Source organism: Rattus rattus, chromosome 10 (genome assembly GCF_011064425.1).
Source record: "Rattus rattus isolate New Zealand chromosome 10, Rrattus_CSIRO_v1, whole genome shotgun sequence".
Classification (NCBI taxonomy): Eukaryota; Metazoa; Chordata; class Mammalia; order Rodentia; family Muridae; genus Rattus; species Rattus rattus.
In genome coordinates this window covers 91,200,245-91,264,018 of record NC_046163.1, presented here as the reverse complement: position 1 = coordinate 91,264,018, position 63,774 = coordinate 91,200,245, and the positions used below count along the sequence as shown (strand labels likewise).

The window sequence follows — 63,774 nt, the reverse complement described above, 5'->3', positions numbered from 1 at the left end:
TTGGGGCATCTTTTGGGTATATGCCCAGGAGAGGTATAGCTGGATCCTCAGGCAGTTCAATGTCCAATTTTCTGAGGAACCTCCAGACTGATTTCCAGAATGGTTGTACCAGTCTGCAATCCCACCAACAATGGAGGAGTGTTCCCCTTTCTCCACATCCTCGCCAGCATTTGCTGTCACCTGAGTTTTTGATCTTAGCATGTGTATGGGTGCTTTGCTTACATGTATATCTGTACATCATGTGCATGTTTGGTGCTCAGGGAGACAAGACAAAGATGTTACATATCCTATAACCAGAGATACAGACATTCAGAACCACCCTGTGGGTGTTAGACATGGAATTGGGGTCTTGGCAAGAGCAGCCAATGCTCTTAATCACTGAGTCATCTCTTCAGTCACTAGCATGAGATTTCTCACACGGTTTTCCTAAATTGGTTTATTTTGTCCATAGCAAGGCAATGAATAAATCCAATGTACTGTTAATAATCCTGTAAGGACATGTTTGTAACAGGGCAATTCTTTTATCTTTTGCTGATATCAGTGGTCAATAACAAGAGGGTAAAATCTTCTGTAAAGTATCTTTGAGCATGCTCTTTCCTCTACTCAGCAAGGGGAAAGTATGATCTGCCTTTATATTACCTGCCTTCCTTAAATCATTTCACAATGTTAATGAAAGCAATGAGTTCTCCATGTATGTTTAATCTTTCATTTACTAATGGAAAGGGAAAGGCCATGATTAATTTTGTTCATATTATTGAGGGTGGTCCACATTTCTAAACGCTAAGTGTAGTCATTTCTTTGAGCAATTAATCACACTTACCCAGAAACACATACAGAATATTCTGGATAAGGAATACATTCTCAAAGTAGCCTCTCACATGAGCTGTGTAAAAACCTGCAAGTCAACCTATTTGATTGCATGGAAGAGATTTCATGGTTGATTTTATTAAACGCCTTCAATATTAGAAGGGTTTGGTTCTTTTCTGTACAGCAAGAAAACTGAGATGCTAAGAATGAGATCAGTTCTTGAAACTTTAAAACCTGAAGAGACATTAGCCTTCATTGGAAATTATAGATTTGACTAGAAACTTAATTCTTAATGTCAAGTCTAACCCTGAAGATGTTATATAATCACAGGCTCAGGTCTGGGATAGATATCTCTGGTTCTTGTCCTCTTGAACAAATAATTAAAAATAGTGTCTATAAAGAGTTGCAAAAGTAGAAATGTCTCTTTCAGCAAAACAATATAAATGATCAGAATATACAGCCAGAGAACAAAAAGCCACAAGAGTGTGTAAACTCAAGTTACTGTTTAGGACTTTCCTTTATAGGACTCAAGAGAAGGAGTAATTTGGTTGCTAAGGGATGTAAACTGAGTGGTTCTCTATAATTTTATTTTATACTATGTATGTCTCTTTCATAGTGCATCTGGTTTGATCAATATGCAGACTCAATTATGCATAGGCATGTGATGGTAAATGAAAGTTTCACTAAAAGTTTAGTAGGGAGAGTTTCCCTTGCCTTATGCACCCAAACCAGTTCAAGCATGACAACTTTCCATTCTTGTAACAGATATATTAGATGAAATATAAAATAGAAATATCTGAATTTGATTGTGCTAAGGGCAGAGAAATCTCTACTAATATTTGGAGATGGCGTGCATGGACCGATGTAGGTGGGTCCTCAAAGGGTTTCTGATATTGCTAGATGCATTTATTTGAGAGGGTATGTATAGCACATGCAGGTGAAGCAAATAGACTATCAAGTGCATTATTATATAATGAGTCTATGCATAATCAAAATCAAATAGAATTGTAGGCTAACATCTCTCCTCTGCTTGTACTAATATGGACCTGGCAGAGACCACTCATCTTCATTATTTCTCCTTCACTCCCCAAAACACGGATTGTAAAAGGAAAACCAATAGCATCACTAAAACTACTAAATCTCCAACAGTGATGTAATTAGACCACACTGGTATTAGGCCTGGTACAAACTTCAGAAACACTGCAGAGAACATATATTAAGTAGCATAAATATCAGACATACCACAAACAGCTTTATTCAGACAACCCATATCTTTCTTTATTGTTTCCATGACAACAGTTTAGTAGTCAAAATATGTTTTATTTCTGTCTTTTCTTCCTCTTGGAGTTTCTTAGTCTGCTGCAATGAGATCTGTAATTACAGTAGCATCGGTGTCAGATTAAAAATAACTCCATGCCAATTTTATTTATGAATCACAATAGTACTATAATTTAAAATATTTCTTTTTTCATGTGGGGAAAATAACACTGCCACATTAAGCCCAGAAGTACTGCTCTCTCTATGAGCACAGACTCATGGTCTCCTCCTCCTTCTTTCTATTTGAGCCTAAACTACTGTAATTTTCAACTGGTCTTCCCACTGGGCAGATTTAACCTCTAAACACAGTAAAGCTCCTTGCAGCTGATCCTTCCCTTTAGAAAATAAGCTAAATCTGCATGTATATGCCTGATTGAAGAATTTACCTTGCCTTCTAGGAAAGCTCCACTGGGATTTATAAAAGGTTATCACTTTAGATTGTAGAGCTGGTTGATGACTGGGTTCTACCTGAGAACCTGCAGATTCCTCATGCCCTAGAGTTGCCACACCAAGCTTTCTTTTAATGGATCCTAGCAAATGCCTGGGATGGATTTTTGTTAAATCTTATGTAGGTTTTCCCCAAATTTGAATACTTACCTTATAACGAAGGAATGCTTGTCAGTATTTGTTTGGGTTCAAATCAAGATAAAGGTGCTTAGTATTTTCTGTAGCATAGTAAGCTTTGTAAAAGTATAGAATTTTTTTTCAAGTTGGATAATTTATGGAAATAGATATGATCTAGAGTTTAGAAGAGTACACCAAAAGTATGGCCTAGACTGAATTTGTGTGGGCTTATAAAGCTGATATCCCCAATGATCCATGAACAGAGTTATAATGTTTGATTGGATTTTGCAGCAGAATTTGAAATAAAAGTAGATGGACAGCTCTTTAAAAATGCCAGATGTAATTCACCATCTCCAGTTAATTCCAAGGTAAGAAGTCACTGCTCCACTTATATGGAGATTTTCTAACTTTGGTTGAAGTATATTTGATCACTAAGATTATAAACTCTACCTACAAATTCAAATTAACTACCATACAGCCATACATATCTCTATACTGTGTAACAGAATGCTACCCTTAGAGAGACTTTCTTAAAGCATCCTTAGAACAGATTAAAAACTCTAAGATTATACTTCTTTTATCTATATAGTTCTTGTTTAGTAGCTTGTTCCTACTACCAGAATCTCAACAATCTGGGAATATCGATACTGCCTTGTTCATCTGGTTACTAAATCCCAGGAACTCATCTTATGGCTTAAAGCATATTCCTAAACTCATTGACCAGTGCACATTGATTCTAGATGTCTGGTGTTGAGACATGAACTGAGGGATGTGTTGCTTGTGGGATGGAGGGAATATGGCTTGAGACTTGTACACTGTCTGGGAAAATATGGAGCACAGGGATATTCCTATTCCTGCTGGAATGAAAAAACAATCTGGGCTATGGGAACTTCTGGCAGGCTCTGAAAGTCGGTGATGGTCTGGATTTCCTTGGTGTTGTGAAGCCTCTCTGGTTTCCATTACCTGGCATGAATCTCTAGACTGTGTAGATGCCACCCTCTAGAGCCTCTGTGGTTGCCTGCTCTCTTGCTAGGAGGTGGCCTTAGTTGTGAAGAAAGTTCTTGGTACGCACTAGACAAGACCTGTGCGATCTTTAACCAATTTATTTGTTGAGTATGTGTCTACTTCAGGGACATAGTGTTTATATATACCCCATTGAATGGGTTTCCAAACATTAAATGACGTTAGATGTGGCTAAAGCCCATTGGGATTGTGCACATTTTCACTTATCTGGAAAATCTGTTTCTGCAAAGTGCGTACATCTTGACTCATACCAATTAGAGATATCCCAGCATTTGCTCCTTGGCTTGTGTGCTTGAAAGACATGGACTTAATTCTTGGGAAGACTGTGACAAATGTTTGGGGGAGCTCTCTTTAGCTGGACTTTTTAAAAATCCATGTCTCTGTAGAGTTGGATATAGGCAGAAGGAACTAGACTTCAGCAAACACATATTTGTATGTGTGTATGAACCTGGATTACTGTCTTTGCCTCAAGGTTAGAGAGACATGGAATCACAATGAAGAGTACTCTCAAATCCAGTTCTGCTTATCAGAAGAGCAATGAGGCTTAGTGTTACATTGTGCCAGAAGCCAGTGACAGATTATCATCATGTTTAAACAGGTAATATTTGATGTTAAACTCATGGAAATCTGAGTAGAAAGCTTAGATGCGAAAAAACAAGCCAGACATGTCCCTCTCATGTGTAAAGTAATTTGTCAAGTCTCTGGTTTTCTTCCTAGGCAATGAAACAACTTGGAGCTATTTGAAAGAACTGAGGATGTCTTTTGGAAAACATGGTTAAGACAGATTACAATGGAAATTTAGGAGATTCCAGAGAGCCATTCTGAGTATAAAGACTTGGAAGTAGAGATCACTAGCTATTTAGTAGGGAGAGCAAAACCTAGAGGAAGAGAATAAGCCTCCATATTTGCTTATTCCCCAAAAACCTTTTAAAATAAAGTAGTTCCTTTATTAGTAAATGTTTAAATGCTAAATAAATATTTGATTACTGAAGTTAGAGATTAATTTGGAGGGAATAAATTAAGTGTCAAGAAAGAGTTAGGAAGTAAGATTAGAAGTACTAATGTCTTAGGGTTTTACTGCTGAAAGATACACCATGACCAAGGCAACTTTGTAAAGGACAATGTTTGAAGGGCTGCCTTGGTTAGGTTCTGAGTTCAGTCCATATCATCATGACTGGAAGCATGGCAATGTCCAGGCAAGCATCATGCTAGAGAAGCTGAGAGTTCTATATCTTGTTCTAAGGAAATAGTTGAAGACTAGCTTCCAGGCAGCTAGGATAATGATCTTGTGCCTACCCAATGTGCATACATCTAACAAGGCTAACTCCTAATAGTGCCACTCCACGGGGTCAAGGATATTAAAACCACAACTGATCAGCCTTCCTATGCAAAAGGCCCTGACAGTATATTCTGACTAGAATAAAGTAGAGACAGACCTAGATCAATAAGAAAGTCTCTGTTACAAAATTTAATAATAAATATTCGAATTTGCCACATAACCCACTGCTCATGATCCACATATGACTAGGATCCACAGATATGGTCTCTGTGGATATTCTAAATAGCCAATATTATTAATATTATGTGATAAACTATACATTTAAAATGTAACAAAATACATTTCATCTGAAGGGTTTTAGGTGAAATTAAATGAAAAACAAAAAACAAAAATTGTTTTTATTGTGTTTGAAAGGAGTAGCTCTGGCCACAAAGTATTGTCCCAAGATCATTGAGTATATTTAGACCATTTCATCCTTATGACTTTCTGGGGAAGGATTGATACTGTACTACATTACATGAAAAAAAAAAAACAGCCAAGATAGATTATACATAAATTTTAAAGAAAACAGACTGTTGGCAATGAAATTGGGATTTGATCTAGAAACTCTGGCTTTTTTTTTCTTTTCTTGAAATGTTCCTTTAATTCTTTTTTTTAAAAATTTTTTCTCCATTTTAATTAAATTGGTTATTTCTTATTTACATTTCAATTGTTATTCTCTTTCTTGGTTTCAAATAACATCCCCCAGCCCTTCCCCCTCCCTTCTATATGGCTGTTCCCTTTCCCCATCCTCCCCACATTAACGCCCCCCAACAATCCCCCTCACTGGAGGTTCAGTCTGGCAGGACCAAGGGCTTCCCTTCCACTGGTGCTTCATTAGGCTATTCATTGCTACCTATGCAGGTGGAGCCCAGAGTCAGCCCCTGCATAGTTTTTTTTTTGGATAATGGCTTAGTCCCTGGAAGCCCTGTTGGTTGGCATTGCTATTCATAGGGGGGTCTCAAGCCCCCTTCAAGCTCTTTTCGTGCTTTCTGATTCCTTTAACGGGGGTCCTGTTCTCATTTCAGCAGTTTTAATGCTGGCATTCGCCTATGTATTTGTTGTATTCTGATGTGTCTTAGAGAGATCACATCCGTTCCTGCTACGCACTTTTGTTTCATCCATCTTACCTAATTGGGTGGCTGTATATGTATGGGCCACATGTGGGCAGGCTCTGAATGGGTGTTCCTTCTGCCTCTGTTCTAAACTTTGCCTCCCTATTCCTTCCCCAATGGGTATTCTTGTTCTACTTTTAAAGAAGGAGTGAAGCATTCAGATTTTGGTCATCCTTCTTGAGTTTCATATTCTGTACATTTAAGGTAATTTGACATTTGGGCTAATATCCACTTATCAATGGAAACTGGCTTTTAATCCTTACCTGTGACCACTGTTTTAAATTATAATTTCCATGGAGAAATTGAATTATCATCCTGAAAATTTAAACACTTATATTCTATGCAAATGCACTTTCACTATTTGTGTTAGGGCTTCCTAAATAAACAGACAATTCTTCTGTTCATTTGGCAGGCACAAGCAGTAAGATCAACAATGTAAAGGAAGGTTTCATGAACGATTATGATGGTCCATTCATGGCACATCATAGGCAATCATTTGTGTTGAGGAAGCTGACCGCTCTTCCAATCCATAGGTTATCGACACACATCAGCGTGGAAGATGAGGAATCCTCCTGCTTTTCTATGAGAAAACATACATACATAGCTGTTGATGTTTTGGGTAAAAATGGTGGTATTGACAATTGAAAAATTTACATGAAGCAAAGGTCTTTGCCTTTAAGAACAATGTGCTGTTAAATAAGGGATATTCTTCTGTCGACCAAGAAGAACTGAAAGCAAGAAGTAGAGGAATGCACTAGGTGCCAGTTTGAGTGCTCAACCATGTTATTATAAAAAAATGGAGAGAAGAATATTTTAGGGACCAACAAATACTTTAGTGTTTTCTCAGTGGAAGAATAAAGAGTTTAGTACAATCTGAAAGCCTTTTCAGTCTCTAAAGAAGATGATGGTCCAATATGTAACCAGAAACCCTTCTGACAAAGAAGGTTAGAAGCATATGACCAAAGTTCCCCAGGGCCAGCATCTTGTTACTACATGTGTCCTGCAGCACAAACAACTACTATGTTAATACACTAAAAATGATGCAAATATGCTAAACTTACCACGGGAATGTAGGAAGTTATCAAAGCAAACCAGGAACAGATTTCCAAGAGATGTAGGCTGTCCTTGCTGTGGAGATTCCACTTCTACAGTAAGACTTTAAGAGTAACGACAGATGGTTAGCCTTGAAAAACTCAACAGGCTCAGGGACATATTTAATGTGCAGAACCATAACATTTTATGTCTGATTTATTCATCAGGGAATTAATAAAATATACGATACCAGTTGCTTTCTGTATTGTCAGTAATATTAAACCTTTCCAGCACTCTTGAAGGATTCAATTTGGAGACTTAGAACTTGCGCTTTTAATTATTGCTTCATTTTAAACAGAAGAAAATTATGGCTAGGTCTTTAAGAATAAAAGACATTTATGCTAATTTGATCTTTTGCTGTAATTTAGTTTAGAATTCTCAATAGGCAACATTAATTTCAATGATTTCTTTTGAAGTAATATTGGATTCCAAAGCATTTTCAAAAGAATTGTATTGTAGTCCTAGGGAATTATCTACCTTTTATTTGAATGTTAAGTATTGTAAACTCAGGCAATTTTATAAAACAATGAGAATTTTTTAAATATTAAAATTTTCAACAGAATTATTGGCATTTATTTTATTAATATAATGAAATTTCATGCTTTGTAGGATGACTCAAAAAAGTAAATCTTTCAGGAGTTGTGAATTTTTCCATGATATCATTATCTTAGTCAGGGTTTCTCATTCGCACAAACATCATGCCTGAGAACCAAGTTAGAGGAAGGGTTTATTCAGTTTATGCTTCCACATTGCTGTTCATTATCAAAGAAGTCAGAACTGGAAGTTCTATAGGTCAGGAAGCAGGAGCTGATGGAGAGGACATGGAAGGAGATGTTACTACTGACTTGCTTAGCTTGCTTTATAGAACCCAAGATCATTTCAGCTCAGGGATGAATTACCCACAATGGGCTGGATCCCCCTCAATCACTAAGGAGAAAAGTGCCTTTACAGCTGAGTCTCATGTAGGCATTTCTCAACTGAGGCTCCTTTCTTTGTGATAACCCAACTTGTGTAAAGTTGACACACAAAAACCAGCTAGTGATCATGTAATTAAAATTATAATTAATGAATATATCATAATTATGACTTTATTTCTATGATTATATTTCTTCTACATTTGAGTATGTGTCAAGAAAAAATATCTTACAAAGGGAGTGTTAGGTGGCTAGACTTCAACTGTGACAGCAGGAGGACATGGGGATCCATTTGCCCACACATTTTTTTTACACATTTTGGACCACCAGTGCAGGAGAGTGTCAGGTGGGGTAGTATGAGGGGTAGGGGGGGGGGGAACACCTGAATGGGGGAGGGGGCTTATGGACAGGAAACCAGGAAAGGGAATAACATTTGAAATGTAAATAAAGAAATATATCTAATAAAAAAATAAGGGCAGTAACTGGTATATGAATAGATCTGTATGAATAGGGAGAAAACCTAGATTTAAGCTTCATATTGGGATCTTGGGCAAAAGTTGTTAATACTAGAATTGAAGCAACACTGGGAAGGGAAGTCGCCCCACAGAGCCCACCCCCAAGCATGTCTGTTCTTCGGTTGGCTTTGCATAGCTACAAAGTCCATGTGCTCTACAGTCCTGTGAAGTGTTATAGTAGAAAGTATGTCTCCCTGCAAAAAAAGAGTCCAAGAAGACCTTCAGTATAATTCTGTAAGGCTCATATCAGAGATGAAATGATATGCTTGGAAATAATGAATAATGAAATTTTTAGCAGGTACTGCAGAGGAGGTTTTGTTTTAGACTAAACTCTTCAATAGAGCATTTGTGTGAAAATGTAGTCACATATGGTGATTAGTATTGGTGTAATCCATACACTGATCAGTGGAATCTAGTTTTCTGTATTTTCAAATACACACCATTCTCTCTGTAATTATGCGATTACATGCAGGAGGTCTAAGGTGATTCTAACCTTCCTCAGTATAAAGTATTGATATCTGTCTAGCTTCTGGCATGGAGAAGCTCAGCCTCAGGCAACCATGGTAAGGTAAACCTGTAGTTCCATCAGAGGAAGATCTGCAGACTCTTTTCCTACAGTAAGTTTTGTATGTCCATTTGAACTTCAGGTACAGATGTGTAGCAAAAACTCTAGTCCCCATGGGCATAAAATTGAACTACATAATTACTTATACCTAGAAGGGCTGCAAAGCCTTATTTGAAACTGATGATGAAAAAATCTTTATAACTAAAGACATGTATCTACTGTTTGAAGCACTTACCAAAGGGGGTCTCCATTGCCCCACAACTCTATGAACTTTTAGAATCTGTGACACTGTTCATCAACAGCAACTAACAATGTCAGGAAGAAAGCTAATAACAATTTAGCTTTTTGCTTTCACTATTTTTGGTAGACTTTTTAAGGTTGTAGTGTCTTTTTCAGATAACCTTTCTTTGACCACATCTGAAGGGGTTAACCTATTATTCACTCAAGAAGCAAAAAGCCGTTCACTCACTTCTTCAAAAAGAACACAGTTTTTTCTTTATTTTATTTTTTTCTGATATTTTATGTATTTACATTTCAAATGTTATCCCTTTTCTCCATCTTCCATAATTCCAATTCCTGCCCTCCCCTTTCTTTTCTATGAGGGTGCTCCATTTCCACTCACCCACTCCTCAATACTCCGGTATTCCCTTTATATTGGGGAAATGAGAATTCACAGGACCAAAAGCTTTTTTCTCCTATTGATGCTGGACAATGCCATCCTCTGCTGAATATGAGGCTGAGACATAGTTCTATCCATGTGTGTATTCATAGTTTGGCTCCCTGGGAGCTCTGGTAGAGTCTGGTTTGTTGATGTTATTGTTCTTCCTATGGTGTTGCAAACCCTTTAGCTTCTTCAGTATTTCTAACTACTCCATTGGGGTTCCCTTGTTCAGTCAATGATTAGCTGCAACCATCCTATTTGGTATTAGGAGGGCTCTGACAGAATCTCTCAGAGAGACACCCATATCTGACTCCTGTCAGCAAGCCCTTCTTTGCATTAGCAATAGTGACTGGTATTGGTGGCTGCATATGGAATGGATCAGGTGGGATGGTCTCTGGATGACCTTTCCTTCAGTCTCTGCTTCATACTTTGTCCCTGTTTCCTCCCATCAGTATTTTGCTCTCCCTTTGAAGTAGGAATGAAGCATCTACATTTTTCGTCTTACTTCTTCTTGAGTTCATTTGATCTGTGAATTATTTTAAGTATTCCAAAGCTTTTGATATGACTGAGTGCATACCATGTGGCCTTCTGTGACGGGTTCCTCAGGGTGATATTTCTAGTTCCATGCATTTGCCTAAGAAACTCATGTAGTCATTGTTTTTAATAACTGAGTAACACTCCATTGTGTAAATGTACTACGCTTTCTGTATCCATTCCTCTGTTGAAGGATATATGGGTTCTTTCCAGCTTCTGGCTATTATAAGTAAGGCTGCTATGAACATAGTGGAGCCTGTGTCCTTGTTTTATGTTGGAGCATCTTTTGGGTATATGCCCAGGAGTGGTATAGCTGGGTTCTCACATCGTACAATGTCTAATATTTCCAGAGTGGTTGTACCAGCTTGCAATTCCATCAACAATGGAATAGTGTTCCTTTTTCTCCACATCCTCGCCAGCATCTGCTGTCTCCTGAGTTTTTGATCTTAGCCATTTTCACTGATGTGAGGTGAAATCTCAGGGTTGTTTTGATTTGCATTTCCCTTATGACTAAAGATGTTGAACATTTCTTTAGGTGCTTCTCAGCCATTCCCGTAATTCCTCAGTTGGGAGTATTCTTTGTTTAGCTCTGTAACCCATTTTTATAGGTTGTTTGACTCCTGAGTCTAAATTCTTCAAGAAACACAGGTTTTCATTTATAGATATTTTTCTGTTAACCTAATAATCAAGTAAGGGTCCAGTCAGTTTGTTTCAGTGTCTGTCGCATGTCTGTTTTACGTTTTTTGTTGTTATTGTTTTATTTATATTGTGCCTATCTTCCCTTAAGCTCCAGATCTAGAATTACTTCATCTAGGCTTTTGGCAAAGATAAAACCTTAGATTGCCAAGGTTTTTTTCTGAGTCATTTGCAGAGTGTTAATAGTATTTTGATTTCATTCATTGAATCTTAAACGCTTAGCCTTGGGTTGTCATCTGTGTCTGATGATATGAGGTTGTAGCTTTCAATGACATTTGGTCTTAACAAGTTGATCCTAGAAAATAGCATGGAGCTAATGGTTGGTATTTATTTGTCCCTAGGATAATCTGTACCTTGATTTTTGACATCTTGACCCAGACATATGTAGGGAATAAGGAGTTCTCCATTTGTGAAATTCCCTTCATTGGTTTGTTATTTGGGCAAGTTGGGGAGTATTTTATTTATGGATAATTAGCCTAGACCATTTTGGGTAGTGATGCTTTTTGTTGGATAGTTTTCAGTTATGAAAGCAAGAAGAAGCAATAACAATTCCTCCATGGTCTCTGATTTCAGTCTATTGACATAATGTCCTGGTTCCTACTTGTTTCCAGTGGGATTGTAAGATGAAATTGATCCTTTCCTTCCTAGTTGTTTGCCCATTATGTTTTTACCACAGCAACAAGGAAAAAAAAATCTAGAAGAAATACTTAAGACCAGTTGTCAAAATCATCCATATCAGTGGATCACAGGATAATGTGCTAATGCCTCATTCTGGCTTTCAGTATCAAGGCACTTCATTTCTGGTTCTGGAAGTGTTGACCCCTTTTCTGATGCCCCCCACTCTATGTCCTTTAAGGGATCTATCCCCCTTTCCAAATGTAAACCATAATCCTTTTAGGGTGGGTATGCTTTAATACAATGGGGGACTGCAAGCAAAATCCCAGTCAAGAGCTGTTTCAAAACTCTAAGGAGTGGCTATCAAGATTATGTCACAATTGTCTCATCTTTTCAAGCATACCACTTTCTGCCCATGTCACAAAAACAGTTTTCAAAGTGCTTCTAGGTGTCAAGGCCAGATTTCAATTCACTATTTGCTCTTTTTCTCATCTTCTGTTGTTCCCTTGCAATCTTTCCATGTGAATTGAATCAGTACCTGAATGCTGCTTTTTTCTTGGGAATCTTTCTTGTGTTTGTAGGTCTCGCCTTTTTCCTCCCAAAAAAAGGACATTGCTCTCTTTTTTTATTGAAACATCACAGGTAGCATTGGGTGGGGAAGCAAAGAACAATACTTTTAGGACGTCTTCAAAATCTGTTTACAGGACTAAGTAGTTGATTGTAATTGACCCTAATCTGACCCAGATGATAAAGCATTACATAAGTCATTGTTGATCAAACAGTATTCAAGTGTTTTGGATCAAATTTAGGGTGAAATTGAAGGCTGGATTTCAGCTGATTTTCTGTTTCCATCAAATTATTATCACAACATACACATAAACATACCAATGTGCATAAATTTAGAATCATAGCTGTGCATTCCTTTGTTATAAAAGTTGATTAATTGAAATAAAGGCAAGTTTCAGATGGCTGTTGTTACATCGTTTCCTCTAACAAGCAAACTAAGCAATACAGTGGAATGGCAGTCTTTATGTCTTAAGTAACTTTAAGGTGTATTGTTAATGTCGGTTGTGGAAGTTCAGCAAAATTCTGCAGTGTCTTAGAATCCAAGTGATAGTTTCAGTAGTGATGCTTTATTCATGTAAGAACATTTCCCAATTAATCATCACACACCAATCTTCCTTCTGTATCACCGACACCAGAGCCGCCACTTACCCATTTGCTTATTTATTTATCTATTTATCTATTTATTTATTTAATCAATCAATCCACACATGACTCACCAAATTAAAAAAAAAAAAAAGTGTCAAGTTTGCTCTTTTTCTCCTTCACTATGCTCTGTTCCTTTATTTCTTTTTCAAGCCTTTGGCAAGGTGCACGGAGATATACATATCTCTGTTTGTACGTGTGTGTGTGTGTGTGTGTGTGTGTGTGTGTGTGTGTGTGTGTAAAAGGCCACAAGACATGAATGAGAAAAGCTGCATGTAATCCAAGGAGTATGTTCATGTGTAATTGGTAAATGCTCATTTCCTGTGTAAGATCAGATTCCATAAAAGAAAATTCATCTTGCAATTGTTCTGTCATATTTTAAGTCCTTCCTTTGAGAAAAGGCATTTTACTGAACATGATGTCAGGCTCCTGTCCAGTGAGCCCAAGAATTACCACAGTGTCTGCTTCCCACAGTACAGGGATTACAAATATGTATGAATAGCCCTGCCTTTTTATATGGGTTCTGGGATCCAGATTCAGGTCCTCATGCATGCTTAAAAAGTGCTTTTGCTCACTGAGCGATCTCTCAATTGCTCCCAAATTCTTATCTAAAGTGTTCCAAGTGTAAGAGGGAAAGAATCTAGAAGATACTATTGTAATTAATTAGGTAGGTAGTCAAGAAATAGAGATGAAAAAGAAAGAAGAAAAGAAGTTGTGAATAATTAAAACATATAAGGTAAGAAGTATTCCAAAAGGTTTGATAATATCAAGTTTAGACATCTAGCAAATGCCCTCAAAATAAGAAACCTTTCATTTGCTCTATAATTGCTCTAATCACATTTATTTTCTTTTGCCTTGATTAGCAATTTCCCAAATCAACCAAGACATCACTGAGCATTTTCAAAATGAAAAGCTGCAATTTCTGACAGGAAGACTTATTCCACCTTTTGTTTTCTAAGCATTCTTGATTTGTTAGGCCAGGTTACTGTATTCCTGAAAATCCTAGTATCTCTAAAGGGCAAAACTGTAACATGAGAAAGACTAGAGCATTTTCTATGTGAATATATTAATGCTAGTTTAGCATGCACTATTTGATTTCTAAATTCCTTTCCCTTTGGTTATGTTTATCTATATTCAGAGAAGACTTCTCTGGGTTCATGGTAATTATACTTATATTTTAAATATCAATATAGCAAAAATAAATTTTAATAAGCTTTTGCTAATATATCTGGAAAGCAGAAAACCCAAAGCCTGAAAGGAGTGCTATGTTGTTTTCCTAAGTGACACCTGAGGTTCACTCTTTCAGAATTAAAACAGTAGCTACAGAGTGAGTAACAGGAGCTAGCCTCAGTTTATCGAGAAGTTCCACTATAGAACATGAGATTTCAGGCGTTTCTAAATCAGCCATCTCAGCGTGCTGCCTTTGTTTATCTTTTCTATTCCCAGAACCTCATGCTGTCCCTATGGATCTTGCCTTCTGTTTTACAACAGATCCCTCCTTGCTGCATTACAATAGCTAACACCAGTCAAGAGTCCTTTTGCCATTTTAGACAAAAACGTATTATCAGAAATTATAATGAGTGCTCTTGCTTCTAACGGCTAAGTGGTTTGCCCTGCTTAAGCAGTATGGTGGCATGTCGCCACTTTGGTCTCCAATTAAAGACAATGTTCTTTTTTCTTGCTCACCATTCATTTTGCCCCAAGCCACTTAATCACTCAATGACTGCGTACCCACTCTTTTTTCTTATTGACTTCATTAACGTATACAAAATGAATATATACAAATCCTTCTATACAGCAGAGAAGTTTTTGTTCTGACTACAGAAAAATTTTCTAGAACAAAAAGAAGAAAGGAAGAAACACACTTGAGAGGGTTAGAGATAGATTGATAGATGATAGATGATAAATGACGGAGAGGTCAGCTACAAGATCACAAGATTTTCTTTTCTATGTCAAGATACTATTCATCTAAATGATGAGAAGTACCCGTAATTAATTATGTATATTAATTTATTTGCCAATATCAAAGATATTTATAAGATCCAAGTACAGAAACATTTGAAACACACTTTTTAAAGCTCTGGAATCAAAGCTGAATGTTGACATTTTAACTCAATATAATTTTATATACATCCTCATCATACAAGCTATTTTTAATTCTGATTTAATTACTGAATGTCACCTGACAGAGCCACAGGGACAAGGCTTTTGTCAGTGGTCATTAGAACAGGAAGTGAAACAAAAAGCTGAAATTCACTGAAAAGAATTTAAGCAGGTGACTTAATTATCCCAGAATAAATCTTGGCCAGCAAACTGGATTGTTCTTCTTCCTACCTTTTGAATTGCTTAAAAAGGAAAATCATACTGAATTATTAGTGCACATATTTGATTTTAAAATCCATCTGATCCTATTCCTCGTGTAGTTGATATCTGAAACTGATAACTTAGCATCCTACCTTAGATCAGTGATGACACAGAACTATGCACATACAGAGATGCATAGAGAGTTCTCAACTGGTCACCCTGGGTGTGATAGTCTTTTCTTTTTTCTTCCTTCCCCTGTTCTTTCTCACCAGTCCTCCACTGACCACCCTCCGCTTTCCTGCCCCTTGTCTTATCATCCTCCACCAAGGCAAAAATTTAAATGAAAGTGGTTTTTTTTTTTTTTTGTACTTTTCCACCCATGATTTTTTTCCTGTGTGTCAACTGCTTTTTCCACTACTCTAATCAGTTCCTTGATAGGAAGCAATGTAAAGGGGGATGGGTTCATTTTGTTCATAGAGGGAAAACCCATCACTATGTGTAGTTGGGCCTAGGTGATGAATTCCTCCAGATGACTTGACTTTATAGTACAACCAATAAACTGGCTGGGAATCAAGTGTTCAAGCCATAGGACCTGTGGCAGACATTTTACATCTAAACTCAGCCCCTCCACCACACCTGTCATACACTTGCTATTCTGCATTTTTGTGTAGAAGTCTGTTTTTATGCACAGTTTTGTACTGTGAGCAGCTGAAGGGCTGTAAGAGTGAGAAAGACCAGGCTTTACAGCAAGGTACGGGCGGCCAGCCTCCATTGGCTAATTCTCTCTGAGTTTCTTTGTGACATATGGATTTTTGGATCATAAAATTTTGTTCCTTTTTTAGATCATTTTGGGGTCTGTATTATTTATTTTTCAGCTAGACAATGATACAAAAATTTTACAAAGTATTTAATAAAATAATCTTTCCACAGTCTTGCATTTGATAATGATGTTAAAGAGTGGTAAACTATGTTTATTCTAGTTCCTGCTGGCTGCTTTGGTTGGGGTTAGAGGGTCTCCCCATAATGAAGTTTTCCAGAGGTACAGCCCAACAAGTTTATAAGTCATATTTTGCCACTCTGTAGCTAATCCTTCTGTCCTAACCTCCACATGCCTTGAACCTTCTGAGATGCCCTCAGGTTCCTCAGGTGTGTCCACAGCCAGAGCTCTGTTATGCTTCCTTTGAGACTTACATACATCTGAGATTTTAACACCTCATTCTGGCATAACAAGGTCTTGCTTCCCAAAGAGCACACACAGTGCTTAATTTATATACTGTCTATCTCCCAACCAATTATTGATGCCTAGAAGTGGGACCAACTTGCAAGGGTAATTTTCACCTTTGAACTTGCTATAGAATTGTCCCAGCTAGTGCTTCTGCTGTCAGGTCCCTTTAAGCTTATCTCACTTTATCCTTCCGTCTCTGATTTCTGGCTTTCTGGAATCATTCCTTTAAAAAGGACTCAAAAATACTCATCTCAATCACTTTGCTAATACCCTTTGGAATGACTTCCTAAGGTGAGTTCTGGGAAAGTACACAGCCACCTCCCTTGCCTGGTTAATAGTCATGTTTCAGTTTTTTATTCTTATTTTCTATAGCCCAGAGTACCCAGGGTCAAGCATAAATGACTTCCATGTTTGTGTTTGAGGGACATAGGCTTTAGGCAGTAAATATTTCACAGATCCTGACATGCAGCGTGACCTGACTAGGAACATATTTCTCTGCCTTTACTTTCTACTTCTCCTTTTCCACAAGAGGTTGCTCACAATGGCTTTCAGATGCAAGGCCCACAGGTTGGGTTGTTTAAAATGAATGTGAAATTTTCAGTGTCTTCCATCTTCGGGGGAATGAATTGAAAATATGAGGCACAGCGAATCAAGTAACAGCTTGCTCATTTTTCCGACAGCCAGGGAATTGTTTTTGCCCTGTATTGTTATTGGTATATATTGTAATGGCTCTGGAGCCTTGTCTATAGTAGTGGCAAGCTTGAGTCCCAGTTTGAAGACAAAAACCATGGCAGCACTCAGAAGAGTCATTGCCATTTTATAATTTCAAGGGTATTGTCTTGCCGCATCATTTAGCATCCGGCAGTGATCCTTGACATAATCGCATTTTAGTGCTGTATTTACTAAGCTGAAAAAAATTCAGTATTAGGGCTGAGGAGAAAGGCTTATTTATATTCATTACTACTTGATGTCTTTGTAATTTTCCTTTTCATGACAAAGGAGAATATTTACATTAAAAACACATCAATAACCCTAGAAATTCTGTGAACAGACACAGATGCATAAAACCAGGATGCAAGCTAAGAATGATGGGGGCTGGAATGCAGTAATGTCTGTTTTAGATGAAATTTAAGAGCAAGGTGAAAGAACAATCACAAAAAAGAACTTACACCAGAGAAACCCACAAAGCTAGGTGTCCCCTGACTTTATCTTGATGAGGAAAAAATTCATTGTGCAAAAGAGGGGGCAAATTATAAATATTACAGCTTTATGGCTAGGTTTATGGCTACAGTATTTTTTGTAATACATTCAAAGAAAAGCATCCCTAAAATATTGAATTTTATGTAATACAAATTTAAAATTTCCACATCCAATAATTCTTCTTGCTCTAAATAAAATCAATATTGGATTGCAGCAGCCACAGGTACAATGCATTAGAATACCTTCGATAAATGTATTATAAATTTACTCATGATAATTTCAAGGTGTCTGCATGTGCTGGAGTGAAACTGGTGCCTAGGGGTGAACAGAGAAGTTTTTCAGCATATTATGTAACCAATTACCTCCACTTTGGTGGACCCAGACGTAGGCAGTGTAGTACTAGAAAGTCTTCTTAACCCCAATCAGGGTCTTAATTCATCAGCTGGAGCTTGGGCTTAGCTCACTGATGAACCACAGGATGGTTTTGGTGTGAGAAAAGCCTCAATACTGGGGTTGGGGATTTAGGCTCAGTGGTAGAGCTGCCTAGGAAGCACAAGGCCCTTTGGTCCCCAGTTCAAAAAGGAAAAAAAAAAAAAAGCCTCAATACTGATCTGGAAAAGGTTTATAGGAAATGGTAGAGGTGAGTGTTCTTAGCCTGGCAAACATCTAACTAGGGTGGGGCTACTGACCTTTTAGCATAATTGGCTGGTGCTGGGCGCCAAACCAAACTTAACTCTGCTTTTTCCTTATTGGTGGTTGTTAGGAAGTGAAGGGCGGCGGGAAGGCTAAAAAACATGAAGTGGTAGATTTATTGAAGAATGACGGAGGCTGGTGCTAGAGATGCTGATTTGTTGGAGGAGCCCCTGAGATGCAGGTTTTGGGGGGTAGCCTGGAACCTGGTGCTAGGTACTGGGCCTGTTAGTTAAATTGAGTTCAACCTTTAGGTCAGGCTCTCTAAGACGGAGTCTGAATCCAAAATATTTGGTCTGTTAGCAGCTGCAAAGTGGTTCTGAATATTAGTATGAGGGAGGCCTGGGACAGACCTAGTTCAGTTAAATATTGGTGATGATAAGAACTTTGAACCTGGTGGCAGTGCCTGGGGCCATTATAGAAGCTGTCAGTTAGGAGCAACAACAGATTATAGCTTCTACCTGAGATCCTGAAAAGCTTGGAGAGTAAGAAATGTTAAAACTGGTTGGCTGATATTGTTGTTCTTATGAGGTTGCAAAACCCTTCAGCTCCTTCCAGTCCACTCTCTAAATCCTCTACTGGTGACCTTGTTTTCAGTTCAGTGGGTTTGGGTGTGAGCAGACCTTATATTTGTTGGGGCTCTGCCAGAGTCTCTCAGGAGACAGCTATATCAGGCTCCTGTCAGCATGCACTTCCTGGCATCGGCAATATTGTTTGGATTTGGTGTCTGTATATGGAATGGATTCCCAGGTGGGTAGTCTCTGGATGGCCTTTCCTTCAGTCTCTGCTCCACAATTTGTCTTCATATTTCTTCCTGTGAATATTTTTTGTTTCCCTTCTAAGGAGGTCTGGAAGCATCCACACTTTGGTCTTCCTTCTTCTTTGAGCTTCACATGGTCTGTGAATTGTATCTTGGGTATTCCAAGATTTGGGGGCTAATATCTGCTTATCAGTGAGTGCATACAATGTGTTTTTTTGTGATTACCTCATTTAGGATGATATTTTTCAGTTCCATTCATTTGCTTAAAAATTTCATGAAGTTATTGTTTTTAATTAGTTGAGTAGTGTTATATTGTGTAAATATACTGCATTTTCTATATCCATTCCTCTGTTGGACATCTAACTGCTATGAACCTAGTGTAGCATGTGTCCTTGTTATATTTTGGAACATCTTTTTGAGTATATGCCTAGGAGTGGTATAACTGTCCTGTTTTCTGGAGGAACTGCTAGACTGATTTCAGAGTGGTTGTAAATTAGCTTACAATTCCACCAACAAAGGAGGAGTGTTCCTCTTTCTCCATATCCTCTATAGCATCTGCTGTCAGCTGAGTTTTGATTTTAGCCATTCTGACTGATGGAGGTGCAATCTCAGAGTTGTTTTGATTTGCATTTCCCCTGATGACTAAGAAGTTGAACATTCCTTTACATGCTTCTGGCGGCAATACAAATTCCTCAGCTGAGAATTTTTGTTTGGCTCTGTACCCCATTTTTAATAGGGTTATTTGATTCTCTGACTCTAAATTCTTGAGTCCTTCTTATATATTGATATTAGCCTTCTGTTGGATGTAGGATTTATAAAGATCTTTTTCCAATCTGTTGGTTGCTGTTTTGTCCTATTGACAGTGTCCTTTGCCTTACAGAAGCTTTGCAATTTTATGAACTCCCATTTGTTGATTCTTGATCTTAGAGCATAAGCCAATGATGAGCTCCCAGGGACTAAACCACCATCCCAAGCATACCCAGAGATGGACCTATGGCTCCAACCACATATATAGCAGAGGATGGCCTGTGGGGCATCAATGGAGGAGAAACCCTTGGTCAAGGCTAGATGCCCCAGTGTAGGGGGAATGTCAGGACAGGAGGTGGACAGGGTGGTGGGTAAGGAAACAGCCTCATAGAAGGAGGGTGGGGAGGATGGGGTGTGTTTTTCTCAAAGGAAACCAGGAAAGAGGTTAACATTTAAAATGTAAATAAAAAAATATCCAAAAAAGAAAAAAAGGAATAAAAAAGGAGACAAAATAAAGAAATTTTAATGGTATCTTGTTCTAGGTAAACTTAAATTGGACTTTTAAGATTTTGACATCTGAGTAGATTCTTAGACAATCATTGAAGCAAAATAGAAACACTTCAAGGAAATAAATATCTTTAAAGACTAAGTGTAAGACTTTCTACCCTACAAAAATTATCTTTATTATGTTTGACAAATTCAGTCTGTGTAAGTGAAAAGCATTGTATTGCCTGCACATAAATGGACTCGCGTTTGTAACATTATATTTCTACTCTTGCCATAGCTGCCTAATAGTCAATCATCTGACAAATGTAAAGACCCTGAAACTGCCAGGGTAATTAATACCTTTGGGTCTATCCAGTTAGGCATGGCAAAGAGCTTTCCAGCCTCTAGTAGGAATACTGGGAAATTAAAGAGGGTGTCATCTATAGACCAGTGGCAGTTTATATGGGAAAGGAAGTTTATTACCCAAGGAGCTGAGACCTATCAAAAATAGAAGAGAACATCTAGACAGCATAGCATGGTCCTTTTATGTAAGATTAGAGTCTCACAAGTTAAGCATATCTTAGATACTTTCAAGTGGTAGGATTGTGGCAGACATAGGCAAAGTTATTTTCATTCCCTGGCATTGGAATCCCCTGTAATTCCTTTTCTGCTTTCTGTCCCCTGTGTAAAGGTATCATGAGTTTTATTTTGCTAGAACACATCAGCTTTTCTTTTTACTTCCAAGCAATTATTCCACTTTTATCACTGTATTTTCTTCTTTCTTTCTTTCTTTCTTTCTTTCTTTCTTTCTTTCTTTCTTTCTCTCTCTCTCTCTCTCTTTCTTTCTTTCTCTCTCTCTCTCTTTCTTTCCTTTCTTCCTTTCTTTCTTTTTCTTTCTCTCTCTCCCTTCCCTCTTTCCTTCCTTCCTTCCTTCCTTTCTTCATTCCTTTGTGTTTGTGTGTGTGTGTGTGTGTGTGTGTGTGTGTGTGTGATGCATGCACATGCCTTTTCTTCAGTTTTTAGTAGAGATAAAACAAGGTTGATTTGTCTTCTTTGGCTGTTTGATGGATGCTTTTGGCAAAGATGAAGAGCATGAACACTTAGTTTAGCCAGATGTCTCTCCTTAGGTCTGGCAGCCTGAACTTGCTCATTGAAATGTTCACCTGCTGAATTCTATATTTATTGTGGCTCACAGGTGACATGTGGAGTACTCAAAGGGAAAATCCTTGCATGAAATCGTTGTATTAATTTGGCATAGATTCATAAGCAGGGAGAAAGAGCATCATATTTACATGATATTACTATAGCATAGGCATTCTATGTCCCCCATGTCTCGGAAGCAGAGGGGCAGAGAGAAACTTGTGCTTTTCTGGTGTAAAGTTCCGGAGATTCACTTCCATATCCATCTTACTTTTGTACATTCTGGTACAAACAGACAAAAGCTGTTATTACAGAAGGGAAAGCTGATAGCTTTTAATACATCACATCTACTGGGATGAAAGCATAATTGGTACTTTTATATTCATTTTACAGCGAATAGTAATTAGCCTTTGGCCCATTATAGTGTGTGAAACATCGAATTACCCACCTGCTCTTGCCACGTCTCGTTAACTTAAACTATGTGCCTAAAGCTTCAACGGAAACCCCTCCATTTCCTGGCTGGAGTGCTACTTCAGACTGATACACCTGGAAAAGTCACAGGATTGAAGGAAATGCTATCTCTCTCCTGAGAATTCAGCATGAGGATTTTAAATTATGTTCTGACTTCCAGTGGTTGGTATTTATTACGCAAATCCTTAAAAATACAGATGCACTCCTTCCTTGAAAAACCTCAAATATCTTTTACCATTCCCAAAGATACTGTTCTACTTGAATATTACTTGATTCATCATAATAGCATAATATCCATATTACAAAATCAGGGCATGCGCTCAGTCCCAGAGAAAAGGCAAGAGGGTGGTAAATAACTTTTCCTGATTTGTAGCTAAAATTTTTCCTTAGAGGAAATGGGTCTGAGGTGAAGTAATCAAGATAATCATCCAAAACAGCACTTATGGCAGCGGATCTGCTCCTGAAGTAAATGCATACACATCTGTGCTCTTGACCTTGCTCAAGACCATGATGTAGGTATGAACTTGACATCGTAGAGCTAGGAGTAACTTAAAGAACACTGAGTGTGTCATGAACGGAGAGGAAATTCAGGTTTAATTATGGAGCATCTTGCCTGTGGTTGAAAACAATGCTTATTTCTCTCTCATAAATATTTAAGATGAGATTTGGGATCCCGGCATCACCTAAAACATACAAGTTTCAGCTAGAAAAGGAGTACTTAGCATATTGTTTTTGTTTTGCAAAGAAACATCCATGGAATTCTGCCCTTAATATTTGCATGCATTAAAAAAAGAGGGAGGCATTACTACTAGGAGTGCCAGTCACTGACAAGGCATCCATCCCGTGGCACCTACAGGTATATTGGTTTCTCATGACTATGGCATCCAATTATCATTTTAGTATTTTCCATTCATAGAGGTCAAAAGTTCAAATATATCTTTCAATGGGCCTCAGCTGAATGAATTACTGTGATATGCTCCTTCTAAAGGCCTTGGGATAATTCAGTTCTTTACCACTTCCAGCTTCTAAGGTCTTTATCTTTTGCTTTGTGACCTCCATCTCTTCAGTGTTAATCATTCCAACCTCCTCCCATACCAAGATAAGGACTCAGTCACTAGTCCCAGGGACATGCAAATCTTTGGGAAGGCTCTAATTTTGCTTATCACAATAAGGTTCTAGCAGACAAATAAGACCTCAAATAACAAAGGGAGTTGACCGCACAGTTGCCTAGGGATTGAGTCAGTGGTAGACCTGGCCATAGCTGCTTTTCTTGCTGATTTAGCAGGAAGTCTAGCTGGCGGTGAAGTAGGTTTCTTTATCTGATGGACCTCTGTGTCATAATATGACCTCAAATCTTCCAAGTCTTCAGCATCCACTGTTGAAGGGCCTAACTGGAAGAACACTAGTGTCTGAAATTCCTAGGAATGGCACATGTAAATCCTGCTTGGTGCTGCGTAAAGGCTATTTAGAAGTGGTATGTAATCACATTCAAGAGAGATGCAATGCTGGTACTTCACAAGAAATAAAAATAGTTTTAAAAATTCAATTTTAAGATCGTCCCTTCATTGTCTTGTTTGATTTGACCCATATCTGATCCACAATACTTAAATAAGGGACACCCAAAGGAAAACATTTATTTTGTATGGCACTTAACTAATTACATTTGTGATCCACAGATTTTGTTTATGAATAACCATTAGTGGGCAATCTTCATGGTGTGTTCTGATAAAATGATCTCAACTGAAGCAGCATTTTAAGAGGTTGGTGTCCCAGGGTAAAGCGAGAACAGCTTATCATTATCAATTAGAGGACTCCTGAAGTCTTGGAAAAGAGAACTTGTTTGCTTAAAATACGTGAAGGTCATGTTCACCCAGTAACCATCAATGAGGAGAAGTCATTTGTTACTTTAAGCAGGCTGTCATTTAGCCATTATGAAGATGAATAACATTTGTTATTATCTAATAATCTTCCTGTTGATTGCACAGGGAAGACACTTGCAGATACCTTATGTGCCTTTCCTCATTTTTGGATTATTAATGCTTTTGATTAAATTCTGTAAACAAAAATTAAGGGCTTTGTTTTCCAAGTTTTTGAGACTGGCATCTGCGATGCTAGGCCATGCCTTGGTCCATGGTATTTTGAGTTGCATATGTTATTTGCCTACTGCTCATGCAACGTTGCAAAACAAAGTTCATTTTTTAATATCAAGCAGATTGTCAGTGGATCATATGCTGCCTCTATTAAGGTTACTTTTTGGACTTCTGCCTTCTTTAGGAGGGATAATGAAGCTATAAGTTACCTGTGTGCCTTTGTTTGGAGTCAGGCCTAATTATCTGGATCTTGGCCACATTATTGTCCAAGCCTTATTTCTACAGCAGATGAGTCACTCAGGAATGACTTCATTTGTATTAATCTGCTACACTGTCTACTGCTATTCATCTAGAAGCACTGTACTGCTGTTGTCCTGGAGAAAATATAAAATGATTTCCATCAGGAACTAAGAGAAAAATGAGAGAAACCCTCCTCTTCTTCCAAGGCACTGATGGTGTAACCTGAACATTAGCTGGTCACTGAACATCAGTGGACACTTTAGAACTGTGGAAATGTGTGAGGAGCGTGATTAGTGTGACTAAGATTTGTGAGTTTTTGGATTTAAAATGAGCTAGATGACACTCACTGATCCAGCAGCTTATAAGACCTTTTTCCCCTTCTTTTTGCCTACGCAGTTTTTCCTGGTCCTTGGGATCCTTATGGACCACCCTCCAGGGAGAATTTCCACCTGGATTATTTAAGGGCACCACAAGCATTGCTTTCTTAGCTCTATGTCAGAAAAGTGACTGCCTGAATGTAATGTAAAGGATGCTCAAATTCCCAACTTGCCTTGGGGCCAAGGTAAATGCCATGAAAATAACATGGAAGGAACTTTAAGTTTAGCACCATTAGTGATCAGTTTTAGATAGTTGACGCTAAAGCAGCAGAGGAAATCTTCTGGTTTTTGAATTTGTAGCAGTCATTGTAACCTCTTCTCCTAGTATTTTAGCAAAAGGGGAAGCAAAGTTATTTATTCTGTGTTGTAGTTGGTCAATAGGACACATCAAGTTAGCATCAGAACACCCTGGAGATTTATATCAAGTTATTGGTCAATGCAGAAAACAGAGGCTCTTTCTTTAGCCTAGGCCCGACACCTATGTCCTTGCAAAATACCCTTATGAAACTCTCTGGTCCCCACAAAAACAAAAAGAAAGAGTAGGGGCTAATTGGAAAGGGAGGAAGGGGATTAGAGGGATAAGGAAGAGGAAAAGAAAGGGTAACAGGGGTGACGATGATACAAATATATTATGTATATACATGAGAGTGTCCTATCAGGGTCTATTTTATATACATACACATACATGTATATGTATTAATATATTAATATATGCTAATATGAAACATTTAAAAAAGTCTTTGTGCACTTTATGTGACTTTGCCATTTCATCAAACTTTGATTTCTCTCTGCTAGACATTGTCTTCTTCCTCTCAGAGTACTTCTTGGAAAACTCTGCAAAATTGACTAGAGCATCTGGGATTTTATTCTTAATGTTCTTTCATGCATGTCTGCAGAAGAAGGCATAAAAGCAGACGTCTTGCCCTTTGGTTTCTTGGAATCATCTTTAGCCACCTTGACTGTATTGTTCACTAGTCTGAGCAGCTCAGGGCATGGTACGTGGCTCAGTGCGCTCCAGTCTTGTGCTAGCTACCTCCATGAGATGAAAGATTATGGACCAGTTAAAGGAGGCAAGAAGAAGGACCTGAATGCACCCAAAAGAACTCTGTCTGGATTTTTCTTATTCTGCTCCAAATTCTGCCCCAAGATCAAATCCACAAACTGTAGCATCTCATTTGGAGATGTGGTAAAAAAGCTCGGTGAGATGTGGAATAACTTAAGTCACAGTGAAAAGCCAGCTTACATTACCAAGTCAGCAAAGCTGAGGGCGAAGTATGAGAAGGATGCTGCTAACTACAAGTCTGAAGGGAAGTTTGATGATGCCAAGGGTCCTGCTAATGCTGCCCAGAAAAAGGTGGAAGCAGAGGAGGAGGAGAAATAGGAAAAAGACAAGGAAGATGAGGAACATGAATAAAAACTCTGTCTCCTTGTGTATATGTTAGAGAGCACTGTGATTGACATATCTCTTAAATGAGCCCTGTTTATTGCCCTTGTTATGTTTAATTACAAAATTTGATTGCTACCGTACTGTAGTTTCTTAAAGTGTCAGTGGTTTGCATGAAGTGGACGTGAATGTCCACAGCACCCCTGAAACTGTATCAAAGTAGTGCATAGCTCCAAACATTTTTAAAATGAAAAGGCACTCTCATGTCCTCCTCACTCAGTGCACTTTGCTGTTGGCATGACAAGGCATTTGAAGATGTTTCAGGCATTTGATTCTCAACCATAAGGTAGTGTTAACCCTATGGCTGTTGGCTACCAATCCAGAGTTGTCAATTGTACATATGTATAGTTTGTAAAGAGAACAATACAACACAGACAAATTCTTGATGCTCATTGTTTGGCATGATGGCTGTGAGAGGAAGATGCCGTTTGGAGGGAGCCGTAGCTCAGGGTGTGCACTGTGAGGTGAGGTGATACTGCAGTGGGCATCCATTTAGCTTTGGGTTGTCTTGTTTTTGTATATAGTGCCATAGGATTCTGCTGACATTCTTCATTGTGGTGACGGGATGTCGCGGGCAGGTCAGCTGGCATGAGAAGTGTTTGTTGGAGGGTTTTTTTTTTTTTTTTGTTAAGTGGAGTAGATTTTAAACTTTTTAAAGAAACTGTAGAATGCATAATTGTCAGAAAGCGAAGAACTACTGCATCCATGGAAGTTCACGAACCCTCTGTTGCAATTTGCAGCATTCTGCTATTTTTTTTATCTGTTTAGAATGGTGAAATGATTTTGAAGTTAAATAAACAGTATTGCATTTAAAAAGAAAGTCTTGGTTAAAGTACAGCAGCACTATCTAGTAAAATGAAACTGGGAGATACAGGACATGTATTTTATTTCACATTGTAATCACAATATCCATGAACACAATATCCATGAATAGAGAGTTTCTGGGTTGCTTAAGACAGGGAAAGAGAGAGGGGGCAGAGGGGAGAGGGGAGAGGGGAAAGGGGTGAGATGGAGGGGGGGGGGGAGACAGAGGGGAGAGAGGGGGAGAGGGGGGAAGAGGAGGAAGGGAGGGAGGGAGGGGAGAAGGAGAGGGAGAGGGAGAGAGAGAGGATATGAGGTATACAGGAAATGGATGACTGTGTAGTCTAAATACAATGGCTAGCATTTATAGGTTTGGACAGTCAAACTATAAACACAATGTCTCCCAAAGAAAATTTTATTCTTTTCATGATAAAATGTTTCCATATGTCAAAAAGCAGGCATCTTCAGAATTGATAAAGCTTGGAGTTTTGGCTACTGGTACAGTAGACATGGAAGAGGTTGGGTAGCCATAGGTAGCCTGTGTAGGTGCTTCACAGTTCTAGAGGTAAAAGCCCAATGTCGGAATGTCAGCAAGGAAAAGTGGAACAAAGAGACAGACACTGGCTGGGTAACAGCACTGGAAATGTGACCAAGATAGAGGATGCTTCTACAGAGAATGCCAAAATGTTTGGCAAGCTATCAGATGTGAAGGGTAGGGTGAGGTGAATACTCTCTCAGCTCCTAGGAGAGAAGATGCCAAATCCACAGGTGCCGTGGCCTCCCATTTGTAACTTCATGAGACAACTGGATTTTTTCTGCAAAGTAATTCAGTTTGTGATCCTCCGCTATGGCTGCTGTCAAACTCAGACACATCTCTTCTGTGATTCAGACTCCTGTTCACTACTGCCTACCATCTTCCAGCTCAGCTAATTCCTCAGAAGCTCTCCATTATACTACAGGCTTGTCCTTTCATTGTTTCTGTCCTATGAAATGTAAACTTTGGGATGAATGAGCTTTTCTCTGCTTACTTCCTGGTCATTAATTCTGAAAGGAAGGCAGGCACAGGATAGACCTGAATAAAAATGCTTCTCATTGTTACCTATGTCATATGTCTGCACAGCTATTAAATAGCCAGATACTGTATGAAGTAATTTGTAACAGCTTCAACATATTTTTTAAAATTCCTTCTATGAAATGTTTTTGTTTTGTTTTATTGTTTGTTTATTTTTTAACATTTCAACTAAATCATAACATCTTGCAAATGTTTCTTTGAGTTAAAGTTTTGATTTTTTTTAAAGAATAAAAACTAAGAAACAGCTACTCGCGAAATTTAATTAGTTGAAAATAACTATTTTTAGATAGAATTATCACAAAATGTAAAATAAATAAAATATTTCATCAATTCAGAACATCCATTGTCATTCTTTATAAATTTAAGAAGATAATTTGAAAAATTCAGATGTATTGAGTAAAATAAAACTTCTATGGTACTTAATGGAACAATGAGAAAATTTCTTTTAATTTATTTTTAATATCTGACTAGAGAACTAAACAATGTTAATATTAAAATAACATAATAAGATTTTAATTCTTGATTTATGTCCAAAATTTACATTTATTAAAATCATTCGAAATAATATCTAAATTTCTGACAGCTAACATATTGCTAATCACAATGTTTTATAATAATTCATGTCTGAAATGATGTATGCTATAAAAAATTTTATAAGGAAACATTTACTCAGTCTTTTCAAAGAATCTTGGCTATAAATATAAATATTCAATTCAGTATTTAACAGACTACTAATATCTATGAGAAATTTACATTGCAATATTATATCATACATATGTCATACATGTTATACCACAATTCGGACATATATGTGAGGAAACACCAAGCATGTAGCATCCCTAATCTTTACAAAATCAGCAGACCTAAGCTACCAGGCAAATCAGGAAGCTGACCATTTTAAGTATAGAACCTTGTTTAATAGGTGCGGGACATGTACAGATTGTATGTCTCAAGTGTACACCTTGGCTGGGCATAGAGATAGAAATTACTTTTCTCCCATTCCACACCAAGGTTTTCATCTAAGAAGGGTCCATATTCATGAGTTTCTCCCTGTATTCTCCTTAAGAAATCTTTGTTGGGGGTGGCAGAATTGCTCAGTGGGTAAACACATTGACGCAGGTTTGGTGACTTGAGTTCAATTCCTGTGAAATTGTGGAAGGAGAGTTTTCATAGAGATATCTTCTGACCTCCACATATGTGTCGTGAAATATATGCTAATTCACATCATATACATACAATAATAATAAATAAAAATTTTAAAACTCTTTATATCTCAAGAGCATGAAGATGTTCTCAAACTTTTAAAAGATTGCTCAGTAGAATTAGTGTCCATGTAAAGTATAGGTGTGTTTGAAATTCATGTTTTATTTTTGCCATATGGATAGACAAATGATTCTACATCATCTTTTATTATTATTTTAAAGGATAACAGTTTCTTTATTGATTTCTCAACAGAATTTTTCTGAAGTATTTACAGATTCCCCGCTCTGAAGAACTGTAAATTGTTTGTATGGTATTCTGGTTTGCTTTTAATGATACTCATTCATTCACCTTTTCACAATATTTCTCTCTATACAGCCACACAGAACTATTTTTAACTTTTCTGTCTTTCTCACATGAGGTTCCTACTAGTGTCTTTTTGTATGTACACTTTCATTTTATTGAATATTTTTCATTTACATTTCATATGTTATCTCATTTCCTGATTTCCCCTCTGGAATCACCCTATCCTGTCCTACCCTCTTGCTGCCATGAGGGTGCTCCTCCATCCACCAACACTCTCCCTTCTGCCTCCCCGCACTGGCATTCCCCTATACTGGGGCATCAAGCCTTGACAGGACCAAGGGGTTCTCCACCCATTGTTGCCTAAAAAAGCCCATCCTATGTTACATATGCAGCTGGAGCCATGAGTTGCTCTGTGCGTACTCTTTGGTTGGTGGTTTAGTCCCTGGGAGCTCTAGGGTGCATAGTTGTTAGATATTGTTTTTCTTTCTTTGGGGTTACAAACCCTGTCAGTTACCTCTGTCCTTTCTCTATCTCCTTCATTGGGGACCTCATTCTCAGTCCAAGGGTTGACTACCATTGATATTTGTCAGGCTCTGGCAGAGCCTCTCAGGAACCTCTATATCAGGCTCCTGTCAGCATGCAACAATGGCATCCCCAATAATGACTGGGTTTGGTACTGTATGTGGGATGGATCACCATGTGTGGCAGTCTTTGGATGGCCTTTCCTTCTACACTTTTGTCTTTCTTCTTCTTGACCTTTATGTGGTCTGTAAATTGTACCTTGGGTATTCTAAGTTTGGAATAATATCCCCTTATCAGTGAGAACATATCATGTGTGTTCTTTTGTGATTGGGTTAACCCATCCAGGAAAGTATTTTCTAGTTCCATCCATTTGCCTAATAATTTTAGGAAGTCATTGTTTTTAATACCTGAGTAGTACTCCATTGTGTAAATGTACCACATTTTCTGTATCCATTCCTCTGATGAAGGACATCTAGGTTGTTTTCAGCTTATGGCTCTTATAAATAAGGCTGCAGTGAACATAGTGGAACATGTGTCCTTGTTATATGTTGAATCATCTTTTGGGTATATGCCCAGAAGAGGTATAGGTGGGTCCTCAGGTCATACTATGTCAAATTTTCTGAGGAACCTCCAGACTGATTTCCATAGTGGTTGAACCAGCTTGCAATCCTACCAGCAATGGAGGAATGTTTCTCTTCCTCCACATCGTCACTAGCATCTACTGTCACCTGAGATTTTTTATCTTAGCCATTCTTACTGGTATGAAGTAGAATCTCAAGATTGTTCTAATTTGCATTTCCTTAATGACTAAGGATGTTGAACATTTCTTTAGGTGCTTCTCAGCCATTCGATATTCCTCAGCTGAGAATTCTTTGTTTAGCTCTGTATCCCATTTTTAATAGGGTTATTTGATTCTCTGGAGACTAACTTCTTGATTCCTTTTATATATTGGATATTAGCTCTCTATCAGATATAGGGTTGGTAAAAATCTTTTCTGAATCTGTTGGTTGCCATTTGTCCTATTGACAATGTCCTTTGCCTTACAGAAGCTTTGTAATTTTATAAAGTCCTATTTGTTGACTTTGGATCTTAGAGCATGAACCATTGGTGTTTTGTTCAGGAAAATTTCTGCCTTATGCCTATATTCGCAGTATTCCTCCCTTTCTTCTATTAGTTTCCAAGTATAAAGTTTTATGGAGATCCTGATCCACTTGGGCTTGAGCTTTATACAAGGGAAGTAAGAAATATCAGTTTGTATTTTTCACATGCTGACCACCAGTTGAATCAGCACCATTTGTTGAAAATGCTATCTCTTCCCACTGGATAGTTTTAGCCTTCTTTGTCAAAGATCAAGACCATAGGTGTTTGAGTTCATTTTTGGGTCTTAATTTATTCCATTCATCACACCTGCCTTTCTGTACTAATACCATTGAGTTTTTACTGTATTGCTCTGTAATACTGTTTGAGGTCAGGATGGTGATTCAGCAGTTCTTTTACTGTTGAGATATTTTCACCATCCTGGGTTTTTGTTATTCTAAATGAATTTGCAAATTTCTTTTTCTAAATCTATGAAGAATTGAGTTGGATTTTTTGGAATTGCATTGAATCTGTAGATTGCTTTTTGGCAAAATGGCCATTTTTACTATATTAGTCCCGCTAAACCATGAACATGGAAAGTCTTTTCCATCTGCTGAGATCTTTCAATTTCTTTCTTCAGAGACTTGTGTTCTTGTCATAGATCTTTCTTTGCTTGGTTAGAATCACATACCAAGTTTTTTATGTTATTTGTGACTATTGTGAAGTGTCATTTCCTAATTTCTTTTCAGCCTATTTATCCTTGGTGTAGAGGAAGTCTATGACTCTTGTTTGAGTCAATTTTATACCCGAAAACTTACAAAGTTGTTTATCAGGTTTAGGACTTCTCAGGAAATTTTTGGGTAAGTTATGTGTAGTATCATATCATATGCAAATAGTGATATGTTGGTTTTTCTTTTCCCTTTTGTATCCCTTTTGACACCCTTTTGGTGTCTAATTGCTTTGATAGGGACTTGAATACTATATTAAAAGGCAGGGAGGGAGAGAGAGAAGGCATTATCTATTCCCCTGATTTAGTGGGATTGGTCTAAATTCTCTCCAATTAGTTTGATGTTGTCTATGGGTTTGCTGTATTGTTGCTTTTACTATGTTTAGATATGGGCCTTGAATTCTGATCTTTCCAAGACTTTTAACCTGAAGGATGTTGACTTTTTGTCAAATGCTTTCTAGCATCTAATGAGATGATTATGTTTTTTTTTCTCTGTTTGTTTATAGTGGGTTACGCTACGGATTTCTAGATATTGAACCATCCCCATCCCTGATGAAGCCTTCTTTGATCATGATGGATGATCATTTTTGATGTGTTCTTGATTAAGTTTAGAGAATTTTATTGAGTATTTTAAATTGATGTTCATAAAGGAAATTGGTCTGAAAGCACCTTTCTTTATTGGGTCTTGTGTGTTTAGTGTCAAAAATTTGGCTTTTATAGAACAAATTGGGTAAAGTGTTTCCTCTGTTTTATTTTTGTGGAATAGTTTGAGTATTAGTATTAAGTCCTTTCTGAAGATTCTTTTGTAGAATTTCTGCACACTAAATTTGTCTGGTCTTAGGCTTCTTTTTGCTGGGAAACTTAATGATTACTTCTATTTATTTTTAAAGCAGGACAATTTATATTGTTTATCTGATCCTGATTTAACTTGGTACCTGTATCAGTGTAGAAAATTGCATTTTCCAGATTTTCTAGTTTTATTGAGTATAGGCTTTGTACAGGATTTGATATATTTTTTTAACTTTCCTCAATTTCTTTGCTATGTCTCCCTTTTTCATTTCTGATTTCATTAATTTGTATACTTTCTATGTGCCTCTTCTTGTTAGTCTGGCTAAGGTTTATCTATGTTGTTGATTTACTGGTTTTGTTGATTCTTTTGTATAGTTCTTTTGTTTTTACATATTTAATTTCAGCCCTGAGTTTGATTTTTTGCTGCCTACCTCTTGTGTAGTTGCTTCTTTTTGTTCTGGAGCTTTCAGATGACCTGTTGATCTGTTAATGTATGCCTTATCCTCCTCTCCATTTGTTTTTTTAAGGAATCAGAGGTATGTGTTGTCCTTTTTATACTGCTTGTTTGTATCCATAAGTTTAGGTATACTGTCCCTTCATTTTCATTAAATTCTAAAAAGTCTGTAATTTTATTCTTTATGCCTTCCTTGACCAAATTGTCATTGAATAGATGGTTCAGCTTCCATGTGTATGTGTGGGCTTGTTGTTTTGTTGTTACTGAAGACCAGCCTTAGACTGTGGTGATCTGATAGGACATATGTGATTACTTCAATCTTCTTGTATCTGTTGAGGCCTGTTTTTGTGACCAATTATATGGTCAATTTTGGGAAAAGGTACCATGGGTGCTGAGAAGGTATTTTCTTAGATGAAAATGTTCTATAGATACAAGTAAATTCTTGTTCATAACTTCTTGTAAGTTTCACTATCTCTGTTTAGTTTCTATTTCATGATCTCTCTGTTGATGAGAGTTAGAAGTTAGTCTCCCACTATTATTGTGTGAGTTGCTATGTGTGCTTTGAGTTTTAGTGAAATTTCTTTATGAATGTGGGTGCACTTGCATTTGAGTATAGATATTCAGAATTTAATCACCCAAAGATTTTTTTCTTTGATGATAAATGTCCTCTTTTGTATTTCTTGATAACTTTTGCTGAAGTCAATTTGTTGATGTTAGAGTGGCTATGTCAGCTTGTTTATTGAACCATGTGCTTTTAAAAAAATTTAGCCTTTTTCTCTGTAGTAGTGACTGTCTTGTCACTTTTGGTCCTGTTAGAGATTGGGAATTGAGTGATGTTAAAAGATATTAAGGAAAAGTGATTGCTGCTTTCTGTTATTTTTGTTGTTAGAGATGGAATTATGTTTGTATCTATATTCTTTTTGGATTTGTTGAAAGACAATCACTTTTTTACTTTTTTTCTGGGTATAGTTTCTCCTTTTGTTGGAGTTTCATCTCATTATCCTTTGTAGGGCTGATTTGTGATAGAAATTTGGCAGATTGGTTTGCCATGTAATATCTTTTGCTTTCCCATCTGTGATTATTCAGAGTTTTGTTGGGCTGGCATTTATGTTCCTTTAGGGGTCTGTAAGGATATCTGCCCAGAATCTTCTGGCTTTCATAGTTCTGGTAAAAGTTCAGAAATTCTGATAGGTCTGCCTTTATATGTTACTTGACCCTTTTCCTCTTACTGTTTTAATATTCTTTTTTGTTCTTTTGCATTTTGTATTTTATTTTTTATGGAAAGAAGGAGTTTTCTCTGTTACAATCTATATGAAGTTCTTTAGGGCTTCTTGTATGTTCTATGGGCATCTCTTCCTTTTATTAGGGAAGTTTTCTTTCATAATTTTGTTAAGATATTTACTGGCCCTTTAAATTGGGAATCCAATTTTCTTTATACCTAGCATTTTTTAGGTTTGATCTTATCATTGTGTCCTGGATTTCTTGGATTTTTTTTTTGCATTTTTCATTTTCACGACTTTGTGCTAATGTTTTCTATGGTATGTTCTGCACCTGAGATTTTTCTCTTCTATTTCTTGTATTCTGTTGGTGATACTTGCATCTGTGATTCCTGGTCTCTTTTCTAGATTTTCTATCTCCAAATTTGTCTCCCTTTGTGATTTTTTTTATTGTTTCTACTTTCAATTTTAAATTCTGGATATTTTTGTACAATTCCTTCAATTCCTTGTGTGATTCTTTAAGGGAATTTTCTGTTTCCTCTTTAAGGGCTTCTATCTGTCTATCTCTATTCTCTTGTATTTCCTTAAGGGAGTATTTATGTTCTTTCTAAAGTTCTCTATCATCATCACGAGATATGATTTTAAATCCAAGTCTTGCTTTGCCAGTGTGATGGAGTATCCAAGACATGTTGTAGTGGGAAAACTGGGTCCTGATGATACCAAGTAGCCTTGATTTCTATTGCTTATGTTCTGCTTGGGTCTTGCCATCTGGTTATCTCTAGTGTTATTTGCCATTTCTGACTTTGACTACAGCCTGTCCCTTTTGTGATTCTGGTTGTATCAGAATTCCTCAGAGTTCACTTATCTCTGTGTTCCTATGATTCTCTTATTCTGTGATCCTGACATCTTGGTTGTGTCTGATATCCTGGGATTCAAGCTTCCTCTGTGATCCTGTGATCCTGTGACCCTTGGCATTTCAGAGCACCTCTGGTCCTGGGCGTGTTAGAGAATCTGGCTTCCTTTGGTATTTGTGGTAGTTGGTGTAAAGCCAGCACCCAAGGTCTGCTCAGGACACGGGTTCACACCAGAAGGAACCCATGTCCCTGGCTGGGTGGTGGTTCTTGCATCCCTACATCCCAGGGGACCCAGTATTCTGGGTATTAGGGTAGCTGTTGGGGCAGATGTTGTAGCCTCTCCTGTGATCCTGAGTGTTTCAGAGCACCTGGGAGTTGGTTCCTCTGGGTGTTGTAGCCAGCACCCAGGGTCTGCTAGGGCACTGATTCAGAGTGGAAGGGAACCTGAGACACTGGCTGGGTGAGGCTTCCTGTGTCCATGGATTCTGGGGGTCCTAGTTACTCCTAGTGTTGGGGCAGTTATTGTGGCCTCCTCACCTTTGATGCTGGGAATGTTCTGTATCTATCTTCTAATGACAGACTTTCCATCATTGATTGTTGGTTTTTGTGGTGGTCAGTTTCTCTCTGGTAATATCTTCCTTTCTTCAGACTATTGTCTGTACTGTTGCCAGTATGTTCAATTGCCCACTGGTATTTTTACAAACAGATAGAGGGAAGGGAAGAATTGAATATCAAATAATCAGAGAACTTTGTGTCAAACTATTGGAAATTTTTTTTGTCAACAATAGGGCAACTGTAATAGTGCTGCAAATAGTTTCACATGCCTTTAGAAATAGATGAGAGGAGAAATGGCGTTATCATTACCATGGATTATTCAAGTCATACCAAGTAATTGTGAGATTGTCTATGCTAACTGGAACTCTTAACTTCTTTCCTCTGCAGATATAAGTTCTGTAACTTTAATTTTTTCAATGTCTACTTTTAAAGACTGTTCTTGAACACTTTAACCTGCATTTATCCCACCACCCAATTCAGAGGTAGTGTGAAAGAGGATACAGGGAAAAGGGACCTGTTTAGAAAACTTTTTAGAGCAACCTCATGTCTGTGTTGTCTGGAAATCATGTTCAATTTATAGATCTGCAGAGGGCAACTTGATCCACTCACAAACACTTCACAGATACAGTAGCAGTCAACACCATCAGAATCACGATAGCAAGAGCAATGACACAACCTAGCAAAGACAGCCAGGCCTCAGCCTCAGCTCAAGTCAACAGGAGGGCCCAACCAGAACACCAGGTGAAGTTCTAAGCTGTGCCTATCTCAGGGAAGCAAAGATTAGCAAAGATGAGAGACCCACAAACATTGTGCAGCTAGCTGTATCAGCAAGCCAAGCTCTGTTTCTGTCACTTGGTGGAGTCTTATTTATACCCTCCAAATATCATATATCCTCCAAGTGTCTCATCTCAGCATGTGTCTTGCCTCAGTATGTGCATCTGTGCCAGTTGATACAATTCTGCCAATCAACTCGAGTCCATGGAAGCAGCAAGAAACTGCAGCAGACCACCACAAGTTTTTGGTATGTTTCTCTATTGAGTACCAACAAATATATCTCAACTATGCAATGTAAGGTATGTGGTTAGCAGAGAATCTTTCACCACGTTTCCTTTCATAAATGTGTCTGCTTCACATTTCTTCTTCATGAGTCTGCCTTAGTCCTCTACCTGTGTCTGCTTCAGGAAAACTCTCCTTCACATGTTTGCCCTAACAAAACACCTTCCAGTACTACTGACTTTCCAAAGAACCTTTGTGTTTCCACTTCAGAGTGATGTGGGCTTTTTTTTTTTTGGTTGTTTGGTTTGGGTTTTGTTTTCATTTTTTTCATTCACTTTCCCATGTGTACATTATGTTCTACCTTTCATCAAACATAGATCAAGGTGGGCGATGGGATTAGGGTAACTTGTATCAGACTTTTGAATGAACTTCTCTGATTATAGTAAAATAACACAATATCCCTCTGAAGTGTTTTTATGGACTCGTTTGTAGGGAAGTGGAGTGTGTAAGGTAGACTTTGGAGACCCTGAGAAGGTCTTTGCCTATAGAACCAGTGTCTAATCTCCTGCAGAAGGCCGGTATTCCCAGCTACCACCACCACTAAGCCTGCCACTGCCTGTGGGACCAGACTGAGGTTCCCCCTCTCTTCCACCCTCTCCAGCACAGGGCTAGTTCCAGTCCCTCAGACCCACATTCTCATCTCATTCTTGAATTCCAGTGTTGTCTGAGTGTCCAAAAGCCTGAGAACTCCATAGATCCAGCCTCTTCAGAGGTCTGGGGATCCCTGAGCCAACTCTGGCTGTCCTGAGCCTCAGATTGCACTTTCCCATCCCATTCTCTACTCTATGTTCTGTCTGCCCAAGCAGAGGGGTACAGTTAATTGATACTATTGTTAGTTTTATCCCCTTCAGCTCCTTCAGCCCTTCTCCTAACTTCTCTGTTGTGGTCCCTGGGCACAGTCCAATGGTTGGTTGTGAGTATCTGTATCTGTCTTAGTCATGTGCTGTCAGAGCCTCTCAGAGGACAGCCTTACCAGGCTGTAGTCTGTAAGTGCATCTTGGCATCAGCAATAGTGTTGGAGTTTGATGTCTGTTTATGGGATGGATCCTAAGGTAGGGTAGTCTCTGGATGACCGTTCCTTCAGCTTCTGCTTCATTTTTGTCCCTGCATTTCCTTTAGACAGGGACAATTCCAGTTGAGAATTTTTTAGATTGGTGGGTAGCCCCATCCCTCCACTGGAGGCCATGTCTATCTACTTGAGGTGGTCTCTTCAGGTTCTGTCCCTGTCGTTGAGTATTTTGGTTAATGTCAACCCCATTGGGTCCGGGGAGCCTCTTGCATCCCTGGCTTTCTAGTGGTTCCTGCAGTTCCCCACTCCCCTCTGCTTTTTATTTCCATTCATTCTCCTGGTCCTTTGGAAATCTCTACTGTCCCTTCCGATACCTGTTCCTACCCCTTTCTTTCCTCCTCCTTCCATGTCCCACACAGATCCCTCCCTCCCTCTGCTTCCTCTGATTATTTTGTTGCCCCTTCTAAGTGTGTTTGAAGCATTCACATTTTGGCCTTCCTTCTTGACTGCATCATCTGGCATCAGTTAGAGGGAAGGTATTTGATCCTGTGGAGGTGTGATGCCTCAAAGAAAGGGAATGATAGAGGGGTGAGGCAGGAGTGGATGGGGGAGGCACTCTCTTAGTGGCAAAGAACAGGGTGATGGGGTGGGGTGTTTGTGGAGTGGAGACTAAAAAAGGGGCTCTCATTTAAAATATAAACAAAGTGATTAATAAAAAATAAAAATAAATAGGTACATGCATGCAGGACAATTCAGTTAGAAAACTACAGTAAATGGATGGAATATAGTTATGATAAGAATGCAACAAGTATCACTTAGTTGCCCTCAATAAGAAATTTACTTATGTTAGAAAATCCTAAACATACCACATTTTCTGTATCCATTCCTCTGTCGAAGGGCATCTGGGTTCTTTCCAGCTTCTGGATATTATAAATAAGGCTGCTATGAACATAGTGAAGCATGTGTCTTTGTTATATGTTGGGGCATCTTTTGGGTATATGCCCAAGAGAGGTATAGCTGGGTCCTCAGGTAGTTCAATGTCCAATTTTCTGAGGAACCTCCAGATTGATTTCCAGAATGGTTGGACCAGTCTGCAATCCCACCAACAATGGAGGAGTGTTCCTCTTTCTCCACATCCTCGCCAGCATCTGCTGTCACCTGCATTTTTGATCTTAGCCATTCTGATTGGTGTGAGGTGAAATCTCAGGGTTGTTTTGATTTGCATTTCCCTTATGAATAAAGATGTTGAACATTTCTTTAGGTGTTTCTCAGCAATTCAATATTCCTCAGCTGTGAATTCTTTTTTTTTTTTTTTTTTTTTTTCGAGCTGGGGACCCGAACTCAGGGGCCTTGTGCATGCTAGGCAAGTACTCTACCACTGAGCTAAATCCCCAACCCCGTAGCTGTGAATTCTTTGTTTAGCTCTGACTTTATGAAATTCATAGGCAAATGGATGGAACTGGAAAATATCATCCTGAGTGAGGTAACCCAATCAGAGAAAAACCCACATGGTATGCACTCATTGATAAGTGGCTATTAACCCAAATGCTTGAATTACCCTAGATGCACAGAACACATGAAACTCAAGAAGGATGACCAAAATGTGAATGCTTCACTCCTGCTTTAAAAGGGGAACAAGAATACCTTTGGCAGGGAATAGGGAGGCAAAGTTTAGAACAGAGCCAGAAGGAACACCCATTCAGAGCCTGCCCCACATGTGGCCCATACATATATAGCCACCCAATTAGACAAGATGGATGAAGCAAAGAAGTGCAGGCTGATAGGAACCGGATGTAGATCTGTCCTGAGAGACACAGCCAGAATACAGCAAGTACATAGATGAATGCCAGCAGCAAATCATTGAACTGAGAACAGGACCCCAGTGGAAGGAATCAGAGAAAGAACTGGAAGAGCCTGAAGGGGCTCGAGACCCCAAATGAACAACAATGCCAAGCAACCAGAGCTTCCAGGGACTAAGCCACTACCCAAAGACTATACATGGACTGACCCTGGACTCTGACCTCATAGGTAGCAATGAATAGCCTAGGAAGAGCACCAGTGGAAGGGGAAGCCCTTGGTCCTGCCAAGACTGAACCCCCAGTGAATGTGATTGTTGGGGGAAGGGCGGCAATGGGGGGAGGGTGGGGAGGGGAACACCCATATAGAAAGGGAGGGGGGAGCTAGGGGGATGTTGGCCCTGAAACCGGGAAACGGAATAACAATTGAAATGTAAATAAGAAATACCCAAGTTAATAAAGATGGAGAATAAAAAAAAAAGAAAATTCTAAATGTTGGTATTGTCCAGAAAATTTTTAGAGGTTTATTTATAATTGTTATGAAGTTGAACTGTTGAGATGTGTTCACTGAAATATTTTTGCTTACATCAATGCTTTACATCTTACACTCATATTAAAATTTACACACAGATGAGAGTTAGAAGTTACCAATACCTGATTCTGTCCCTAATGTTTCCATTCACAATCCTATACTTAGATACTTTTGACTCATTGTGAAAAAAAATCTAACATTCAGAACTACAGAAAAGAGGAAGAAGAGGGACAAAAGAAATTTTTTAAGAATGAAATGTTTGCTCTCATAGTGGATTCTTAAGCACATTCTCCTTTTATGCGATGTGCTGGCTGGATATCTTTCTGCATTATTGTTACATTTTTGGCATGAATAGCACACAGGTGGTATCTTCAGAAAGGTCAATCAGATAGGCCTCCCTTGCCTCCTGCACCAATAGGGGAACTCTGGAAGTACAGATCTCTTTGGAAGTCCTGAGCAAATTAACTCAAACAAATCAATAGTCTTCCTCTACTCAAAGGATGAATAGGTTGAGAAAGGAATTAGGGAAATTACACTATTCACAATAGTCACAAATAACATAAAGTACCTTGGTGTGATTCTAACCAAGCAAGTGACAAATCTGTATGAAAGGAACTTCAAGTTTCTGAAGAAAGAAATTGAAGAAGATCTCAGAAGATGGAAAGACTTCCCATGCTCATGGATTGCCAGGATTAATATAGTAAAAATGGCCATTTTGCCAAAAGCGATCTACAGATTCAGTGCAATTCCCATGAAAATCCCAACTCCATTCTTGGTGGAATGGCAAGTTGGTACAACCACTCTGGAAATCAGTCTGGAGATTCCTCATAAAACTGAATGTAGTACTAACTGAGGACCCAGCTATACCACTCCTGGGCGTATACCCAAAAGATGATCCAACATACAACAAAGACACATGCTCCACTATGTTCATAGCAGCCTGATTTATAATAGCCAGAAGCTGTAAAGAACCCTGATGTCCCTCAACATAGGAATAGATACAGAAATTGTGGTATATTTACACAATGGAGTACTATTCAGCGATTAAAAACAATGACTTCATAAAACTCATAGGCAAAAGGATAGAACTAGAAAATATTGTCTTGAGGTAACCCAATCACAAAACAAAACAAAACAAAACCCACACACACATGATATACTCAGTGACAATGTGATATTAGCCCAGAAGCTTGGATTACTTAAGATACAATCCACAGACCACATGCAGCTCAAGAAGAAGAATGACCAAAGTGTGGATGCTTCAGTCCTTGCTAGAAGTGGGAACAAAAATAGTAATAGGAGGAGATACAGAGACTAATTGTGGAACAGAGAGTGAAGACAAGGACATTCAGAGATTGCCCCACCTGGGGATCTAGCCCAAATATATACAGTCACCAAGACTAGATAAGATTGATGAAGCTAAGAAGGACATGCTGACAGGAACTGGATATAGATGCTTCCTGAGAGACAGAGACAAAACATGACAAATACAGAGGAGAATGCAGCAGCAAACCACTGAACTAAGAACAGGACCCCCATTGGAGGAATTAGAGAAAGGATAGAAGAGGTTGCAACCCCATAAGAACAACATTACTAACCATTCAGAGCTCCCAGGGACTAAACCACCACCCAAAGTGTTCACATGGACAGACCCATGGCTCCAGATGTATATGTAATAGAGGATGGCCTTTTTGGGGACCAATGGAAGGAGAAGTCATTGGTCCTGCCAAGACTGGACCCCCTAGTGTAGGGGAATTTCAGGTCAGGAAGATGGGATGGTTGGGGAAGGGGAACACTTTCATAGAAAAAGGGGAGGGGGATGGGATAGAGGGCTTATGGATGGGAAACCGTTTCGTGGGAATAACATTTGAAATATCAATTTAAAAAATCCAATAAAAACTGTGTTTCCACAGTTCAGAGTTAGAAAACTGGAGAGCAGGGAGAGAAGTTCTTACCAGTGTCTGATGGAAAGGAAGGCTAGGTAGACATTGTCCTGGAAAGTGAAAACTTAAGTATCTTTCACATATTCTCACATTTATTGCTATAATCTTTAAATATGCATTTTTGTAATTGTGAGAAATCAATCTATAAAGTCTTTCCTACAAAACATGATCAAGAATATTTGCATAAAGACAACCAAAAAAGAATTCCTTTTGCAAAAGAACTTATTGGAATACTTAATAAGCTTTAGGTACCATGCTGGGCATGTGTTGTTGGGACAAATATCTGTTTGTTTACAGAATTTGCAATTCAGTGGAAAATAATCTCCAGTTATTCAGTAATATTATAAATACCCTTTAAATACACATTTAGAACTGTGATAGGTGCTAAAGTAGAATTGTAGGTGATTTAAGACGTGTGTTCTGCTTTGTGAAGGCAGTACTCTGTAAAGGGAAGTCAATAAAAAATATTTCCTAAGGTAAAATGAGCAAAAGAAAGCATGCAGAAAAATGTTGAGATGTGTAGAATTGTGTTTGATCATTTCTTTTTCATTGGAAAATAATATAAAAAATAGAAATTACAGTCAAATTATGCTGAGTAAAAATTATATTTGCAAGAATAATTAAATCCACATGAAAAGAGAATATGTAAGAATTTACATTTTGATTTTTTTGGTAAGGCAATTAAGACTTCTTGGGTGTTTTCTAAAAGAAATGTGTATAAGTATTTTTAAAATGAGAATAAAGTGATTTTTCCAATAAATTTTTGTTGTAGTAAATATATTTAACAGAGCCTTTACCATACCTATTTCAAGTCCAGACATGAGTGTCATTAAGTACATGCATAACTTTGTGGCTGTCTGTACTATCTGCTACATTCCCTATGCTTTCAAACTGAAAGTCGGAAACGGTAATTCTTCATGTGTGCCTCCCTTCAGGCTGTGGTGACCTGGCTTCTGTTTTCCATCTACAGATTTTTCTAACACAGACACTTCAAATGCAGAGTTGAAGGCTCATCTGTATTGTAACATATATTCATGTAGTGGGTTGGTCTGATGATGCTTGTATTCAAATGCTACCTTCTGTACCCCAAGACCTGGTTGCCCCCGATGAGGAGATCTTCATGTACACCAAGTGATACTATGTAACTTTGCTTCCCAAGTTAATTGGTCAATAAAAAGTTAGAACCTGTGATTGGACAGTAGAGGTAGGTGGATCTTCAGTTACCTGACTAGAGGTCACGGGTAGAGAAGATGAAGAAGAAAGGACATGGAAAGAGGAGGAAGCTATCATGAGAGGAGAACCCTGAGCATCTGGTCAGGAAAAACGGCAAATAACAAGGGAAAAACGGCTGGAGTATGAGTTAGAACAGTTCCAAAACTTGCCCAATATAGGTTTACAGAGTGCAAATAAAATACACAGACTGTGTTTTTTTTATACGAGGTAGTTGGAATGATTAATTCTTATTACATATTCAAAATTCTTTTTTACCTTTGACACAATAATATTTTACTCTCCATGTTTATCTCTCTATACTCCCATTGACATGCGGGTTGCTTTCGTCTTTTGGTTATTGTGAATAATGTTAAGAATAATTAGTGTTTTTGGTTTGTATTTAATTTTGTTTTTTTTTTGTTTTGCTGCAGTCACCATATTGTTTTCTGCAATAGTTTTATGACTTTACAAAACCACTGTCAATATGCAATGGATTCATTTATCTGCATTTTGTCAATACTGTTATATATTTATTTTCCTTTTCTCTAAATATATTTCCAATACTGTGACATTCTATGACATCATAGAATGATGTCATAGAATGATTGTTTAAGCATGTTAGCATATATATATATATATATATATATATATGATACACAGATTGTGTTTTTTTATACATGGTAGTTGGAATGATTAATTCTTATTACATATTCAAAATTCATTTTATATTATATTATATATATATATAAATTATGAATTCTGTTTAGGAATCTTTTCTCTTTGCTCAGTTTTTTATTGAATTTTTATTGCATATTTTATGTATTTACAGTTTAAATGTAATCCCTTTCTCCCCCTCTCCCATGCTCCCTCCCCTTCCCCTGCTTCTATGAAGATGTTCCCGTTCCCACTCACCCACTTCCACCTCAACTCCCTGGCATTCCCCTACACTGGGGAAATGAACGTTCACAGGACCAAGGACTTCTCCTCCTACTGAGGCCAGAAAACGCCATCCTCTGCTACATGTGTGGTTGGAGCCATGGGTCACTCCATGGGTACTCATTGGTTGGTGGTTTAGTCCTCAGGAGCTCTGGGGGTTCTGGTTGGTTGATATTGTTGTTCTTCCTATGGGGTTGCAAACCCCGTCAGCTCCTTCAGTATTTTCTATAACTCCTCCATTGGGATCCCTGTTCTCAGTCCAATGGTTAACTGCAAGCATCCTCAACTGTATCAGTAAGTTTCTGGCAGAGACTCTCAGGAGACATCCATATCAGATTCTTGTCAGCAAGCACTTCTTGACATCAGCAATAGTTACTGGGTTTGGTGGCTGTGTATGGGATGGATCCCCAGGTGGGACAGTCTCTGGATGGCCTTTTCTTCAATCCTTGTTCTACTCTTTGTTTCTGTATTTCCTCCTATGAATATTTTGTTCTCTTTTCTAAGAAGGACCAAAGCTTCCACACTTTGTTCTTCCTTCTTGAGCTACATGTGGTCTGTGAATTGTTTCTTGAATACTCTCAGTTTTTGGGCTAATATCCATACCATGTATGTACATCTGTGACTGAGTTACCTCACTGAGGATGATATACTCCAGCTCCATCCATTTGCCTAAAAATTTCATTAAGTTATTGTTTTTAATAGCTGAGTAGTACTCCATTGTGTAAATGTACCACATTTTCTGTATCCATTCTTTTGTTGAAGGACATCTGGGTTGTTTCCAACTTCTGACTATTATAAATAAGACTGTTAGGAACATAGTAGAGCATGTTTTCTTGTTTATGTTGAAGCATTTTGAATATATGCCCAGGCGTGGTATAGCTGGTGTCCTCAAGTATGACTAGTTTTTCTGAGGAACCACTAGACAGATTTCCAGAGCGGTTGTTCCAGCTTGCAATCCCACCAGTAATGGAGGAGTGTTCTTCTTTTTCCACATCCTCACCAGCATCTGCTTCCAGTTGAGTTTTTGATCTTTGCCATTCTCACTGGTATGAGGTGGAATCTCAGGGTTGTTTTGATTTGCATTTCCCTGATGAGTAAGGATGTTGATCATTTTTTTTTGGGACTTCTCAGTTGAGAATTCTTTGTTTAGCTCTGTACCCCATTTTTAGTAGAATTATAAGGGGTATTTTTTGTGTGTGTCTGTGTGTGTTGTAGCAGCCTCTTCTATGTCATGTGCATCAATTCCTTCCAAGATTATATGGTGTGAAGTGGTTTCTGCCTGTCTATGGGTGCTGTACTGTCTCAGGTGTGCCCTTTGACACACCAGTGTTTTAGCTTTAATAAAGTACAAATTACCCACATTTTCTTTGGCACGTCTGCTTTTGAACAATGCTTACTATGGAGTCAGGAAGCTCTTCTCTACATTTTCTTGAAGGGGTTTTTATTATAAAGCTTACATGCACGTTTTTGATCCCCTTTGAGTTACTTTTTCCATGCATGATCTGAGGCACATAGGAGAGATTTTTGGTGCACAGAAATGTTTCTTGGTTGAATATTTAATAAAATCTATTAGTAAATACAGGCACATATGTGGGAGACAATTTTTCAAAATGGCCATGTGTGTGTGTATCTAACAATTTTGTTTACAACTAATTGAATTCAAAAGTAATCAGAATTTTATGTGATGAAAAGCATTCCTCTTTTAAAAAATATCATTAGCCAAGCTTTACTACATTGTACAGCTTTTTAAAAAGCCTCAGACTGGACTACAATGGCCAAAACAAACAAACAAAATCTCAGAAATCCATACTGGACTCCAATGGCTAAGGCTTATTTCTGCTTTGTTATTAGTGTCTGGTCAGTTGGAGAGAATCAGGCCTGTTTCATGCATGGTTCTTTGAATTCTGTGGTGTCAGTTGCATCAGATCTCTCCATGCAAATGTCAGCCTGGGAGAAGATAGTATGGAGAAAGTTTCAATTTCTCGGTCACACATTGTGAGCCCATCTGCTCACATTGTGCTCTCTTACGTGAAGCATCTCACCAAAGGACATTACTTGGTGGAACCAGTGTTGGAGAGGAAGATGGGGAGTTTCAAATACTGTCAAAAATATGCCCCAGGATGGCTCATTTTTCAGGATGAACCATTCAAATTCTTTCTTATTTAAAGTCCCCAGTGTGACATGCAGAGCTTTACAAATGTGGCACTATCTACTCTCCAAGCTCAAAAGTTCTCACTCTGCAGCCTCAATGATACAGTAAGCTAGAAATCTCCGTAATTCCCATAACTCGTATTGAGTTTTGATCCCAAATGCAGGTTCTTATGCTGTCCCCCTTTTCCAAGGCCCTTCTTCCCAGCACCTGGGCAATCTACAACTTTCCCCATGAAAGCTAACTTCTCTGCTGGGAGTGCTTTTTATTTAATTCTTTTGCCCAGCAAAGTGCTGCTTATCCTTTAAGGACCCCTTTCAAAGTCTCTCAGTCTTGCCATAGTCAGATTCAATCTTTCCACTTTCTTATCCAATTATAGCACTAATTGTATTCTACCTTGATTTTTGTTTATGTACAGCATACTTGTTCCCTTTAAAGTATTGTATGAGGTCCCATTACCGTGATCACTTTTTTGTGTGATCTCCGAGTTCAGAGGAAACAGGTCCCAACACACAGTATGAACAGTGCAGAACAGAATTATATATCTGTTCATCTATAGAATAATATTTAAAAACATGATGTGACCTCACCCCCTAAAGTCTTAGTCGATATTTCTAAGTAAAGTTGCTGATCGGTGAAACAAAGAGCAAGTCAAGAATCAAGTACAGTTTGCCCTTCAAGAACCAGTGACTGACAGCAACAAAGCAGGGGTGATTTATTACCTCCTTAAGGTGCATACATTTATTTTGCTCAAGGTGTGTATTTTATACTGCCTTAACAGCCTTGGGGAGCATAGAAAAAAATGTTCTGTGGCTTTTATGCTTCCTGGTCACTGTGGTGAGTGGTCCTAGTGATCAGCAATAAAAGTAACCATTACCCACCCCCACCCCCAACCCCCACCATCAGAGCTTTGGGCTTTGTTTTCCCTCCCTTATGAAAAGAGACACTCAGTTGCCTGCCAGCATTATTTTCAGCGAGGAACTGAACTGCAAGCAATCTTTTCTTGCCGTCTTCAGAACCATGGCCTGATGGGCATCGATGTGGTCTGTCAAATGCTTCTCTATTCTTGCCAAAATGTTTCTGTAGCTTTATAAGAGAAATAAATTTTTATTGACATCATTGCAGTGTATCTTGTGAGTTTTAAATGTCTATTTTATCCACAGGTCTTTTTAGATTACTGTCCTAAAAATGCTGTGTGTGGACCAGGAATAGTGCTACAAGTCTTTTGTATTAATCCTCGAACAGAGCAAGGACTTGCACAGAACAAAAATGAACTGTATTTCTAATCTCTTCTTGGTTCATCTGACTTTCTGTGTTTAGATGTTTCTGAAGGAGAACCCTGAATTTCTGTTCTGGCTCAGGCTGTTCCCGTTTTACACAGAGACGTACCCTGCTATAAAACATGCCACTGTGCACAGCCTCTGTTTGCAGGCCTTAGAGTGGAACTGGAACCTGTTCTGGGTGAGAGGTTCCTCTTCTTTGTCTTCTCCCTTCATTCCCGAAACCATTTCTCTATGTGACTGGAACTGAGGGAGGGCCACAGAGATGAATCGGTGTGGAAAGAGCTTGCTAAAGCATGAGAATCTGCGTTTCCATCCAGAGCAGCAATGTGAAAAAGCTACAGCAAACTAAAGTACTTGGAGCTGAGGCTATGAGGAAGCTGGAAAGAGAATGGGAGAGGAGGAGAGGATAAACCACGCAGATAGAGAAGATGGGAGAAACTCTGAGCCCCACCTCAAGGATTCTAATTCAACATATGTTGGAGCAGAGCCTATACATTTGCAGTTTAACTCGTGTTCTAGGAATACTTAAGGTAAAGGTGTTGAGACTCCTCTTTAAGGTTCTCTGGTGGGCCTCTATTTACTATTCAAGCTTTGGCCATAGCCAAACTACAGTTATAAACTAAACATCGTTTTAGACCTAGCAATTTCAGGGCTCTGCAAACATTGTTCTTTCATGGAATCTCATACTTCTTTAGAAATTCATTTATGTATAACCCATTACTCTTGCCAACAGAGCAATACTAGCCCTGTTGAAATGTACATGCTTCCATCCCACCCAATCTCCACCATCCTTTTAGAGTTCTCTCTTCTGATCACTACTTGAATTCTTTCCTTTGCTTTCTCTTGGAGAATATCTTCTTATATCTACATTTCCTATTTTCTAATTTCATTAAGTTTTGATTTTTGTTTGTTTGTTTCTCATGTTTATCATGGTCAAAAGACTAATTCCAGTTTCTAAAGTTCTGATTTTTTTGTCTCAATCTTCTGATTTTATCAGGAACATTTTGATATTAGCAACCAGTGTCTTTTTTCTCCTGTTTAGCATTTTGTAATGAAAAATGTCAAATACACATGAAGTTACAGGAATAGTACAACAAACTGCTCATATATATGTACTTTATAAGTCTACACTCAATAATTTCTATCATGCTTGCACTATTTTTATTACATTATGAAAATTCAAACATAAAAATATCCTTGCTTATGCCATAATCAGGAATATTTCTCCCTATATGTACTCTTAGCATAATTTTAGAGCTTAACTTCAAGTGGATTTTGTGCATGGGGTCTTTGTATGTGTGTGTGTGTGTGTGTGTGTGTGTGTGTGTGTGTGTGTGTGAGAGAGAGAGAGAGAGAGAGAGAGAGAGAGAGAGGAGAGAGAGAGAGAGATATTTCTTTTTAAATTTTTTTTTTTTTTTTATCTTTATTAGCTTGAGTATTTCTTATTTACATTTCAATTGTTATGCCCCTTCCCAGTTTCCAAGCCAACACCCTCCAACCCCTCCCCCTCCACTTCTATATGGGCTTCCCCTCCCCATCCTCCCCCCCATTACCACCCTCCCCTCAACAATCACATTCACTGGGGGTTCAGTCTTGGCAGGACCAAGGGCTTCCCCTTCCACTAGGTGCTCTTACTAGGCTATTCATTGCTACCTATGAGGTTGGAGCCCAGGGTCAGTCCATGTATAGTCTTTGGGTAGTGGCTTAGTCCCTGGAAGCTCTGGTTGCTTGGCATTGTTGTTCATATGAGGTCTCAAGCCCCTTCAAGCTCTTTCAGTCCTTTCTAAGATTCCTTCAGTGGGGTCCCGTTCTTAGTTCAGTGATTTGCTGCTGGCATTCGCCTATGTATTTGCTGTATTCTGGCTGTGTTTCTCAGGAGAGATCTACATCCGGCCCCTGTCAGCCTGCACTTCTTTGCTTCATCCATCTTATCTTGTTTGGTGGCTGTATATGTATGGGCCACATGTGGGGCAGGCTCTGAATGGGTGTTCCTTCTGGCTCTGTTCTAAACTTTGCCTCCCTATTCCCTGCCAAGGGTATTCTTGTTCCCCTTTAAAAGCATAAGTAAAGCATTCACATTTTGGTCATCCTTCTTGCGTTTCATATGTTCTGTGCATCTAGGGTAATTCAAGCATTTGGGCTAATATCAACTTATCAATGAGGGCATACCATGTGTGTTTTTCTGTGATTTGTTTACCTCAATCAGGATGATATTTTCCAGTTCCATCCATTTGCCTATGAATTTCATAAAGTCATTGTTTTTGTTAGATGAGTAATATTCCATTGTGTAGAAGTACCACCTTTTTGTATCCATTTCTCTGTTTAAGGGCATGTGGGTTCTTTCCAGCTTCTGGTTATTATAAATAAGGCTACTAAGAACATAGTGTAGCATGTGTCTTTGTTATACGTTGGGACATCTTTTGGGTACATGCCCAAGAGAGGTATATCTGGGTCCTCAGGTAGTTCAGTGTCCAATTTTCTGAGGAACCTCTAGACTGATTTCCAGAATGGTTGTACCAGTCTGCAATCCCACCAATAATGGAGGAGTGTTCCTCTTTCTCCACTGACTCACCAGCATTTGCTGTCACCTGAGTTTTTGATCTTAGCCATTCTCACTGGTGTGAGGTGAAATCTCAGGATTGTTTTGATTTGCATTTCCCTTATGACTAAAGATGTTGAACATTTCTTTAGGTGTTTCTCAGCCATTAGGCATTCTTCAGCTGTGAATTCTTTGTTTAACTCTGAACTCCATTTTTAATAGGGTTATTTGTCTCCCTGCAGTCTAACTTCTTGAGTTCTTTGTATATTTTGGATATAAGGCCCCTATCTGTTGTAGGATTCGTAAAGAACTTTTCCCAATCTGTTGGTTGCCATTTTGTCCTAACAACAGTATCCTTTGCCTTACAGAAGCTTTGCAGTTTTATGAGATCCCATTTGTCGATTCTTGATCTTAGAACAGAAGCCATTGGTGTTTTGTTCAAGAAATTTTCTCCAGGGCCCATGTGTTCGAGGTTCTTCCCCACTTTTTCTTCTATTAGTTTGAGTGTATCTGGTTTGATGTGGAAATCCTTGATCCACTTGGACTTAAGCTTTGTACAGGGTGATAAGCATGGATCGATCTGCATTCTTCTACATTCTGACCTCCAGTTGAACCAGACTATTTGCTGAAAATGCATCTTTTTTCCATTGGATGGTTTTGGCTCCTTTATCAAAAATCAAGTGACCACACACTTTTTTCTCTTGAATTATTTCCACTCCCTGTTAACAGCTTTTCTCTGCAGGCATCCTGGGACTCTGATATCTCCAACATCATGGGGTCCTAAGGCAATTGGGTTTTACCTTCACAGCTTCACTAATGGCCTCTTTTGGCCTCAATGCAGGGACACCCCTGACATATGCCTGGTGTCGGGTCATAGAGGGAGATTACATACCCCACACCCCTTATCCTTGACTCTAAAGCCAGAAACATGTGGACAAAGCTACCAAGTTCTGCTACTTGCTGGGGCTGGAACATAACCACTTATTCAATTAAATTTTTCCACCAGCTTTGTATTTTTGGTGGCTTACTCAACTTCCTAAGCTTGGTTGTCTTGGATCTCTCTGGTCTTGAACTCGGAAATCTGCTAGTCTCTGCCTACCATGTAATTGGTTTAAATGTGTGCACAACCATGTCTGGATCTAAGCTTTACTTTAATTAATTTTTCAAAAAACATTACCTTTTAGAAGGTGGAAACTTAGATGGTCAGGGTCTTGCTCTGAGCTTACCACACTCCTTCTTCCTTTCTTTCATCTGTTTATACTTCCAGGAGCCTTCGTCCTCCTCAAACTGATTATTTTGTATTTTTCGTTTCCTAGCTTTCTTCTTTTCATTGTAGATGTGCATTAATCTGGGCACCAATCACATGACACAGTCAATACTAGACAGTTTTGAAAACTGCATAGTATTGGTACAGAGACAGACAGATAGATCAATGGAATAGAATTGAAGACCCAGAAATGAACTCACACACCTATGGTCAGTTGATTTTTGACAAAGGAGCCAAAACCATCCAATGGAAAAAAGATAACATTTTCAGCAAATGGTGCTGGTTCAACTGGAGATCAGCATGTAGAAAAATGCAGATCGATCCATTCTTATCACCCTGTACAAAGCTTAAGTCCAAGTGGATCAAGGATTTCCACATCAAACCAGATACACTCAAACTAATAGTAGAAAAACTAGGGCAGCATCTCGAACACATGGGCACTGGAAAAAAATTTCCTGAACAAAACACCAATGGCTTATGCTCTAAGATCAAGAATCGACAAATGGGATCTCATAAAACTGCAAAGCTTCTGTAAGGCAAAGGACACTGTGGTTGGACAAAAATCGGCAACCAACAGATTGGGAAAAGATCTTTACCAATCCTACAACAGATAGAGGCCTTATATCCAAAATATACAAAGAACTCAAGAAGTTAGACTGCAGGGAGAAAAATAACCCTATTAAAAATGGGGTTCAGAGCTAAACAAAGAATTCACAGCTGAGGAATGCAGAATGGCTGAGAAACACCTAAAGAAATGTTCAACATCTTTAGTCATAAGGGAAATGCAAATCAAAACAATCCTGAGATTTCACCTCACACCAGTGAGAATGGCTAAGATCAAAAACTCAGGTGACAACAAATGCTGGCGAGGATGTGAAGAAAGAGGAACACTCCTCCACTGTTGGTGGGATTGTAGACTGGTACAACCATTCTGGAAATCAGTCTAGAGGTTCCTCAGAAAATTGGACATTGAACTGCCTGAGGATCCAGATATACCTCTCTTGGGCATATACCCAAAAGATGCCCCAACATATAAAAAAGACACGTGCTCCACTATGTTCATCACAGCCTTATTTATAATAGCCAGAAGCTGGAAAGAACCCAGATGCCCTTCAACAGAGGAATGGATACAGAAAATGTGGTACATCTACACAATGGAATATTACTCAGCTATCAAAAACAATGACTTTATGAAATTCGTAGGCAAATGGTTGGAACTGGAAAATATCATCCTGAGTGAGCTAACCCAATCACAGAAAGACACACATGGTATGCACTCATTGATAAGTGGCTATTAGCCCAAATGCTTGAATTACCCTAGATGCCTAGAACACATGAAACTCAAGACAGATGATCAAAATGTGAATGCTTCACTCCTTCTTTAAAAGGGGAACAAGAATACCCTTGGCAGGGAATAGAGAGGCAAAAGATTAAAACAGACACAGAAGGAACACCCATTCAGAGCCTGCCCCACATGTGGCCCATACATACAGCCACCCAATTAGACAAGATGGATGAAGCAAAAGAAGTGCAGGCAGACAGGAGCCGGATGTAGATCTCTCCTGAGAGACACAGCCAGAATACAGCAAATACAGAGGCGAATGCCAGCAGCAAACCACTGAACTGAGAATAGGAGCCCCGTTGAAGGAATCAGAGAAAGAACTGGAAGAGCTTGAAGGGGCTCGAGACCCCATATGAACAACAATGCCAAGCAACCAGAGCTTCCAGGGACTAAGCCACTGTGTAAGTATGTTTTATAAAACACAACATCACTTTCCTATGACTTATTTGCACACCTGCTTCATTTTTCTCCCATTTCTGGCTGAAATCACTGACACATTCTTATAATATTATTTACTAGGTCATTATCTTAGTGTTTCATTGCTGAGAATATACACCATAACCCTGGCAACTTTCATAAAGGAAAATATTTAATTGGGGCTGGCTTCCAATACAGAGATTTCATCAGTTATCATCATTGTCGGAAGTATGGTGGCACACAGGCAGACACAGAAAAGGAGAGGTAACAGACATCTAAAAGCAGCAGGAAGAAAATAAGTCACTAGGCCTGGCTTGAACTTATAAGTCCTTAAAGTCCATTAGCAGTGACATACTTCCTCCAAAAAGGCCACATCTCCTAATAGTGTTACTTCCTGTGAAGCTATAAAAGTCCTTTTCTAACAACTACAGTCATCTTCTTTTCCTTGACCCATGTGTCTGTCAATGCCTGAAAGTTCAGCATATGTTCCTCTCCTCCTCTGTGTCTGAACACTCTTGACACATTTAAGTATCAGTCTGTTCATCTCAGGCTTTATACATTTTCATTACAGTTACTTAACATCTTCATTTTCATACAAAATTGGCATCACAGATTCACATGGCTAATAAAGAACTAGGTTTTCTTCTGGCAACTTCTTTTCCTACATCATGAACAATCTGACCTCACTCAAAAATAACATTGGCATTTGTTCTGCTTTTGGATACTCTTGTATGTTATGCCTAATAGAAATGACTGACCATGTACTACAGGTCAGCAGTGTCTAATGGTGTGAATTGTTGAGTGTTTAGGAACTGGAGAAGGATACACAGTTTTATTCAGAAGCATGACATTAATTGGTTCACACAGTATCAACATACCTGTAGAGAAATTAAGCCAGAGATCTAATATTTATGCTGTTATTGTCTATACAATAAAACTCCAAAAAGAATTTTGAGCACCATGGATAAGTGATCATCTCTGATGGGGACTCCACATACACAGTACCACACACAAATTATGGTTGATCAGTGCAATCTTGATTCATCATAAGTAAAGAGAACCTGAAAGCTTCATTTTGATATTTGCTTGGACTTCAAACTGTATAATTATTCCTTTTCTGAAATTTCCCCATATCCTTCTTTATAATAAATAGCTCCCAGTGACTAAACCACCAACCAAAGAGTACACATGGGGGACCCATACCTCCAGCTGCATATGGAGCAGAGAATTGCCTTATCTGACATCAATGGGAGGGGAGCCCCTTGGTCCTGTGGAGGCTCAAAGACCCAGGGTAAGGGAATGCTAGGGTGCTGAGGCAGGAGTGGGTAGGCAGGTAGGGGAGAAGCCTCATAGAGGAAGGGACAGGGGATAGGCTATAGGGGGAGTTGTGGAGGGGAAACTGGGAAGGAGGAATAACATTTGAAACGTAAATAAAGAAAATAACCAATAAAAAGTATTAAAATAGGTATAAACAAACCAAATTTCAATGAGTTTTTGTGTTTGAGAGAATTCCAGATAAATAGAATAGTGTTGACAATTCCTGAACTTGTAACTGATATCCAGAGTGAATTTGGGCTTAGATGCACTGCTCCCTCTTAACTTTTTATTTGGCTCACTATTCACACATCTTCAAGTTTATTAACATTGGGACTTGAGTATACAGATAATATTTAGATTGCCCTATAATTTTAAATAGATATGACTTTCAATAAGCCAAATATTAAAAGACTCAAATATTGAGCACAAGAGTCCAAGTGAGCTAATAGAAGTCAGTCCGGCAAGTGTTGACATTACCAATGATCTTTGTATCAGTGTTGTGCTCAATATATTTCACTACCATTTCAATAAAAATATTCCTATGTTTCATTTAAATCTCTGAAATCCTCAGAGTTCCTCTGGTTCAATTTCTAATTATCTACAGTACTAGGGAAATATCCCATTTCATTCATTCTGCACAATTCTTAAAGTCTCAAATTTCTCATTATTTTATTGCCTAATGCAGAATACCCCATCTCATCAAGGTTACCTCAAGTTCATTCCTACCATTATTCACCTGTTACTATGTTTCAGATGCATGGTCCTCTTTAGTGGCCTCTGCCTTAAGCACCCTTTCTTTAGCATTCCTGTGGCTTGAATACTCATACTTAGGACTTTAGGACTCCCATTAAATACTGACCCTTGGGATTGGAAAAGTGGCTCTACTGGTAAAGTGATTATTAAGGCACAAACAGATAAACCTAAGCTTCATCACCCAGAAGCTTCATGAAACCAAGGCACACTGGTGTATGCTTTGAATACTTGTCAACAAGCCCCAGGTTTAGACAGAAATCTGTTCTCAAAAGATAAGTTTAAGAAAGGATTGAAGAGGTCATCCTCCTGAACATAAACACACACCAAATACCACATACACACTCATACCACACTCTCTCTCTCTCTCTCTCTCTCTCTCTCTCTCTCTCTCTCTCTCTCTCTCTCTCTCTCTCACTATACACACTCATACACTCACAGATACCACAACATACCTCCTTGCCAGATTCCCTCAAACACACACACACACAATCTATCTATCTATCTATCTATCTATCTATCTATCTATCTATCTATCTATCTATCTAAAATTAATGGCCATGAAGAAGTTTACATTGGTCACATTAATATAGAATTCCTTCCCAGCAGATTCTTTCTCTGGCTTTAATTTAACTTTCTTCAAATCTCTTTTCAGTTTCTAAATGTGAATAATCTTTCTTAAATTGTATGTCTGTTATTTGTTTTCACTACTTGGATGGGAGTTTCATGAACATAAGAATTTTAGCATTTTTTTGACATTTAATATCTAGAATAAACAAGAGGCTTAATAAATGTTTGTTTAATTAGTAACTGAATAATGCATCCCATGTCACTGATTTAAAGCATGTGTATTGCTATCCTGGAATGCTAAAGGACATCTCCCCTATAGTTCTGCACAACAATGAGTGAACACAGTTCTTTATAAATCACTATAGCACTCCTTGCATGCATTCGCTTACTGTTCTCAGTGGAGTATTTTGACTATCGTAAATTAGTACAGCTGTATTATACTATAGATAACACATAATATACACAATATAACACATAGTATTATACATATATATTATAGAACATGACATAATATACATACATAGTATAGTGTATAATATACACAATATAATGTACAGCTATATTGTGTTGTGCATACATATATATTGTATAGAGCAGCTATAATATTAAGATTTTAAAAGTTAAAAAAATCAATAAAACAAATGTAGATTCATATTATTAGAATAAATTCTTACCTTATAAATTGCTCAGATATTCTGCTATCAGAGCACAAAATGGAAATGCTTCACATATCCCAGTTTTGACATAAAACTATCTGTTTAAGTCATATATGCTATGGTGTATTTTTTTCTGCTTTTGTTTGAGAAGAGGTCTTGCTATGTGGGCTAGATTGGTCTTGAACTTATAGACTAAAACTGATTCTCCCACCTCTGCCTCCCAAGAAGTTGGGGTTTTGGGTGTATAATACTTTCTCTGGCTCTAGGCTACTATTTAGCTATGTGTATAAATTTTTTGTGTATTTGCATATGTGATATGGGTAATATATATAAATATGAATAAAAACTATATATACATATATATTCCATATATACACACTTGGGTAGCAGATGTGCCTCTGTTATACTGAAGTGTCTTTATTTACTGTATAAGGACAGCATGCACCAAGAGTTAGTTCCTTTGTGGCAGATGCAGCCAATACTCTGGCCTGAGCATTAAGGAGAACTTTTCTTTGATTGAAGGATGGGAAGGAGGTTTTCTCTGTCACAGTTCACTGCTTCTTACTTTGAAGCAGCAGACATGACTTTTATGGACTGTCTGTAGCCTCACATTTGTGAGCAAACCCTTCCAGCATTTAAAAGTCATGACAATTTCTGGTAAATGGATTCACTAAGTGAGAAGGGGGAAAGGAAGGAGTTTGGGAAAAGGATCTCTAAGGCAGAAATGAAACTTGAAAATGGGATGTAATGTCTGAGTTTGAAATCCTTACTAGATTCTCCAGGAGGTTGACGCTGCCAGGTATATTCACAAGGATGCTGATGTCTTTTTACAGCAGGTCAAATAAGACTGTGAAATTCTGAGACTCAGAGGCTGTTCTAACTTCTGGTTTTGGTACTTGAGAAATAATTGTTGTTTTGAGACATTTTCCTATATGAATTATGAAATATTAATAGAGTTTCCTGCTTAATTTCTTGGGTATCATATAGTTGCAGGGAGCTATGTACAAGTATTCTGAAAAGTATCAAGTGTCACAATCTAAATTATTGTACAACAATCTTACCTCCTTAGTGCCAAGGTCAAAAATTCTAATAAGAAAGCATGTAAAAGTTAGGAGAATGCCTGGGACATAGTAAAAAAGCAGAGCCTGATAATAACAGGTTGATTTTCATAATGCTATTCTTTATATATATCACCAACTGTCTTAGTTATTATTCTACTGCTATGATGAAGTACCATGATCGAGGTACTTATAAAAGAAATTGTTTAATTGGGAGATTGCTTGCAGTTCCATAAGGTCAGTCCATTAGCATCTTGTCAGAAAGTATGGCAGCAAGTGGGTAGATGTGGCATTGGAGCAGAAATTGAGAACTTACATTTATTTGAGAGTTGTAATCTGAGAGAGAGAGAGAGAGAGAGAGAGAGAGAGAGAGAGAGAGAGAGAGAGAGAGAGAGAGACAGAGAGAGAGACAGAGAGACAGAGAGACAGAGACAGAGACAGAGACAGAGACAGAGATTTGATATGAGCTTTTGAAACTTTGAAGCTTATCCCAAGTAACACACCTTCTCCAACAATGCCTTACGTACTTCAATAAGGCAATACATCCTTATCCTTCTCATACAATTTTATTTACTGAGGAGCAAACATTTGAATATATGAGCATATGGGGGACATTCTTATTTAAACTTCCACAACAACTGACAGCTAAGCAAATCTTCATACCTCTGTTTTTTTTTTAGTGAATCCGATATAGGGATATGGTTGCAAAAATTGCACAAAATAAATTTTTTCACTTACACTTTCCTTCCTACTTTTTTCCCACAATACTCACTGATTCTTAAAGTGCCTGGCAGTCAGCACCCAAAGACATGCCTAGCCTCCTTGAGGATGAAAATCTAGTAGTGCGAGGCAATGCCATCTGGGTCTATGCTTGGCTGAGCAGACATGAGAGGGTTCTTTGGGATCAAATTACAGAATCTAGATTCAAAGTGTATTCAAAAACTACTAAATGAATGGTTTGCAGAACTGGGAAAACCAAGAGTGTACTGGCACCTTACTAGCTATCTTTGGGGACTTAAGTGAGGCTCCCTTTATTCTTCCTCCCTCAAAGATGTCTCCCCCCATTTCCTTGTGTTCTCTCCCTATCTCTTCCTTCCCTTCTTTCTCCATCCTTTCCTTTCCTAATTACTTTATTTCTCTTTCCATTTTATTAGTTTGTATTTTATGAAGGATAGGCCTTCATTGTGCACTCAGGGAGCAGCTTGTGATAGTTCTGGATGCCTATCCTTTTGGTTTATTAGTCCCCAAGGTATAAACATTCACTTCTACCTTGATGTTTTAGTTCTAGAGGGACCATTATTATTCCTCTATTAGTCATATGCTCACTTTTGATGCTATTGCTGTTTTCAGGGACGTAAATGTAGTGATACATTTGGCCAAGACCAGGTCATATGCCTTCCTCACTGTCTAGTGAATATAAGAGGGGTATGAAATGTGATTGATGGTCTTATTACAGCAACTGGTATGTGGCTATATAACATTCTTTCAGGAAATAAATCGGGAATGAAAGCATCAATACATGCCTCACAAAAATAACACCATATGCCAATGTCTCTACAATGTCCTTTGCATACAAACACTAAGGTGGATACTAATTCATGGTACACCTTGAGCCTTAACTTGTAGAAACGTCATGATTCTTCTTATGACAAGTATGCACCCTTAACAAATCTACTGACTTACCTGCAGTTGACATGAGTTTCATTTTCTGACAAATCCTACTGAGTAACCTACAGTTGACTGAGCTCAAAATGAACACTTGACTCTTAAACAAGACCAGCCAGGGATCTCTCCTAAGATTCCTATATGTGGACTGATGAGGATGCACCCTAGCTAGGTTTTGATAGTGGGTTTCACAAGGGGTAAAAATGGGTTGCTTGCTGTTGCATAGAGAAACGTCATCCATTTGGTGAAGCTGACACACACACACACACACACACACACACACACCATACATATATGTTTGTGTACACACAGAGAAATACAGATTTCAATGAGCAAAAGGGGAGACTCAAATGAATGGGAATAAACAGGCATTGGAAATTTCTCCAATTTATTACCACTCAATCATATCCAGCTATTCTCCCATCAGATTTCTCTATGACTCTCCACTCCATCAAATCTACTATGACATGTATGGAGGTGTAACATTATTCTGAGCAAGGGGCTCTTAAGTTACTTAGAAAGGCTCTCATGTCACAGAACCTTTATATGAACTACTTTTTCATTCTTTGACTAAGTTGTTATTATTATAAGGTTTTTAATCATGATATGAAGTATCTAAGTTAAATTTTTTCTTAAAGTATATTGACATAATGAATGTATATGAGTGCAAAATGATTGCAAAGAAAAAGAGTGCTAGATAATTATATGTGGGCTACTGAATCGGAGGCAGGAGTTCTGTGTTCCTATGGCTCTTTCAAAACAAGGCACAAAAGCTGAGATTTTAAGACTTCCTATGTTAGCATGCTAAATATTATTTTCTCTTCCAAGGAATGAACAATGCCTTCTGTAGGTTAAATGATTTTGCTCCTTTAAGTCAGTCAGCTAGGGATGGAGGTTAATCACTTGACTCCTGATATTTACTATGGCAAACAGTCCTGTGGCTTCTGGAATGCAAATAGTGTTCACTGACAATGGAAATCTGAAGTGAGCCATGAACCCCACAAGGGAGTTTCATTTTCTATGAGATATAGATAATATCAAAAAGTAGAAATCCATGGGTGAATTCAATTTTCATCACATATTTTACCCAAAGCCACTGCATAGTACTCCTTTTCAATATAAAAATAATATAAATTGAAATTGAAAGAATTTTCATAAATTTATTCAGACAGTGCTTAGTATTTTATATACATTTATTCCTAATGACATATCCCACTCAAGAACAGTTATGTTTTGAGTGTAAAGTGGCCACTCATTGTGTGGGGTTATTGTTTAGGACAAGACAACCATAAAGGCACAAAATCAAAGAAGGTTCCCTGTCTAGGACTTTAGCAATACATTATGATAAAATGTATCTCTTACATTCTAAGTGACTGCAACTCTTGCTAGACCTCATAACCAGACATAGTAAAATACCTTGAGGTTGCTTAGGACTTAAGTCTACTATCCTATTGTGTACTTAGCCTGTTCGTTTAACCTGTCCTTGAGAGAACACTGTGCAATCAACCTTACATGCCTTGGATTTCTCATTTAATGACCTTTACAAAAGAAGCTAGTGCATAGAGATACCATTAAATTATATGCTTTGCCATGTCCATGAGTTATGCATTTGTATAGCTCATAATAATTTCTGGAAAACAGTAAACATAGGCTGAAAACAGTGTTATAAAGTTAATATTCATAGTAGGTTTTGAATATAACATGTACATATTGCATGATAAACAGTTATTATAGTACAGTGTTTTTTGAGTGGGTGAGTATCAACAGGAATCAGATGGAATCAGTGACTCAGAACTCTGTTAAAGCTTTTAGAAGTGCCCCTTTATTCCTACTTCGTGTGATACTTTCTGTGATGTTCAATGATGATAGAGGAAATTCCTGGGTAGGCACAAAAATGCCAAGAGAGACAGTCATATACAGATGCAGACAGACACACGCAGGGACAGATTCACAAGACAGCTTTCAAGCTGGGTTAGATGCAGATTCATAGAACAGACAGACCAAAGATAGAAGACCTGGGAATCATAACATAGACAATCAAATCTGGGTTTACTCTTGGTTAAATGTCACCAAGGGGAAGTGTTTTGACTTAATCTAAGACGGATAGATTTTTGGTGACTGAGTTTATTATTAATGCATTGGAACTGACTGAACAAGACCTTGAAAGAGCAATGCAGGCAAATGTTTGTGGTTTCCAGCATATTTCTTGCTGATAAATATATCAAATGCACACAAAATCATTTCTTACTTTTGAGATGAAAAATGTGTTGATATTCTTCATTCTTTCACAGTGGTTAAATATTCAGAGCTATTTTGTTTTCTTAACTTCTACAGCTTTACATTTTCAATAGTACTTACTTAAAATGCCCCCATTACTTCAATGCCTGCCATTATGTTCACTTTAGAAAATGACAAAATGATCATAAATATGTAAAGATGCTTCTTTCAAGATGAAAAAGTAATTTGAGTGTAATATTTCCTTTCTTTAATGACAAAGATTCACTTGAAATTTCATTCTAAGTATATAATTTTTGTACATGCAAAATTTAATTGGTTTCTTACTAAATCTCATGAGGATATGGAGTTAAAGCTAAGAAAAGGAATGGAATTTGTACTTCTTTCCATTCATATATTTTAAAAGGTAATCTTACTATTTCTTTGTACCACAACAAATGAGGACCCATGTAAGGATGGCTTCTTAAGTGGGTTTTGAAATCTTCAAATGCTCTCTTATGGTTCAATAGCCAGATCCACTAATCTTGTTTTTATCACAATTGCATGAAGTAGTATATAGGACAAATGTAATGAGAATTGAATTCTTTCATTTATTTGCTCATTAAGAAAAACTAGATTTACTTTCTGTGATGGCTAGTTTTATGTCAACTTGACACAAACTAGAGTCATCAGTGCAGAGGAAACCTCAATTGAGAAATTGTGTCTGTAAGATCTGTCTTTAGGCAAAAGCCTGTGGGTCACTTTTGTAATTAGTAGTTGCTTTGGGGATTGCCATCTATATGATGGTGATATAAGAAACCAGAATGAGCAAGTCATAAGGAGAAAACCAGCAAGCATCACCTCTCCCAAGCCTCTGCATCAGCTTCTGCCACCAATTTCTTTTATTGAGTTCCTTCCATGGCGGTCCTCCACAATGAACAATTATAAGAAAGAGAAAACAAAATAAACCATTTTCTTCACAATTTAGTTTTGGTCACAATGACTCATCATAGCAATAGTAACTTAACTAAGATATTCTCTTATGACAGGGTCATTAAGGAAGGTCATATTTCTCTTTACTTTGTACGACAATAGAGCTTAGAACAATGCCTGAAACATTTAATACCTGTTTCTTGAGTGAAGCGAATAGGTAGCATAAATAAAAGGCTGATGAAAAATGAAACATGATCTGCCTCTTTAGTGCAGCAAGCTGCTTGTCAGTCTTCTAAAAATGGAAATAGGGACTAGAGAGATGGCTCAGTGGTTAAGAGCACTCACTGCTCTTCTAGAGCTAACAGACAATTGCAATTAAAGTTCCAGTGTATGCTATATTCTCTTCTGGCCTTTAAGGGTATCTGAACTCATGTACACATCCCATATCCCAACACATATAATTAAAATAAAATAATTCCCTTTTATTGGATATCTTATGTATTAACATCTCAAATATTATCCTCTTTCTCAGTTTCCCATTTGGAATATTCCTATCCTATCCATCTCCCCTGCTTCTATGATGATGCTCCACCACCCACCCACCCACCCACCCACTCACCCCCTCACCCATTCACCCACCTCACTTCCCTGGAATTCATCTACCTGCCTTCACACTGCCTTCCCCTCCCATTGATACCATCTTCTTCTTCATATGTGGCTATAGCCATGGCACCCTCTTTGGTTGGTGGTTTAGTCCCTGGGAGCTCTAGGGGATCTGGTTGGTTGATATTGTTCTTCCAATTCGGGTTACAAACCCTGTTAACTCTTCTAGTCCTTGATCTAATACCTCCATTGGGGAACCTGTGCTCAGTCCAATGGTTGGCTGTGAACATCTGCATCTGTATTTGTCAGGCTGTGGGAAAGTCTCTCAGGAGATAGCTCTAACAGGCTCCTGTCAGCAAGCACTCCTTAGCATCAGCAATAGTGTCTGGCTTTGGTGTCTATATATGGGATAGATGCCCAGGTGCTACGGTCTCTGGAAGCCTTTTCTTCAATCTCTACTCAACACTTAGTTCCCGTATTTCTTTTAAACAAGAGTCATTTTGGGTTGAAATTTTGGAGATGAGTGGCTGACCCCATTCCCCAAAACTGGGACCTTGTCTGACCTCTGAATATGGTCTCTACAGGTTATCCGTGGTCCCTTTGGTGGGCATTTCAGCTCATCTGAACTCTGTTGGGTCATGAGAGCCTCTTGCTCTTGTGGCATTTGGGACATGCTGGTAGTACACAGCCCCCCTCCAGTTCCCCATCTCCCATTGCTATACACCTCTGTTCAAATTCCTGACATTCCTTATATCAACCCTGTCTCCACCCATAACCTGTCCTGTGCTCCTCACCCACCTCCTTTCTTCCTCCCAAGTCCATCCCACCATCTAC

At 38.3% G+C, this 63,774-nt stretch overlaps 1 protein-coding gene across 1 annotated transcript; it reads left to right on the top strand.

Moving 5' to 3' along the window:
* Positions 1-25,561: 25,561 nt before the first annotated feature.
* On the top strand, positions 25,562-26,056 carry LOC116910977 (high mobility group protein B3-like). The gene has a single exon (XM_032914692.1). It carries the CDS (start codon positions 25,562-25,564, stop codon positions 26,054-26,056), a length of 495 nt encoding a protein of 164 aa, XP_032770583.1.
* The last annotated feature ends 37,718 nt before the right edge of the window (positions 26,057-63,774 follow it).

What these genes read in the sequence shown, in the direction of transcription:
- LOC116910977 (XM_032914692.1), top strand. Translation starts at nt 25,562, where the DNA reads ATGTCTGCAGAAGAAGGCATAAAAGCAGACGTCTTGCCCTTTGGTTTC.